At 36.2% G+C, this 71393-nt stretch overlaps 8 protein-coding genes across 9 annotated transcripts; 4 read left to right on the top strand and 4 right to left on the bottom strand.

Annotated features, from left to right (window-relative positions):
- The first annotated feature begins 17711 nt into the window (after positions 1-17711).
- LOC126797689 (germin-like protein subfamily 3 member 2) lies at positions 17712-18574 on the top strand. Its single transcript, XM_050524374.1, has one exon. The coding sequence runs from the start codon at positions 17762-17764 to the stop codon at positions 18425-18427; it is 666 nt and encodes a 221-aa protein (XP_050380331.1). The 5' UTR covers positions 17712-17761; the 3' UTR covers positions 18428-18574.
- Positions 18575-18640: 66 nt separating this feature from the next.
- LOC126797687 (uncharacterized) lies at positions 18641-22829 on the bottom strand. The gene is made up of 5 exons (XM_050524373.1): positions 22662-22829; positions 21408-21670; positions 21114-21325; positions 20237-20501; positions 18641-19128 (listed from the first exon to the last, which is right to left on the bottom strand). Exons 1-5 carry the CDS (start codon positions 22753-22755, stop codon positions 18832-18834), a joined length of 1131 nt encoding a protein of 376 aa, XP_050380330.1. The 5' UTR covers positions 22756-22829; the 3' UTR covers positions 18641-18831.
- An 11619-nt stretch (positions 22830-34448) lies between these two features.
- LOC126796860 (uncharacterized) lies at positions 34449-41675 on the top strand. The gene is made up of 8 exons (XM_050523578.1): positions 34449-36264; positions 36341-39124; positions 39233-39316; positions 39933-40043; positions 40251-40363; positions 40451-40556; positions 40723-40916; positions 41268-41675. Exons 1-8 carry the CDS (start codon positions 34449-34451, stop codon positions 41673-41675), a joined length of 5616 nt encoding a protein of 1871 aa, XP_050379535.1.
- Positions 41676-48287: 6612 nt separating this feature from the next.
- Positions 48288-52825, top strand: LOC126797872 (protein TERMINAL FLOWER 1-like). The gene is made up of 4 exons (XM_050524614.1): positions 48288-48514; positions 48590-48651; positions 51960-52000; positions 52153-52825. The coding sequence occupies exons 1-4, from the start codon at positions 48317-48319 to the stop codon at positions 52368-52370; spliced, it is 519 nt and encodes a 172-aa protein (XP_050380571.1). The 5' UTR covers positions 48288-48316; the 3' UTR covers positions 52371-52825.
- Positions 52826-53321: 496 nt separating this feature from the next.
- On the bottom strand, positions 53322-53952 carry LOC126800217 (uncharacterized). Its single transcript, XM_050527533.1, has one exon. The coding sequence runs from the start codon at positions 53934-53936 to the stop codon at positions 53550-53552; it is 387 nt and encodes a 128-aa protein (XP_050383490.1). The 5' UTR covers positions 53937-53952; the 3' UTR covers positions 53322-53549.
- A 3653-nt stretch (positions 53953-57605) lies between these two features.
- LOC126799416 (uncharacterized) lies at positions 57606-58594 on the bottom strand. The gene has a single exon (XM_050526620.1). It carries the CDS (start codon positions 58551-58553, stop codon positions 57804-57806), a length of 750 nt encoding a protein of 249 aa, XP_050382577.1. The 5' UTR covers positions 58554-58594; the 3' UTR covers positions 57606-57803.
- A 249-nt stretch (positions 58595-58843) lies between these two features.
- On the top strand, positions 58844-62216 carry LOC126799270 (CAAX prenyl protease 2). Its single transcript, XM_050526436.1, has 8 exons — positions 58844-59072; positions 59337-59396; positions 59568-59780; positions 59954-60065; positions 60657-60728; positions 60858-60920; positions 61108-61185; positions 61662-62216. The coding sequence occupies exons 1-8, from the start codon at positions 58866-58868 to the stop codon at positions 61793-61795; spliced, it is 939 nt and encodes a 312-aa protein (XP_050382393.1). The 5' UTR covers positions 58844-58865; the 3' UTR covers positions 61796-62216.
- A 2728-nt stretch (positions 62217-64944) lies between these two features.
- LOC126799926 (protein LITTLE ZIPPER 3) lies at positions 64945-66430 on the bottom strand. 2 transcript variants are annotated; one of them, XM_050527188.1, is made up of 2 exons: positions 66326-66430; positions 64945-65465 (listed from the first exon to the last, which is right to left on the bottom strand). In XM_050527188.1, exon 2 carries the CDS (start codon positions 65428-65430, stop codon positions 65179-65181), a length of 252 nt encoding a protein of 83 aa, XP_050383145.1. In that variant the 5' UTR covers positions 65431-65465; positions 66326-66430; the 3' UTR covers positions 64945-65178. The 2 variants fall into 2 exon arrangements, with proteins under 2 accessions (XP_050383145.1, XP_050383146.1); XM_050527189.1 differs by lacking the exon at positions 66326-66430 and adding an exon at positions 65655-65722.
- Between the last annotated feature and the right edge of the window lie 4963 nt (positions 66431-71393).

The following is a 71393-nucleotide window of genomic DNA, read 5'->3' as shown; positions in this document are numbered from 1 at the left end:
AACTAAACCCATGTCAAATGAGCAATGCAAGTCCAATGACAATGCATAGGCTCATAGTTAATCACATCATAATGAAAGGAATAGTGTCCCAACAACACTAACATATATGAATCTATAGCTCATTGAATCTTTTCATCATCTATACTTAGACGAAATCGAGAATCAAGAATTAGCTTTCATATAAACACATATGGATATGAGTTCTTGCAACCGATTATACTACGTTCTTTCGAACGTCGCAATCTAATTACATAAGCTCTCCGCGGTCTGGAGGCATTTAGTCAAGCAATTAAGGTCCCTCGGGCACTTTCATATCTGTGTCAAGATCCCTTTACATATATTCTATGACCACTATCATATGCTGCAAATCAGTTTTCATGGACACTACTACTGATCAAGTAGTAGAAAGCAATTATGTCCATAACGAGAGAATATAACTCATCATAGTCAGTACTAGGATAATGAGATAATCTTTGCACCATAAGTCATGCAAATATCGCATGACTTCATCTTCTCATTACACTTACGAACAATGACTAACATAACAAGTCTAGTTCAGCCTGTATTGATTCTTTCCACTTCGGTCAAGTTGCTCATCGTTGATATTTTACAATGGAATAAGAGTATAAGCGAATACAACATCAATCATGGGAGATCAATCCATTAACATACACGCGTGCTTATACGATCAATTTAGAGATTTCTTTTCTTCTCGAACATTAACAAAAGGAGTCTGTAGCGTCCCACATAAACTTAGTTGATGTCTGTGTTCAGAGAATATCTCTTGATAAGGGGTGAAATACTCGTGCCTACACACCTCGCTTCTTTCTGGTTTTGATTCTAGAGAATTTGATGGTCTCCCCCTCATCTAGGTAGGAGCCAAGACCGAAGTTATGATCCTTACTACTCCATCTTTGTGTTTTCCGTCCTTGTTTTGTGGTGCAATACCACGGGCACCGACAACACCACAATGTACAATGGTGCCATCGCCGGCTTCCTTCCCACTGTTAGGGATGGTGCCAACGGTGCTAGGACTAGGTCATATAAAATTCTCCCATATTTCAGGAGTTCCAACCTTACCGGCACATCACAACATTTATGTGCGATATCGTCACTTTCACAATATCGGTAGAGTCATTGAGCATCGAATCGTTGACTTTTGGGAGGTCAGTAATGCATTGCATCTTTGCTCAGTTTGAGTAGTACGGGATATTAATGAGACATAGTGTGTAATAGCCCGAAATTTAGTATTAACTATTTAGTACTCTAAGGTTATATTAACTTAGAATTAATTCAATTTTTCTTCTAATATTTCTCTTTAGAAACCAATGATGCTAAGATTCATACTTTCAAGGATAAAAAATTTCTTTTCGATAAGTATTCGACCACAATTTAAGGACGTTAGCTCATATTTCTTGCGTATACTCAATACTTTGTAATTGAATTTAAGACTAATACTGATAGTATTATCTTTTATGCATTATATTTGTGTTACATAGTGCAAATATATTAAAAATCTTATGAAAAGAATATACTAAATTTCTTTACTTTTTAGAATAACACATATAAATGTGTTTGTTATATCTACATATATATAATCATTATGCTAATATGTTTTGAATCTAGCTGATTTATTTTTATGTTTTACCTCATCACACTATTTATTTTTCTTTGTCAACAATCACACTAACTAGCTAGGCCATCACTCAATATTAATTATTGAGAATAGTATGTTAGAATTAATTTTTTATGTTTCATCACACTATTTGTTTTTTTTTCTTTTTTGTTTGTCAACAACCCCACTAACTAGCTAGGTCATCACTCAATATTAATTATTGAGAATGATATGTGAGAATTGAATTTTTTGTGTTCCTTCTTGGCCTATTTATACTTGTGAGCTGCCTCAAGTTTTCTTCACACTTCAAAATCAAAAATCATGCAAGTCTAGAGTTCCCTTAGTTGATAGAAAACTCAACAATCCAATGTTTCTCAAGCTAAATTTATAGCATTCACTCTTTCTCTCTTAAACAAGTTCATTCTTTACTAAAGTAATCTAACTTTGGATCCACATCAAAACCTTCATTTCACCCTTAAAACTTCAAGGTAAGTACATCTTACATCATTATAATCTTTTGCCTTTTAAGATTTATCAAAGTGCATAGCTAAGGATAAAATGGAAAAGACCATGTTTTAGTAAGAGTTATATTTTCGTATTTTACTTTCAAGTTTATTAACTTGTTTATTACATGCATACATTGAGTTATTCATAAGTATTTATATCTTGGTGTAAGATTATATATATATATATATATATATATTTATAGTATATAAATATTGTCTTAATTACTAAACTTTGTGATATTCTATTATCATTATTGAGTTGGAGGTGTGAAGCCGGGTGATTAGTACTACCCCTTGCTTAAGTGAATTGCTAGTAAAATTGTTTTGTACTTTGTGAGTTAGCATTTGGCCCTAGTCCCTACAGATAGTGTACTATTATACTCATAGGAGAATTGACCTTGAGTATACATACTTTAGTGTTGGTCTCTATATGCTAAGGCTTATCCGTGTTTTTGGTAAACGTAAACACTAACATATGACTTTGTGATTAATTACCAGTTTTCTTGAAAATTCACACAATTGATTGAATATATTGATGCTGGTATGTATATCTATATGCATAAGTAAGAATTCGTGTAACCAAATACACCTGCTTCTTGGTACATTTTACTTGGTTGTTCATATTTGAATTTCTCATTAGCCAAATTATTATAAGAATGTATTATGTACTTACTGGGTCTGTGTTACTCATGATGCTACACAATCTTATTTTCAGGTAATGAGTAGATGCTTGGGGAATGTGATGAATCTACTAAATAAAATGATGATTTTTTCTTCAATTATTAATTTAAGACAATAAATGCGAGACTCATGTATCTGCGCTAAATGTCAGTATTTCTAAATCCGTTGTATTGTAGAATAACTCTGATTCTGTTTCCTAATAAAAGTATTATTCAGACATATATTTCTATCATTTTTATTGAGGAAATTTAATTGGTTTTACGGTCACAGCTCTAATTCGGGAACCATATTTCCATATAATAGTGTCTCAAATTTGGGGGCGTGATATAGTGCCACACCACGTCAATTCCTGGATAATAGCAGGATAGAGATCCACGGTTGTAGATTGGAAATAGCAGAGAAGTGTTGGTGATTCATGAATTATAACCAACCAAAATACTTAAGCATTTCAAGTAGACCCATTGAGATTACTACAAGAGATGCACATAAACAACTTAACCAAATAGACATTAGTGTAAAGAATATTGGAATCGTATCCAGTGACTATTCGGTACGCACTAAACGCTTTGTGAGTTGTGGGTCTAAAACGAATAAATGTCATTGCATACAACATTAGTACATATCCCCATGAAAAGATCGGTAGGTTAGTACCCATAACCAAGTCCGAGCTCTGCTAGATCATAATGTGAATGAATAATATGTTCAACGACGATCTCAGTAGACATGCAAAACAAAATCATCAAAGGTCTTGGAAGTGAACTCTCTAACGGTATCCAATCGAATAGATTTAAGAGGATGGGAAGGGTGGTGAGCCCTTAGTATGATAATCATAGCTAAAAACTTAGCAAACGCAGCGTTCCTTGTGCAAAGCAAAGCGATGTATAACTAACGCGTCGATGCCCTTAACCTATACCATAAAATACCAAAAAATGTCTGCATTCGGTTTGAATATGGTCCACTAATGTCACCTTAAATACTTTGTAAGAATGAAATGTTCTTAGTTGGAGCCTTAGCAAATGAAGGACTTCATTGAAAGCTAGCAAGAGAACAAGCTTTGCAAAATGAGCGATGGGCATCAGTGAAGGAGGGGGATTCCGCCACCGATGACATGAATGTCGTGGAGCTGCCGAGAGGGGCAGGCGTGGCCTCATCGTGCAGAGCACGGATATACATGGCCTCACCGTGTGGAGCACGGGTGAGATGGTCCTCCAATCGCTTCCTGGACTTTAAAAATAGATGACCATGTGAATTCTTAAGAATTCTAATTATCATATCACGTCCAGGATACTCGATACAAGCATGCCAAAGCATATAAGAGTCTGAATCACAAAAGTGGCGTTCAACCGCATATGATTCAAAAATTCGAATGGAAGTAAGATACAAACCATTCCCGAGACTCTTCATCTTCCCTAAGACGTGGCACTGGGCTGCTGTCTTAGAGGTAACACAAAGATATTACTTTCCATTCTCAACACAAGTATCAAGATGAAAATGTATCATTAGCATGTATGGCCTTTAAAACTTAGCAATGCGCGAAGATAAAAAACACAATCTCTGCACGAGATCCGTAAAACAACTACCAGCGTCGTAGGACAGTGTGGGTGGTTACGCAATTAGCAAGACACTCAATTTCACAACGGGACATGCTCAAAATAAAATTAAGAGAGTCAACGACACGGTGAACTTCTCTAGACAATACGCCGTAGAAAATTGTAAGAGGCGAGATTGAAACAAAGTGCAATCTGATCGAATGTATCACATGGAAATAGAACTACATTCTTCAACTTAAGAGTTGGAAAAACATGGTATTGAAACAGTGAAATACCAAATAGTTAGGGTGGTAAAAACCATCCAATTGGTGCGGGTGGTCATCAATAATAATAAAATCGTTTGAGCTATGAAACCACTTGGAGAAAACCAGAAAATTAACCGAAAAACCATGTCAAAAGAACTCAAAACCGGGTGAAATTTAGACTGGGAAAACATGGCAGCAAAAACTGCTGGAAATATGCTGGAAAAATGACGAGAAACGACGAAAAAACGTCAGAAAACTCGCCGGCAGCAGTCGGAGTTAGCTGGTATGGAGGCCGGAGTTGCAGGTCCGATAGGAGACGCCAGCATGAACTGGATGGTAGCGCCGGAAACGCCGGCAGGTACCGGATGGTGTCGCCGGAAACGCCGGAAAGTGGCAGGAAGGCGCCAAAAATGCCAGAAAACGTTACGGAAACGCCGGAACAGTAACCGGGTACGGCCAAGAGGCTAAAAGGACGTCAATTTTTGACGTTCTGATGTCCATTTTCCAACTTTTAAGAACAAATTCACAATGTAAAGCTATTGGGGTCCCATGTAACCTAAAAGCGGCCAATTTAAAAACCACGTGTGTTGCAAACGTTGACCATTCATGGTAAGTCAAGGCAAATAAAATTCTCACGAGATCATCTTGTAAACAAGGAATACGAGGAATTTTATTGAATATGCCAATCTTTAATACAGTACAAACAAGCTTTCAATTCCAATAGACGACTAAAGCTAAAGTCGAGCAAGAAACATGGCAATACCAACGTCATACTTGAAAAATAGTAAGCAGAAAAAATTGTCAAAATAGATTGACTAATCAAAAATCCGTAGAAACAAATCTTGCATATCAGATCGAGCGGAGCCTTAGCCTGAGGCTCAAAAAGTTACTTACTTGAGAATGGAAGAATGTTACGTTTCCATTTCAAATGTTAATGGCATGTGTTTCTTGGATGTGGAGCATGCATCAATGTCAACTCTGGTAAAACCACGTTTATGTAATCATTTTAAGTGTGTCCTATAGAATTTGCTATTTTTTTGGATCTTTTGTCAGAAAATAGTGTTGTGTCAAAGTAATGAATTTCAACTCAAACAAAGGAGTACGTAGACCTTGAGATTATTGTTTATAGACATGAGTTTTAGAAGACTCAAATATTCAAATAACAGTCACGATGGTACGCATCCACAAGAAACGAGGGTTGTATAACTTTCAAATAATCGAAACTATTCAAGTATGTAACCGGAATTAGAAGGGTTATGATGTATATGGTCACAAATTAATCGATGCATATCGGCGATTCTCATGATCGCACCGAAAATAGCGGTGTACTCAGACAACCACACGAAATCGATTTCTTCCCTTTAAGTAATAACATGACTCCCCCAGGACCGTCACACGAAAAACGTGGACCAAGAGGGGAATCATATCCCTCTTTGGTCTCATCGACGATATAAGAAAGGCTAGAAAGAAGACTAATAGCGCCCGATTATATATATATATATATATATATATATAGTTCAAAAGCAACAACTTTAAGAAAAACATACTTGTTGGTCTGCCATATAGACCGCATATAATTAAATTGCTTTGCAAATCGATCTTCGTCCAAAAAAGTTGCTTGGTAAATTCCTTGTCTTGTCGATCTTCGTACTGATGCCATAATAATCGCTTGAGTAACGTCCATCTCTGGCAAGCATGATATCACAATGGTACAACGATTGATCATTTTTCCTATTACGAGCACGTAAAACATAGTTAGGGACTATACGTGAAAATAAAAATGAAATAAGTAAATAGGAAAAAAGAAAAGGAGAAGAAAGATGATTTAACGCCTAAAGGGCTATTGGGCTCGTAAAGCCTAAAGTTAAGAAAACTGTTCTGTTGGGCCGGGTCAGGGGACTGCTGACATGGGCTAGATCGTGCAGATCTGGGTCGGGCCGATATTGGGTCTCGTCGAAAACAGTAAGAGAGGCAGCGGCGATCCGAGTGGCCTGGGGTAAGGGGTTGACGCCGTTGAGGCAGGGAGTCTCTAGGCATCGTCGCCGATGTTCGTGCGATTGGACATCAGCGACTCTGGGCTCGCATATGAAGTCGGAGCTTCGCGGGTCAGCATCGTCCGACGTTCGGTTGATGCAGGGAGGACCATAGCGCGGCTGGGTTTTCGTCAGTGCCACAAGCCAGTTAGGCTAGACGAACTGGCGTCGGAGAAAACAAGACTTAGGTCAGAGCGGCAGTACTAGTCGGTCGCCGGCACGGGGGAAACTGCTGCATGTCAAAGAGGGAGGGTACCCAGAGAAAAAGTCTGGGTGCCCTAAGAACATTCGATCTCTAACTGTTGTTTCTTTTCTGACAACAGCTTGTCAAAAACGTTCAAAATTTCCGGCAATGCCAAGAAGAAAGAGGCTGGCAGAGCATAGGATGTCTAGGTTAGGGTTCTAAAAAATGTTTTTTTTTTGTGTGGCCTTGTCGCTCAGACACTTTAGAACAAAGTGCATGATAACGTGTTTGAGGAGGAACGAAACGAGAATAATAACAACGTAATGGAACATAACGTAACCCTTCATTGATTGATAATGGGGTCTATATATAGGCATTACATAACCACAATTCCATAGAATTCGGAGTCCTAATCTATTACAGAGATACGAATCTATCTCTAACAGGAAACCTAATAAAGCTAAGACATACACAATGGTAGAATAGTAATTCTCCCGGAACATGCTTGAGTATATAAACATCATACGACATATATATATCATATACATTAAACGATAGATATTTATCGTCTAAATATACATCAGACGACATTATGTGTCATATGATTATAGATTAGACGACAAATATATGTGTTATTAACGTACATATTTGTCGTCTTAGACTAAAATTTTAATTGTAATATGTTATCAACCAACTTACTTTTTTCTTTGGTTTTAAGTATTAAGTTAATGTTAATAACACAACTTAACAAATATTTAAAGAATTAATTAAATTGAAGGGAGCTAACTTGTGTGGTAGATAAACACCCTTTTCTAGGTTGACCATGATTTTGGACAGTCAAAATATGTCTTAAGTAGACTAATGTTTTACAAAGAGCCTAAATATTTGTACTAAACGCATTGGACGGCCCGATTGATGTTAAAACGTTACCTTGATATGGTCTTTTTAATGCGGCCAACTCTATATTTAACTAGTATAGATTTGATGATACATTAGTAGACAATTGATTGACCACCAACATAAATTCGTGGTATTATAAATCGGACCGGTATATCTAATTGGTATAAAATTTAAGCCACCATGTAAAAATTTCATAAATTTTGGACTTCTTTTGACCATTTGATCCTTCAGTCAACTTAAGTAAACGTATTTATTCTTTACAAAACTGCATTGACCGAGAAGTAAATAGGGTTTAGGTTTCCGACCAAACTAGGTGGTTCCCGATAATTACTTGGTATGTGAGATGTAATGGAGTTTCAGCCTTCACATCCCGGGGAAGGGTCCTCCCCTTAGGACGCATTAGTTGTGTTTTCGGTTTTTATGTCGTTCGGACAGTCAAACATCGTCAAAATAAAACGAAATTTTTACAAGGTGCTTAAATATATATCTTGAACATATCAAATGGTCCGATTAATATTCTGAAGTTGCCTCCACATAGTCGGTTCATAATGTGACACCTTGATGTATAACATGATTTAAATATTATGACTCATTAATGGGCAATTCGGTGATGGACAACCTAAGTTCTTGGTATTATCAATCGACCCTTTAGATGTGATCAATATATATTTTTAGGCACTCTGTAAAAATTTGGTCAAATTTAGATCATTTTTGACCATCTGATCTTCTAAACTGCATTGACCGAGACACTCTTAAATAGGGCTCTGGGATCGAACCGCACAAGTTGGTTCCTCATAATTACGTGGTCTAGGAGATGTGAAGGAGCTCCGGCCTTCGCATCCCGAGGATGGTCTATTCTTATAACGCATAAGTTGTGTTTTCGGTTTTTACCTCGTCCAGACGGCCAAACAAGTCCAAATTGGACTAATTTTTTTATAGAATGTCTAATATATATATTGAACATATCTTATGGTCCAATTGATGTTGAGAAATTGTGTTCATATACCCGGTTTATAATGTGCACCTTGATTTATAATATGATATGAATGTTATGACACATTAGTAGACAATTTGGTGATGGACAACCTAAATTTATGGTATTAAAAGTCAAACCGTTATATAAGATCAATACATGTGTTCTAGGCACCCTGTAAAAATTTGGTCAAATTTGGACCGTTTTTGACCATCCAATATTTTAGAAAACCTAAATAAATGAGTTTATCTATTAGAAAACTGCATTGACTAGGGCTCTCCTAAATAGGGTTCCGGGGTCCGGCAGCACAAGGTGATGCACGATAATTACGTGATTTAGGAGATGTAAGGGAGGTTTGGCCTTTGCATTCCGGAGATGGGTCCACCCATATGACAAACTAGTAGTGTTTTTGGTTTTTACGAAGTTCGGAGAGTCTAATGAGGTCCAAATTGAACGAATTTATTATGGAACATCTAAATATATATACCGAATACATCCTACAGTCCGATTGATATTCAGAAGTTGTCTCCATATAATCAGTTCATGATGTGACACATTTATATACAATATGATATAAATGTTATGACACATTAGTGGATGATTCGATTATTACGTGGTTTAAGAGATGTAAAGGAGCTTCGGCCTTCACATTCCGAGATGAGTCTACCTAGGGGTGGGCACGGGATGGGATGGGACGAGATAGGGCTCATCCCACTCTTTTGAATCGGGACGGGACAAGGGTTTTTAAGAATGCATCCCACTGGGGATTAATCCCGGTTGGGACGGGACGGGATCGGGACAAATCCCACCTTCCTATGAAGTTAAATAAAAACCTATATTTTTACTTTTTCATTAACAAAGTAACATTCAATAATGAAATTTTAACAAAAAAATGCACATTATGTTCGAAATATTATAATTTACCATTATTATTTGAGTTGATATAATTTTGGAGTTATTAAGAACATAAATTAGTTTCATTTTGATACAAATATATAAGAATTTTAAAGTTTTCATTAAAGGTGGGATGGGACGGGACGAAGCGGGATATAAATTATTGGTCCCACGTCCCATTATGAAACGAGATGTAATTGGAACGGGACAGACGTTTTTAGACCTTCATCTCGTCCCGTCCCTATGAATTTCGGGACCGGATCGAGATTTCTGTTTTTTATGCCCACCCCTAAGTCTACCCATAGGGCAAACTAGTGGTGTTTAGTAACCGATCGATTGTATATTATATAGAGCATAACACATAGCATAAGTCGATTGCATATAGTATTAGCTTTTGAAGCATAATTGAATCACACCAATTGCATAATCTGATTGTATAGGGTCTGGACACCGGATTCAAACTAATAAGCAAGTCCTTATGCCTATGACTCTATGAGCAAGGTTGTTAATAAATATAGGCAAAATATTGGGACTGTGCGTCCTTGTCCCAACCCTGGGAGTCTTTCTCGTCACTTTTTCCATACTATTTGAAACGACGTCGCTTATGCCTCCTTCAAGAAGAACAACATCCGAAGACAATTTGTTTCCCCAGATTTTCCCCTTTCTTTATCAAAGGTGAGCAACAAAAACCAACGCCACTGACTGCATGTACACAGGAATTTGGAGATTTCTTTTCTTCAAAAAATAGCCTCGTCATCTTCGTGTTCTTCCGCCTCTTCAACCTCCGGTCTAAGATTTCAAAAGGTTTTATATTTGATTTCCCCAATTTCGTAGCATACAAGACCCTTTGCCACTGATGCCATGCCACTCGTCTTTCTAGATTTTATCCGTGTGGGCTCGCCTCCAAAATCCTCCAATCGCATCAACTGATTACTGATCAATGAACTAAACTAAAAGATCCGAGAAGCAGGCTCTGCTTCTATCTAGGAAGATGGTGATGTGTTACCCCACGACCAGTAATTCATACCCTCTTGCCAAGGGCGAAGGCGATGTAGATAGGGTTGGGTTCCATCTCAATAATGCCAAATTCAAACGACGATTGCTTAACGATGCTACTATTTCAATCGAGGGTTTCTGGTAATGGAGAACAGCGTGAACAAGAAAACAACACGTGACCTAAATTTTACCTTCGCCACTGTTACGTTAAAGACTCAAACGCCGTCTACAAAAAAAGCCTATGGACTCTCAGAGAGTAGGCGCTTAACAGAAGTTACCCTCAACCTAACTCCTCCATGGACGACCGAGAAGACGACCCAGTTTGGCAATAAATATATATATTATATACTATTTTTGAGTTGGTCGGTGCCATGTAGCTAAGCACTGTTCCCAGCTCGGGCGAAAATTATGGTTCTGTCCTCTGTAATATGTCAATTGCGGTATTGCCATTCGCGTCTGTATAAAAGTCGACGCTCATCACACGTGTCATAAATTTTCACCTCCTCGCGCTCTTCACCGCGTCGTTCTCCCGAAGCTTCTATAGCAATCTCAGTTGCTTCCTCAGTCATAGCATCGGAAAACCTTTCTCAGGTTGGTTCTATATTTCGTCGGCGATCTAGAAAGAGACATCGAGGTAATAGGGTGACAGAAGTTGTGATCTTTCTCCGGGTATGTTCACATTTTATTTAATTATGATTCGGTCTGAAAGTTTTTTCTGGGTTAAGATTTCTACACACCCAATATATCAGTAAAGTGTATTCGGTTTAACTCCTCCTCTGGATTTCAATCTGGTCAGTCTTTTGGCTTGCGAAGAAGAAGTACAAGTATCGATCACCCATGTATTGTTTGAACTCTTCTAAAAGTTATGGGTTACTCAATTAGCTTATCATCGATTACCATTGCTTACTCTGGGTTCATGACGATTGAGGAGACGGGTTGATCCGAGTTACCTCCAAGCTCATATAATTCTCATGGCTTCGCACACGGCGGGTCTAGAATTTCTATGACAGCGGTAATCTTCAAATCGTTATTTCACTTTCAATTGAGCGAATTTCATATCGGCATGATTTAAATTCTTCCTATCAAATGGAGTTACTACGATTTTAAAATTTGATTTGAGAATGATTCAATTATCAATCAAAAATAGGATCAGAATGGATGGCAAGAATGCGAATGTGTGGATCTTCCCTTTTTTGTGGAACAGAGTAAGTTTTTGACTAATTTTGTTGGTATTTGTCATGGACCAGATAGAAAGCTTACGGATTTGCCCACCATATAGGAAAATATGTTCTTTTTCCTATGGCCGTATATATACTGGGATTCAGGAAAAAGAAAAACATATTTCTAGACCCTATAAGTTTTGGATAGACTAGAATTAACTATCAGTATCCAGTATTACTCTTCTTCTCTGAAAATACATTAATCTCTTTTGGGAGAACTTTTCTGAAAATACATCCCCACAAAATGAGCCAAATTCAGCTTTTTCCCAAACACAAAGGTAACACATAACAATTTACAAGTCCTACTGTGGGTGAAATCAGTTTGACTGCTGTTCCTGAATGCTGCTACCCATGCTTCTATTTTTGAAAATAAAAGATGTTGTAGTTTAAGTTTTTATTTTGAAGTTTTTAAGTATTGCAGTTCGGTTGCCTCAGTATGGAAATAGTGTTTACACATGTTATCGACTTAATATGAACACATATATGAAGACTTAATATGAGATTATGATAAATTGAGTACGGTTGATTGTTGTCATCGACTTTACATTTCTTGCAATACTACACTCCGGACACATATGATCGGTTTTCAAGTTTTGTTTTCATTGACAATTGAAAAGTGGTATGATTTGCATTCTTCAAAAAGAAAAAAAGGAGAAGAAAGCAAATACTATGATTTGCATGTCCTTATTTTCTGTTTCAATCATACCAATTTTTTTCACTGGCATGTTGCACATTGCCACCTTAACCAGCAGCTTATTCTCTACTTAAACTACACAAGCTGATGCAATTCCCATTGTAGCCAAGAACATGAATATTTATTTTACTATTAATCTAATGATATATGGATTTGTGTTGTTCATTGATGTTAGGACTTTGTTATGCAAAATTACTTAACTGCCAATAGAATTGTCTGAGTTTGAATTGGTTGAAACTTGGTTTTTTTGCTGCCTTGGTTGACTGGAAGTTTTTTTTTTGAGGGCTTAACTTACCTTGGTCATTAATCATCATGTGTTGGGAACACTGACGGTTGTTTAATTATTTACTTTGTGCTTTGTTTATTGGGCACGTTGAAGCTTAATTGTAATCTTGCTTTGTACTACAAAACTTTTTCTGTATATATATATATATATTGCTACAGTTAACTTAACCTTTTGCAACAAGTATAAAATTTTCCCAATTAAACTTGGTGTTGTTTTCAACCATCTCTGATATGCACTGGTTTTGCCTTATTAGTGGCTCAATATATTGATACATGTGATTCTCAAAACAAATACCTAATGTGGAATGAGATTGTATCTGTTGAGACTTGGTTTCCAAAAATTATGTTAACCTTGCATTTGAGCTGATAGTTGCAACAGAGCATAAATGGACCAAAAATTTTGAGCAGGTTAAGATGGTTCAGCACTGATCTATATATAAAGTGATCAAGACTTAAGAATGCTATGCATGTCCTTCCATTTGTGGTTTGACATTTTTATATGTTCTTGCAATAACAGTTGATCGTTCTAAAACTTTTTAATTAATATTTTTTGAAAGGCTTCTTGGCTGATATTTATGAAATAAAGCACTTCAAAATGATTAAAAAACTACTCTTCAAGTTTATGTACTTTTTCTTTAGGAATTTCATAAAATGTGAATAAGTTCTTTTGGCCATTAGTTTTTGATCAATCGGATCTTTTCATGCACGCAACATATGGTTTCAGCCATAGAAACCGTCAACTGTTCCTAATATGATAAATATAAAAAAAAAAGTTTAGGAACAATATCAATTTAGTACTGTAGGTTAATACAACTTCAAAGTTCCACCAGATATTTAATATGAAAACATTAGAAGCTTTACAGAATTACAACTCGCGCCTGGGCGTGGGCACTATATCTGCAAACTATTAATATTAATAGTTAGTAAATTCAGTATCAACTCTTTGTTTGATGGCTGACACTTTCTTTTTGCTTTTAATAATTATATAACTGATATATGTACTTGGTTTAAATAGGAGGATCAACCGAATGTATGCTGAAAGAAAGCTAGGCTGGGCAAACGTTCCTTTACTCTCTGACCTATGTTTAAAATGATATAGCAAGTCTAAATATTGCTGCTTTAATCAACAAGTCATGAAAGATGAAGCCCACATCTGCAATGGTAAGTGCAAAGTACTTGAGGGAGGATTTTTAATTATTACAATTTAGAATATGATGATGCCCCTTTTTTATGTCATAAATAAAAGTCATTTAATTGATAAAAGTCATTTTTTTTGGTTTCTGTAGTATGTATCATGCAATACAATTGCGTCCAGTTATGTTAAGAAAAAAAACATTATTAAGCTAGCAGCTCACCTTTAGCTGCTTGGACCATGATTTTTGCTCTCTATAGTCTATACATGTCAGTGGTGCCATTATTTTGTGAGTATTATGTTCCTAAAGGAAATTAAGCTCAAGCCTTTTTTTTTGTTACGTGGCTGCTAAGAATGTTCTCTGCTTTGCTTATCGGTATTAGTATGCATTAATTGAATTGAGCCTGTAACTTTGAATATCACAAAAATGGAGCTTAATTATTAGAATAGAATTTGTGCCATCTTGAATTTTCTTTGAATTTTAACTTCTCAGAATCTATTTTGGATTGAGTATGTAACTTTCAAAGTCACTTTTAATGGAACAACTGTTGCCAGCCACCAATGTTTCGGCGGAAAACATTGCAGGCCAAGGATATGAAAGAACAAGAAATGATGCTGCTTTAACTCTTTATGTTTTCTATGATCACAGAAATGATAAAGGAACAAGAAGAGTTGCATCAGGACCGTCGTAGCCATTCAAAAAGACTGAATTTGGTGGACTGTTTATGTGTCTGAGAAACATATCACAACACCATTTGCTACTTCTGGGTAAGTATTGTTGTTTTCTATTGAAGAGCTTTTGAACCATTAGGCTTTTTTGTGTATAATAGAATTTGCTTGCCAAATTTTGTTCTTTGTTTAGCGTCTTTAAAGATCACTGATGAAAGCACTTGGCGTTGCTGTGACAATGCTTGGATTTTACCTTTTAGAGGGTGTGTTGCCTTCTCAGACAAATATGGCACATGTTAGCCCGACAAAGGTACTGAAAAGTTTTATTTTTCCATTTATGTGCTTTAATGCTCTCTGCATTTAGCTGTATTTTTTATTTCCAAAGTTGGAAATGTTAGGGGTTCAACTATCTGGGTGTGTCTTGGTTTCAGATGTAATGCTACAAGTATGAATGTTTATATCTTTCTTATGGTACTTAATTTTCTTTCACTTAGTTCTATAGATCAGTCACGCGGTGGTCAATTCACATATATTCACATGTAACGTTTGATTTGAAGATGATAGTGTTTTGATTGTTTTTGTCTTTCTCACACATCAAAAAGAGAATACTGCTCTTAGATTCTTCACAATAAGCATCCTCTATTGTATAAGGTAGCCTTCTGACTTACTGCTCTTAGATTATATTGTCCTTTTCAAAATTTCAGAAGAATTTTATTCTTATTGTTTGGTTTTTTTTATGAAATCTGAAGAAACTCGAACGAGAATCTTCAGGGATCGAGATTAAGATTTAAGAAAAACTTTATTTCTTATTGTTTGGTTTACTGGGTCAATTAACGGTTTGTATATTCTTTCCAATCTTGATTAACATATGCCAGAGCAAAAAAGTTTCAAAGCTTAATTTTTACTGATCATCTTGCAATGCAGGAACATAATGAGAAGCTTGGTTGGAAGCTGGACAGATTGCTCAACAATTTTGATCTTTGGCATGAATAAATAAATTTAGTTCTCAAGATGAGAGAAGAATCGGCAAAAGTATGTGAACTGATCAGAACTTATTTGCAAGAATTCATGATCAATTGATCAATGTACGGTACCATCTTGAAAAGAACACGGAGAGAAACATTCTTGAATGTGAAGCCCTAAATAATGATCTTTACAAAGGCCAAGATTGTGATTCCTATTGGAAAGAGCTCCAAGCGATTTAGACATGTAGATATCTATTATATTTGATGTCAGCTGGATTAACTGTTATGTACTTTAAGAATATTTTACCTTTGAAAATTTTGCGGTTGAGCAACTCATTTATGTGTTCATCAAAAACAAATGGGCTATAAATTATATTAAAAAATTAAACCCGCTGTAACGCGCGGCACTCTTGCTAGTAATTAAATATTAACCTTCTTGGCTTCTTCATGAGCCTTGACCAGTGCCAAACCCCCACTGCCTCACTCTAATGATGATTCTGATCGACCCTCTCCCTATTCTCTTTGATACCTACATGCTTGGCTTCCTCATCGAGAATATTGTCGTTGGATTCGTTTAAGAGTTTTCGTGATCTCTTTCTCTCATCTTCGTTCTATCTCTTTCACCCTCTTCTTCTTCTATCAAAGAATTAGGATCTATCCTCGTCGAGAACATGCGTGAAGCAAAGTCGAGGGGAGTCAAGGTCAGATCGATTTGAGGGTTAGAATCGAATTTCTTCAACCCGGATCCAAGACCCATCGACCCAAATCACAACCCTAAACGATATTTTCTTGGTCCACTGACGCGGATGTAATTCTCGATGATGTGGGAAGTTGCGACTCGGGCGGCGCCGGGGGGGGGGGGGGGGGGGGGGGGGGGGGGTTGGGGGGGGGGTCTCCGAGAGGCATGTTCTAGGTTCTTGACCAACAATATTTTCTGGGTTGTAGTGTTTTTTTGGTGTTTTCTTATCTCTAACGATGTTAGATTTTCTGTTAGTGCATGTGATTGGTCCAAGTGCACCTAGTGCCCAGAATAAGTTCCCTTTATTTTGTAGGTGTTTAAATGTTCCACCATTACCGTATGAGTAGAGTACGTCTAAGACCATGAATTAATTCTAGCTAGCTTCTTGAAAAGTCTAAATGGATGGTGTTGCCTCAATTCGTTGCATATGATTTAGAGTTAGAAACTTTTATTTAGAAAGTATTTATTTTTTAATTTGTGAGGTGTGGACTTTGAATTAATTGGTGAAATGTGATTGATAGTTAATATATGTTAAATTTAATGCTTTAAAATTGTGAGTTTTACGTATATAGTTATTTACATATATATGAAATTTGTATATATACGTAAACGATTATATATGTAAAACTCATCATATATCTTGATTAATCGTTTATAATACTAAACTTTGTCCTATGAACTAGTTGAACTTATATTAAGCAAAAAAATCGTTTATAATGTGTCAAATCGATTTGCATTCTGATGAGGTGGATATCTCCCAGATATTGGTGTAGCAATCCGCTATGAAATCAAATCATTTCTTCTCTTTAACCATTTGGAAGAACAATTATGAAATTATTAAATCATTTCTTCTATTTAACCATTTGGAAAAACAATCATAACATCACCTATGCGTGGATCTGATCATTTTCGAATTGTCACCTTCCCTTCACTCTCAAGCAACAAAAACCTACCCCGCCCGGTCATCACCCATTTCTTATATAACACTATCTCTCATTTCTTAGTATATCTTATCACACATTTCCCACGTCAAACTCTCATTCTCCGCGGCATCGATATGAACAGGCGCCAGTCTTGCCACGGCGTAGCAGAAAGTGTAAAATTCATCATCATCATTGATAAGCATTTTTGTCGACTTTACACTATTATGTGAACCTTGCAATATAATTCATATGCTTGAAATTATGATTATTAGTAATCATAATTTAGTGCAAGCATGGCAGCATGGTATTAAGCTATCAGCAAAGGAGATCACTAGTAGGGACCAAGTTACATAATGGTGTCGTATCCACTTCCATATTACCCGCCTATTATCCTGCAAATAAGCTTTGTTATTGAATATTGAAACCCATACCAGTATTATCATCATTAAGGAGCTGAATTATGAATCAACCTAGCTTCAATTCTATAAAAGGCCTCAGCGCTAGCTTAGACCTCTGTGCTGCTTACCTCACAGAGAGCTTTTGTCTATGCCAAGAACATGTCTTCTACTCTTCCCCTTTTGTTAGTTAGTTTCATCCTCCTGTGGGCCACAACATTAGCCTCTGATCCCGACCCAGTTCAAGACTATTGCTTACCGAATCCAAAATCTAGTGCTACAAGAACAGCGCACCTCACCATCCTCCCATGCAAGAACTCGTCCGAGGCCATCACCGATGACTTCATCTTCTCCGGAATGAAGGTACCAGGTAACTTCTCCGACACAGGCCTTGCGGCCATCTCGGTAAACCCGACAATCTTTCCAGGGATCAACACTCTAGGGATGTCATTTGTAAGAGCTGATCTCAAGGCGGGTGGAATCAATCCACCACATTTCCACCCAAGAGCCACAGAAATAGCATATATAGTGCAAGGGAGTGTTTATTCTGGGTTTGTTGATAGTACAAATAGGATTTTTGCCAGGGTAATTGAGCAAGGAGAGGTCATGGTCTTCCCCAGGGGTCTAGTTCACTTTCAAATGAATATTGGCAAGAAGCCAGCTACCGTTTTTGGAAGCTTCAACAGCCAAAATCCAGGAATACAAAAGATCCCAGCCGCTATTTTTGGGTCTGGTATAAATAATAAGCTTTTAGAGAAGGCATTTGGATTGAGTCCCAAGCAAATTGCACGGATGAAAAAAAGATTTGACCAAAGTAAATTGAGGTAAGATGTGCCATATTTGGTAGGGCACATTGGTCAATTAAATTGCATTGCAAGTTAGTTTTGTTGTTTTGCTCCATGATTGGAGTACTTTTATTGGATGTACTGATAATTTGGAAGAAATCAAGAAATCATCTATGATTAGAATGCAGGAATGACACATTTCTCTAAGATTTAAGCATTTCATAGTGTACCAAACAATCCTGCTGGTTTCACAGACTTTTATCTGAAGCCAAATTTTCAAATTTCAATCCCTAAGAAGCAACTGCATCGTGATGCAACAATCTATAACGGAGCTGGCGGATACAAAATCATATTGTACATAACAAAATGATGAACTTTGATTCTCCACAGAGAATATGAATACACAAAAAAAGCTAACCTGAATTGGCCCATAAAATAAGCAGAAGGTTAATTCTCATCAGTTAAAAGTGCCTTGACAATGGTATTGCACAACCCATCAGCATGTGGGAACAAGTGTCCGGCTCCTGGTATCTCATGATATCGAATCCAGGGAAGTTGTTGGGCAATGTATCTTTGCAGAGTAACAGGAACCATGTTATCGTCATCTCCTTGCCACACATGGACAGAAGCTTCATTGTTTGGAAATGGATTTTCCAGTTCCAGAGGACTGAATTCCCAGGTCCCAAATCCCAAATTCATGTCACGGTGAATGGACTCGAACTCTCCTTGCTGTCTTACCTGGTCCTGCAAAATCCACAGAAAATTATCTGTTTCATTTATAGAAATTAAGAATAGGTTTATACAGAATATAGATTACTCAATATCATAACAATACTTTTAAATTAAGGAATTTGGCATGCAAGCACGATCAAAACCACTAGCAACAGATCGAGTGAACTTTTAATCCCAGTCCATACATGGTGTGATGAGAGAGAGAGAGAGAGAGAGAGAGAGAGAGAGATTTGAAAAGAGTAACTAATGAAATTATAATACAACTGGCAAGAACATATTTGTACAAGATGTCTAAAGGTTTACCAAGTCACGGGAGAGCCTTGAACTTTGATGGGGTTAATACAGTTGTCATAAAATGTATCTTTTGAGTATGATATGGATCCATTGGAAAGTGAATCAAAGTTGTACAGAGAAGAAAGAGATCCAATCTTAGGAAATTGAAAGAGACAGACAGCATAAGACATTCAGGTATTGCAGTCAAACCGTACTCCAATCCCCGAATCCCCTATTTTTCTTTCGCTGACTTGACTGCAATCCCCTTTCTCCCTTATTTGTTGTTTACTATTTTTTTTTCAGTATTTCATTATTTTATTTTTAATGCCTAGTAAACAAAATTTCCGGTAGTTAGGCTAATTTGAATCCCTAGACATTATGTTTTTATGTTATTATAAATTTTAACTTCTGTTTCAAAAACCAAAGTATATCGGGTATTCGTAGTTTCCAGATTAATGTCTACAAGTCACAGGGCCTACAGTTAAAAAGAAATAATTTGACCAAATCTGTCCGGCCAGCAGAGGCTTTTATTGATCACACTAGACCAATCAGTTGAAAGACTAACTGACATTAGTTATTATCAGCATCAAGGATACCAACAAGTAACTCTTCCCACATGGAAAGAGGTATGGACTTCAACTTAAAAAGACAACTCTGTAGAAGAGGGATATGCCTTTCTCGCTAGGCTGGTCTTGATTATTGTACTTACGCAATCAAAACCAAGTATAAACAACAGAGTTACATGTAGTTGAAACTTGACATGGTTCATCAATTACTTCCAAAGATGGGAAATATACTTGGAAACATACAAATAAATATAAATAAATACATAAGCCACTGTACGTACCATGTATGATTTTCTTTTGAGCAGCTTAGGGAGGACTTCTTTGTCTGGCTGAGAAAGAATATCTGTGCTGTGTGCAAAAACACTTGAAGAAGGAAACCACTTTTGAGTGTTCCAGAAATAGGTAAGCCAAGGGGCATAATGAGAAACACGAACTGCCCATTGGTCTTGCTGAAATTGTTGGTAGTATGCCTCATTAGATAGATTTTCCGGAATGCCAGTCCACCAGTAATTAACAACTGGAGCTAATAGTGCCGCTCCAGCTAGCCTGTTACCATTATACAGAACCCTCACATTAGAGAAACAACATATAATTTCTCTTATATCAACATAGTACTAATTAAGCACACTCCCCTTTGACATGATGAAACTTTTAAAGTGCCATAAAAGCCCTTTGGCTTGAAATATGGCTAAACGGAAATTTAATATATATGCACAAAACTATAAACTACATTCGGAAAATAAAAAATTTAAGAAAAGAAAAAGAAAGACAATTAATTATTTACTGTATGAAGCATATCCATTTAGTATGTTCTCCATTGCCCTTTAGCAGCTCTAAATCTTACGATTACAATACTTTCTTATAAACAAAAAAAGCGGATTGACATATGGAGAGCCAGTTTTGGAAGGCTAATTAAAAATAAAATAAAGAATATTTGAAGTAAAATGGCTGAAACATGTCATGTCTCTAAATTCTAACTTTGTAGGCTTTACATGGTAAATGTGCTGTGTCATGCTACCACATCATATAGGTCCCAGATCCCTAACAATCGCTACATGTATTGTTGTTTTGTTTTTCAGCAAGATAAGATGGCAGAACATTTTCTAACAAATAAATGGATACAGAACCTGCTTATTTACCCTGCAGTATTAATCATACCTGTGAGGGATGTACTTGAGGCAACCCCAAAGAGACTGTCCACCCATGGAAAATCCAAGTACATAGAATCTGGATCCTAATCCTAATTCATCAGCCAACGCTTCTATATCTAAAGCTAAACTCTTTGCTGTTCTCTTTGGATCAGGATCACTCTCTCCATAACCTGGTCTGTCAAAAGACACGATGTAGATACCCAAGTCTTCCACAATTTCCTGGACGAACTCACAACAGGTCAACACAATAGGAAAAGAAAATGAGACATAAACTAAACAAACCAAACCATAAGATACATACAGGAGATAGGGTTTCTGCAGCAACAGCATCATGTCTGCAAGAATCGATACCATGGATATATACAATTTTATACTGAGCATTTTCTTTTGGGACCCCATGCTCTTGATATGCTAAATGTCTTCCATCCCTAAGTTTTATTCTTGGTGCTGTGACAGGAGGGCCATCAGGAGAGCCACATATCTTCATTGGAGGAGGTTGGATGGCCTGATAAGCCCACGCCATAAACCCCATAAACAAGACCACTAGGGTTGTCCTAAACATCCCTGAAATTTTTGAGTTCAAGTTAGATCTCACAAGTTTTGACTCACTTTTCAGAAAAAGCTCAATAAGCATGTTAAAGACCTATCAGCCAAGATGAATGAGCCAGCTTATTCACCCTCACGCTTAATGCAAAAATGAATATCAATGGCATGACTATTTGCAGCAGATGCAATTAGAAGCTTAGAACTAACTGTTTGCAGGAAATTAAACAAAAATCACTTACTTGGTGAGTTGGTGTCAAACATTACCTAGAGATGCAATGTACACAGACAATGCCTAATACACTATTACTATGTAACATAATTCCTGATCAACAAATAACGTGTCTAACTAAGTCCATAAATTGCATATACCTTTTATAAAAATGAGAATTTTCATAGACTTAATAAGGAAAGAATGCACCTTAAGAGGCTTTTAAGCTGTCTGCTTACATGTAGGTAGTAGTTTATTGCTATCACGATGAGAGACAAATTCTTTTATCTAGTCTTTACACAACCTCACCTAGGGGAAATTAAATTTTCCACAACCAATTAATTCAAGCTTCTATTCTTTACCTTTTATTTTAGATAACTGATACCATGTGAAACTTAACTCCTAACACAAGCTTGAATTCGGAGCAGTGAAAACATTTCATAGCTGGTAGAGATGTATTCAAGACAACAGCACTCCTTTGTTACATTAATTGCTTGTTTTTCGTTTTCCATTATTTACTTCCTAATACAATCTCAACATTCATAGCAACAGCAACAAGTTTAAACCCAATTCAGCTTTGTATCCTTAACATACATGACCCAAAAAAACTGATTCATTTTATCTTTTATTGTCAACATAACACCAGGAACCAATGACAAACAAAGAGCTCAACTTTTCTCGTACCCAGAAAAGGAACACATTCAATTTTAGTCCTACATTATTTTCATCGAGCAAACAAAAGCTGGTTTTGAATTAACATCGAAGGCGTCGAATCAAATTATAAAAGAAATGAGAAGTCACCTGGAGGAAGACGGAAGGAGCTGTTTTGCTTGGCTCTTCGGGTGTGAGCTCGGGCCGAAGCGGCCGATATCTTCCGGTTAACTCCACCGGCCATTTTCACCAGCAGAGGAGATCTGTCTCAGATTTACGATCAGATCGAACAAGGCTGACCAAGCTCTCTGTCTTTGTGTTTGTGTCCGTGTTCGCGAGTAGTCAAATCAAAACAACATTAATAAAACCCAATTGTTAATCCAAAGGCCCATGGGCCTAAAAGCCCGTGCGCGGCCCGTAGGTAGGAGGTTATAGTGAAAAAATATTTTCAGCCGGTTGGATTATATTTTCAGTTGTACAAGTTTATTTTAAGATTAGGTGTAAGAGATTATAGTGAAAAAATAACTTAGAAGATAAAACTCTTATTTCCAGCCGGTTTTTCCAGTCTGGTCCTTGATTATTTAAAAAAAATCTCTAATCGGTCCTCGGATTTTAAGAGAAAAACCGGACTGAAATGCTTCTCAATTTGGTCCGATCCGGTGAAAAAAAAAACCTGGTTTAGAATTGTACCCAACCTTAAATTTAATTCAAAGTGAGAATTTCATAAACACATTCCAAAGTTTCGGTATCATATACCAAAATGGACAATATAAAAGTTAAGGTAACTGGTGATAAAAAAAACACCGATGTTGAAAGCAATAGTCCCTAGACATGACACCAAAATCATTTGGCCCGCCTTGGGAGATTGCTCCTCAAGCCGCTTGATCGGATCGCTGCCACCAAGCCTCGGCCTATGTGTTACGTCCAAGGACTAAAATATCGAAATTATCGTCGATATTTCGGTGATAATTTCGATTTTTCGGGGTAGGGATATATCATTCACATACCATAGTAATTTCGGTCGATATTTTGGAAATTTCCACAATATATCGCGATATTATTGATATTTTGGATATATCTGCGATATAATCACTCATTCCGCCACGTGTCGCCACCAGAAATTAAAACTCAAGTGTGCAAGCAAAGATGTGTAGCCAACTCTACCAAGCAAAGTTATTGTTCTATATGGCTATTTTTAATATATATTTGGCCCATGGGCCTAAAAGCCCGTGCGTGGCCCGTGGGTAGGAGGTTATAGTGAAAAAATATTTTCAACCGGTTGGATTATATTTTCAGTTGTACAAGTTTATTCTAAGATTAGGTGTAGGAGATTATAGTGAAAAAATAACTTAGAAGATAAAACTCTTATTTCCAGCCGGTTTTTCCAGTCTGGTCCTTGATTATTTAAAAAACAAATCTTTAATCGGTCCTCGGATTTTAAGACAAAAACCGGACTGAAATGCTTCTCAATTTGGTCCGATCCGGTGAAAAAAAAAAGAACCTAGTTTAGAATTGTACCCAACCTTAAATTTAATTCAAAGTGAGGATTTCATAAACACATTCCAAAGTTTCGGTATCATATACCAAAATGGACAATATAAAAGTTGAGGTAACTAGTGATAAAAAAACACCGATGTTGAAAGCAATAGTCCCTAGACATGACACCAAAATCATTTGGCCCGCCTTGGGAGATTGCTCCTCAAGCCGCTTGATCGGATCGCTGCCACCAAGCCTCGGCCTATGTGTTACGTCCAAGGACTAAAATATCGAAATTATCGTCGATATTTCGGTGATAATTTCGATTTTTCGGGGTAGGGATATATCATTCACATACCATAGTAATTTCGGTCGATATTTTGGAAATTTCCACAATATATCGCGATATTATTGATATTTTGGATATATCTGCGATATAATCACTCATTCCGCCACGTGTCGCCACCAGAAATTAAAACTCAAGTGTGCAAGCAAAGATGTGTAGCCAACTCTACCAAGCAAAGTTATTGTTCTATATGGCTATTTTTAATATATATTTCATTCTATGTTTCAAATAAAATTCCAATAAAACCTAACTTGTTGTTGAGGGGAATCGAACCATGTTCACCTCATTAGAAAATGAATCACGTAACCAACTCTACTAAGTCAATTTGTATTATATTTTGACACTTTATAATATATATTGTATGTGTAATAAATTTGATAAACAAAGAAAGTTGGTTATATGTCCAATTCCAACTAACTTTATCATATTATTTACCTACAATTCAATTTTTAACTACTTTTCAAATTAAAACTTTAAGACACTATAAATACATTAGAATGTTAGTCCTTGGTTGCACACTTGCACCACTACTCAACTCTATTATATTTCAAGTTCTAAATATATTAGCATCAAATTCCAAATATATTAGTGAGTGAGGCTTTGTTGATATTTTCTTTTCTTCCTTGTTGGTAAGTATATTAATATTATTAAGTTCTAATTTATATTTTTTTAGTCAATTATAATAATTATTATTTTTTTACGTTCATGTCAAATATAATCCTACATCATATATGAGATTAACAAATTAAGTGAAAACACATGGACACAATCGGATGGACAATCTTCACAAAACTATGGTTATGGTCAAAGTCGAGGAATGTTTGATCCTAACGGGAATTACCAGTACCAAAACCCACAGTCAATGACCAATGACCAATATGGTTGGCATATAAGTCAATACATGCAAAACTATAAAAGGGATGTATCATTTAATGATTATTCTTCACAATATACTCAGGGCTCTACTCAAGGAGATGATGAAGACGATGAAAATTTTGTACCTCATAGATCTTCTATGTAGTTCTAAATCACTCATATAATTTCATATTTAATATATCATATGTATTTAAGGCGTGATAGCATAGTATTCCTTGGGTTCCCAGCCATTAAAAAATAATTAAAGTAAAATTTTAATAATTCTCGATGATTGTTTTACCTTAAATTACTATAACTCATTATAAACTAATAGTTATATAATAATTTCTTATGAAATATAGTAGATAATTGATCAAATAAACATCTCTCAAAAAATTATTTAAAATTTCCATGTTTTTATTCAAATTTCCATCAATTTACTCAATTATTTTTTTAAATCGATATTTTCCCGAAATTTCTGTCGCTATTTCTAATTTTTGGACCCTCGATATTTCCATTTTCGTCGATATTTTAGTCCTTGATTACGTCTTAGAGAGACTGCATACTCACCCACCAGTGTAACCGCTCCACATCTTCGCTACATCAGCCAAAGTGTTGTTACATCAATCTCATCTAAAATTAAAACTGGCAAACCTGTATTAGATAACAATCCCGGCCCTTTGCAACTAGATGTCAATTCCGATCATCACCGACCTGAAGTAAGATAAACATTAAACCAATAATTTTAGACCGACGACGCATCTAGTAAAGAGAAAATGATTGTTGATACCCTAGGAGGTCTGAGTTTTCTGGAGCAGTAGTATTAGAGTTCACTAGACTTTACTCACACTCAATTTGTTTGCCAAATTCAAAATTTTTGGCAGACGAGAAGTTGTTGTAAAAATCAATGATATATTGCATATATAATTTAATAAGCTGAATTATAAATAATTATAAATCAGAAATGAAGAACACGAAAAGAATTTCAACAAAAATACCGAACGATTTGTGATGGAAGAACTAGTAGAGACGTGTGTGATACCACACTGTCCTTAAGACGTTTACGCCTCCTCTACCGGTGCAAGGATGCTTGGCGCTTGTCTCCCAGGATATAACGACTAAACAATTCTAGAAAGTTGCACTACTAACTAGAACCCTCAACGAACTCGTAAGGTACCTCTATCTATCACCAGAGAAGAACTAAGAACTTTGAGAGTGGGAGAGAAATGTGTTTCGAATGGGATGATTTTACAATGAAAGGATGGTGGCTATTTATACTGTGAGGATTTGCAATCAGCAATTAATGAGATGGCTGTTATAGAAATCAAAAAAAAATCATAACATATATGAGTGACATATGTTACAAACATTGATTTCAATTCTGTTATAATTCTCCATAACACACAATAACTCAGTTGTTACAAAAGAAGAATTTGAACAGTCAAGAGAATTTGAAAAGTCAAAACCGAATTTTCGGAAATCCAAAAAGAATCTGCGTTCCGACCCTCAATTCGTTGTTGCATTCGTGTCCGCAAGTCGCACGGGCATACACGAGTTTCCCTTGCGACCTAGGATTTGCACCCCCCCCCTGCGCGTGCGCGAGAGGGTATAAGGGGGCTTACACACTTTACAATCCATACATAATGGATTCTATATAAAGTCTTTTCAACACTTCTCTTTTCCAATGTGGGACAAATACCATTCCCTCATTCTAAGTAGCCATCTTTGAGTGACAATTTCTTATTCACCCACAAACCAAATTACACAAACAAACATATGATCTTGTAGCCCTCATTATGGAGAACTCAAATCTATGTTCATCTTTGATTAATTATAAGTTTAACTTAATTTAATTAATCAATTAAAATTTGGTTTTAAATGGTTTTTCCAACCATTTTCCAACAATTCCCCACATGAATGAAATTGGCCACCAAAGACTCGATAGAAATTGGTGATAGATTTCTACGGTTGAAACCTGCATAGGATAGGTAGGTTTGACCCTTTGAACCTTCCCTTATAAAAGTATGCTTACTTTACTAACTAAATAGTAGACGCGATGTCTTTGAACTATTCGTCATTTGTGTAAATGATAACATACTTTACACAGGAGTCTCCTTGGTACACTTCGGTTCTCATTTTTGTGCCCATTTTGGCCATGGAACACACGCCTGGTTCTGCAAGTAGTTTGATAAGAGTTATGCCCTCATTAACTCCCCTAGAAGCGGCCCCACTTCTCTCTTGCATAGGTGATCTCTTAATTAAGAGTAACCAGCATTACTCTGCTCGATTTCTTGACGCATAAGAATCATTAAAAGTTTTAACTTAACCTCATCCTTCACGGGTATCACTGGTTTTTATCATAGGAATGGACTTGGGGAACTCCCCACAGTGATCCGAACTAATCTCTACAGTTTGGTTTTCCCTTTTGAACCTAGATCTTGGGATCTCCAGTCAGCTAGGTTGGGTATCCACTGTAGTGATTTTTAATTTCCAATGGGCTTTAATCCCATTCCCTTCGATGATTTTTCAACTAACTCTCTGTTTAACCCTTTAGTTAAAGGATCAGCAATATTATCCTTAGACTTTACATAGTCTATAGAGATAACTCCAGTTGAGAGTAGTTGTCTAATGGTATTATGTCTTCGACGAATGTGTCTAGACTTACCATTATACATCTTACTCTGTGCCCTGCTAATTGCAGATTGACTATCACAATGTATACCAATCGCAGGCACAGGTTTTGTCCATCTAGGAATGTCCTCTATGAACTGGCGTAGCCATTCTGCTTCCTCCCCACATTTGTCTAGTGCTACAAACTCAGACTCCATTGTGGATCTAGTTATAACTGTTTGTTTTGAGGACTTCCAGGACACGGCTGCACCTCCTAGCGTAAATACATATCCGCTAGTAGACTTTGAGTCTTTCATGTCAGATATCCAGTTCGCATCAGTGAACCATTCTATAACAGCTGGGTATGATGTGTAGTGCAACCCGTAGGTACGAGTATACCTTAGGTATTTGAGTACTCTTCCAATCGCTTGCCAATGCATAGCTCCAGGATTACTCGTGTACCTACTTAGCTTATGAACCGCATAAGCTAGATCTGGTCTTGTACAACTTGTTAAGTACATTAGATTCCCAATTATTCTTGAATACTCTAATTGAGAAACACTTTCACCTTTATTCTTGGACAAATGTAGATTCAAATCTACAGGAGTTCTGACAATTCCAGAACCTTCCTTGTCAAATTTCCCAAGAATATTGTCCACATAGTGTGTTTGACTCAACACTAGCCCTTCTGATGTTCTCGTAATTTTAATTCCTAAAATGACATCAGCAAGTCCCAAGTCTTTCATGTCAAACTTAGAATTCAACATGTCTTTAGTAGACTTGATCATCTTATCATTGCTCCCAACGATAAGCATATCATCCACATACAGACATAAAATGATATATCCATTTTCAGTGTCTTTGATATATACACACTTATCACCTTCATTTATTCTAAATCCACTGGTGATCATGGCACTATCAAATTTTTCATGCCATTGTTTTGGTGCTTGTTTTAAGCCATATAATGACTTAACCAATCTGCACACCTTCTTACTCTGAGTAGGAGCAGAAAAACCTTCTGGTTGTTCCATGTAGATTTCTTCTTCTACATCTCCATTTAGGAAAGCCGTCTTTACATCCATTTGATGTACTTCAAGTTTGCGCAACGCTGCAATTGCAAGTACCATCCGTATGGAGGTTATTCTCGTCACAGGAGAATAAGTATCAAAATAATCCAAACCCTCCTTTTGCCTATAGCCTTTAATAACAAGTCTGGCCTTGTACTTGTCTATTGACCCATCAGCTTTTAGTTTCTTTTTGAAAATCCACTTGGAAGTCAAAGGCTTACACCCAGGTGGCAAATCCACTAATTCCCAAGTGTGATTTTGCATGATGGAGTCAACCTCACTTTTGATTGCTTCTTTCCACAGAGGACCATCAGTAGAGCTAACTGCCTCTTTGAAGGTACGGGGATCACCTTCAACCATATATGACAGGAAGTCAGGTCCATAGGACTTTGCGGTCCTTGCCCTTTTACTTCGTCTAGGTTCAACCTCAAACTCAAATTCGGACTCCAACTCAGATTCTTGATCTTGAGCATCATCCGTTTCGGCTCGGTTGTCTTCACGTGCCCGTTTAGAAGAATTTAATTCCTCTCTAGACTTCCGTGGAAATACATTTTCAAAGAAAGATGCATTTCTCGATTCCATTATCGTATCCTTATGGATTTCAGGAATATTCGAATCGTGGACTAGGAATCGATAAGCCGAACTGTTATGTGCATATCCAATAAAGATGCAATCAACCGTCTTAGGCCCATTCTTCACCTTTTTAGGCTTAGGAATTTCCACTTTGGCCAAACATCCCCAAACTTTTAAATATTTGTAGGATGGTTTTCTCCCTTTCCATAACTCATATGGAGTTTTCTCTTCTTTCTTTTTGGGCACCTTATTTAAAAGGTAATTTGCCGTGAGAATCGCGTCTCCCCACATGTTGGGTGGCATCCCAGAACTGAGTAGCATAGCATTCATCATATCCTTTAGAGTACGATTTTTGCGTTCTGCTACACCATTGGATTGTGGTGAGTATGGAGCAGTCCTTTGATGTATAATCCCATTCTGAGCACAAATCTCAGCAAATGGCGATTCATACTCACCCCCTCGGTCACTTCTTAGTGCCTTAATTTTCTTGTTGAGTTGATTCTCAACCTCATTTTTATAGAGAATGAATTTCTCTATGGCCTCACTTTTGCATTTTAGCAAATACACATAGCAATATTTCGTGTTATCATCTATGAAGGTAATAAAGTATTTATTATTCCCTCTAGATACCGTTGATTTTAAATCACATACATCTGTATGAATCAAATCAAGGGGTTTACTGTTTCTTTCAACACTTTGGAAAGATGATCTAGTCAGTTTAGCCTCTACACAAGTTTCACACTTATGTTTTGAATCAATTTGGAATTTTGGTAAGTGTTCCATGTTAATTAACTTTCGCAAAGTATCATAATTAACATGTCCTAGTCTACCATGCCATAAATTGGAAGACTCAATCATGTAGGTGGAAGTAGAAGCTTCATTCATTTTCTTGATCAAAGTCATTACATTCATTTTGATCATCCCACCCGATACATAGCCCTTACCCACAAACATTCCATTCTTGGATAGAACAAGCTTATCAGATTCTATCACTATGCGGAACCCATGAGAGTTCAACATTGCACCAGAAATCAGATTCTTGCGGATCTCCGGAACATACAGGACATTGTTCAGAGTCAACTCATTTCCAGAGGTCATCTTCAGAATCACCTTTCCTTTCCCCTTGATGGCGGAGGTTGCAGAGTTCCCCATGTACAGAATCTCCCCATCCTCAGATGGTTCGAAGGTGGAGAACATCTTCTTGTCAGCACATACATGTTTGGTGGCTCCAGTGTCCATCCACTATTCCTTGGGGTTTGAATCCACCATGTTCATCTCAGATATCATGCAACAGAGGTTCATGTCTGCAACATCCTGAGTGACTGCCTCAATCAGGTTTGCCTCCTTCCTTTTATTCCTCTTTGGTTTGTGGCAGTCGATAGACTTGTGACCAGTCTTGTCACAGTTGTAGCACTTGCCTTCAAACCTTGGCCTTTTGGAGATGCCTCCTTTTGGCCCCAGCTTGGACCCTTGATACTTGCCTTTCTTGTTCTTGGAACCTTGACCATGTTCCATCATGTTTGCCTTGGCAGAGACGCCATTGATCCATGCTTTCTTTTCGGATCCTCGGTTGTCTTCCTCAATGCGAAGTCTAACCTCTAGATCCTCCATGATCATTTCCTTTCGCTTGTGCTTCAAATAATTCTTGAAGTCTTTCCAAGCAGATGGTGACTTTTCAATAGCACATGCCACTTGAAAACTTTCATCTAGTTGCATTCCTTCAGCGTGAATCTCATGCAGGATTAGCTGAATCTCAAAGAATTGACTCATTACAGTTTTGGAATCCACCATTTTATAATCAAGGAAGCGGCCCACGATAAACTTCTTGGCGCCGGCATCCTCGGTTTTATATTTTTTCTCTAAGGATTCCCATAGCTCATTTGTCGTTCCCATGCTAATGTACACATTGTACAATGAGTCGGCTAGACCATTCATGATATAATTCCTACATAAGTAGTCAGAATTATTCCATGCATTCACAGCAGCAATCTTTTCTTGATCGCCATGGTCATCTTCCTTTAACTCAGGAGCATTCTCCGTCAAAAATCTTGCAAGATTCAGAGTGGTCAGATAAAACATCATCTTTTGTTGCCACCTCTTGAAATGCAAACCGTTGAACTTCTCAGGTTTTTCCCCATGGGATACTGAGACATGTACAACGGGAGCAGTAGGCACAGTTGGCACCAAAGGTCCCTTGCCATTTCCAGAATTTCCTTCGTTAGTCATTTTTAGAAACTGAAACACACACATAAGGTGTAAGTTTATTTGAAAAAAAAATTCAGATAAATATCGAATACAAATTATATAAGCAATATCAAAATAAACGTCTTAAGATTGTTGTAAAAATCAATGATATATTGCATATATAATTCCGACCCTCAATTCGGTGTTGCATTCGTGTCCGCAAGTCGCACGGGCATACACGAGTTTCCTTTGCGACCTAGGATTTGCACCCCCCCTGCGCGTGCGCGAGAGGGTATAAGGGGGCTTACACACTTTATAATCCATACACAATGGATTCTATATAAAGTCTTTTCAACACTTCTCTTTTCCAATGTGGGACAAATATCATTCCCTCATTCTAAGTAGCCATCTTTGAGTGACAATTTCTTATTCACCCACAAACCAAATTACACAAACAAACATATGATCTTGTAGCCCTCATTATGGAGAACTCAAATCTATGTTCATCTTTGATTAATTATAAGTTTAACTTAATTTAATTAATCAATTAAAATTTGGTTTTAAATGGTTTTTCCAACCATTTTCCAACAGAAGTTAGGTAAGTTTGTACTAGAAGTGGCAGACGAGCCACTAGGTCTAAGTATGAAATTAAAGGTTTAACAGTAGCTCAGCCCTACTCAAGCCCCAGAGAAGCCCGACATGATCCAATTACTCATTCAACTTAGATAACTAAGCTGGATTAAGCCATCAGGTTATCCGCAACGTTAACAGTGTGTTCGGCTTGACTTGGTATACACTTTAAGAGTTTAAGTATAAGAGTTCCTGCACAACGATCCAGTTTGATTGGGCTAGTCATCAACCATGTCTTGGCTACTCGGATAGCATTTATACGGTTATGTCCGATTCATCTCATTTTGAATTTGGATTCCCATAAGAAATTTTCTTTTCTTATTTTATAAATAATGACAAATAACACAAATTAGACTCCCTGAGGCCCAGCCGCCCAGAGGCTAGGGAGACAAAACATACCCATCTGATCTAATCATTATTACGAAAGAAAGAACATCTTCTAGTCGATCATTCTGTCAAGAAATTACCAAAAATTATTTCCCTGTTGGCAGGGTAATTGCTCTCTTCCAATGATGGCGCCTGGACTACTCCTTGTTCGAGTTCTGATCAATCAGAAACAATGACGCTCTCTGGATCTGATCTTATCACAAAGCAACAGCGACTGACCTGTAAAATATTAGTATATACAGTAACGACTAATAATAGGCATGACTAATGAGTAATGACCAATACATATCCATCCACAGACCACAGGTAAAGGCAAACCAGTATATATCTTCCAATTGCGCAAGAAGTCAGAATCCAGAAAAGGGTTTATGAGTTTGTCTGAGAATCTGGTCAGCTACTCAGTAGGGTGGCATCATTATATGGCATATGAAACACATATAGTTTGATTTCAACTTCAAAACAAGCGCACTTATTGGAGCTTCAGTTCATCGATCATTCACTGCATTATATATATCACACGCTAGCTAGTATATGGTAGTGTTTCTTTGTACATGCATCAACCGAAATTAATTATAGTCTGTGTTTTTATAGATAGGGATTCTACTAATGCGACTGGTGTTAGTACTACGAGCTACAGTATCTTTGAACTCGGCTGATTTGAATTTCCTTTTCTGATCCTAGCTAGCTGCGCAATATAGAGATGAGCGAAAGTTCTTGTACTCGGCTGTGACTTTCAAGCTGTATGATTGATATACAGCATACAGTATCTGTATTAATTAGCATGTTCTTAGTTCTAATGGACTATATATGTTCCAAGATATGAATAAATTAAGTATGCTTTCATTAACGAATTAATCCTTTCATTAATTTCTTGTCCTCGGCAGTTTTCATTTTAGGAATTCAATTAGGATTAATAGGGCAAACACCCCCTGAAGGTACACATATTGGCCTCCATAAGGTGATGAAGACACAAAAGGAATGAAGATCAAGTTAAGGGGGAGCATTGAAGTTCTTTCCTAGTTGGACTAGGAAATTGCCTAGACGGGCCGGTATGTACCTCACGTAAGTAGGGTGTGATTGATTCCAATTATGGGTCGAATTATCTATATTTGGGTATATAGAAATTGTTATGGAAAAGGGTTTGGAGTAAAAGATGTTTTCCATATTGAGATGATTTTTTCCTTTCCTAGATAGAGTGATATTAGGAATGTATATCAATCTCTATTAGTGCTAGGGTTTGGTGGCTGGCCGTGAGTGATCAAAAGGAGATATATATATATATAGAGGCAGTGGGGTTGTACAGAAAGGAAGAGAGATTGATGCCTTATATACATACTAGAGCCAAAAAGAGAGAGACGTGAAAAAGAAGAAGAAAATAGAGAGAAGGAGAGAAAGAGAGGAAAAGAAGAAAAGAGGAGGGAAGTGAGAAGAATTTCACATCAACAAGGAGATTTGTTCTAGGAGATCTTTGTGACTCCTTTGAAGACCTTAGTGGCGACATCAACGTTCTTAGTGAGGTTGATCATCCATGTGTCTACAACGATCTTAGTGAGGTTGTATCGACACTTGAAGCAACGATCTTAGTGAGGTTGTTTCATGCTTGATTGTGACTATCAAGTAAGAAGTATTTTACTTTTGAGAACTATATTATCATAGATTAAGGTGTAATCTTTGTAATATGAATTGTTCAATAGAAAAGTGAAATTCTTCTATATTTTCCGCTGCTATTACTCGTTATTGTTCTATCTTGTATTTTCAATTGGTATCAGAGCAGGTACTGGAGGTGTCCGGTAGATCTAGCTCAAGATGGAACGTCAAGGATTGAATCAGCCACCTTTGCTCGCTAGCATGGATTTTGCTCAATGGAAACTCCAAATGAGATCGTTTATATATGGCATTGACTTCCATGCATGGAGAAGTGTCGAACGTGGATGGAATCCTCCAATGAAAGAGGTTGATTCAAAAGCTCCTGAAGGATCGGCTATGCAAGAATTAAAAGATGAAGATGAGTGGACTGACAAGGAAATCAAAGCTAGTGAAGGAAACCACAAAGCTTTAAATGCTCTTTACGCATCAATGAGCAGAGATGAAAAGAAAAGAGTTCAGAATTGCGTTACCGCCAAACAGGTTTGGGATAAACTTTGTGTTTTAAATGAAGGTAATGATATTGTAAAAGAACAAAGATTACAACAATATTATTCTGAAATTGATGCCTTGAAAATGAGAGATGATGAAACTATTGATGATTTTTATAGTCGTTTTACTGATCTCTCTAGTTTATGTGAAAGCCTTGGAAGACCATTACAAGAATCCGATATTGTAAGGAAAATATTACGATCTCTTCCAAAGTCATACAGGATGAAGAAGACAACAATCCAGGAGCAATATAATCTAAACGAATATTCTGTGGACTTGTTGATTGGAAATCTAAAGGCTTGGGAGATGGAGCTGGATGAGGATGAAAGACCAAAAGGTAAGAATTCAAAAAATATTGCCTTAAAAGTTACTGAACCCTCAAAATCAAAGTCTGAGGATTCTGAACACAATGAAATATTACTGTTGACTAAAGAGTTTAAGAAATTTTTGAATCAGAAAAATAATAGGAACAAACAAAATAATCTTAATTCTAGGAGAAGTTTTAATAATAAAAATTTTGAAAAACGTAGTGAAAATTTCTCTCAAAGAAAGTATGAGTATGGAAGTAGTAGTAACAACAATAAGAAATGTTATACTTGTGGTGGCATTGGCCACATTGCTACTGATTGTGGGAATAAAAAGACTGATTCAGGTAACAAGGCTTACAAGACATCTTGGAGTGATGATGATGATAGCTCCACAAAAAGGGACAAAACATTTGCTCTTGTATCTTCTTTCTCGTTAGATTATGCAGGTTCTGAAAATGAGGATCAAGAAGAAGATGAAGACAACAGCTATGAAGATAATGAGATGTTTGAATATCAAGCAAGAGTTATAAAAGCTGCAGAGAAAATTTCTGAAAAAAATCTTCTATTAAAACAACAAGTAGAGATGCTGGAAAACGAAAAAGTGAAATGGGAAGAGGAGAAACTGCACATGCGGACGAAAAATGACTATGGTGGTCAAGTGATTGAACGAAAGCATCTGTTAGCCAAAATTCAAATGCTACAAAGTGAGGTAACAGAAAAGAATAATTTAATTGACTTATTAAACTCTAAACTTGGCAAGTTGCAGGTTTTGCTTGATGGAACGAATACCAAGGTTGAAAAGTTTCAACATAGTTCGAAATCACTATCTGATATTCTGAGTACAGGAAAAAGCTACAACGATCGAACTGGACTTGGATATACTGGTAAGAGTAGCTCAACTAAAAATCCGAATTTTTACACTAACTTTGTCCGTGAACAATCAGGTTCAAAGGAATGTGAGAAATACATTAAAGAACATGTAGAATCGGAAAAACTTCAGACCTCATTCAAATCAAATATTGTAAACTCGAATGATAGGTATGAGGAAGATATACAAGATATTCGAAGTAAGTTGAAAGAACATAGTCAGCTTTTACTTGATATTTCTCGTTTTGTTGGCTTGTCTAAATCTTATAAAGAATCTAAACAGGACGCAGATATGGTTAGGAGACCTTCAGGTAAGAAGGTTTGGAGAAAAAAAATATAATCATGATTCCATAGAAGCGTTTTGTAATTTGTGCTATATTGATATAGATTATGAATCGAATGATATTAAGGCTACATGTAATGTTGCTATTACTGCATTATCTGCTAGACAAGAGGACACTTGGTATATTGATAGTGGGTGTTCTAGACACATGTGTGGTAACAAACATTGGTTTTCTGACTTAGAAGAATCAGGTGTGACAGGTGCTGTTACTTTTGGAGACGGGAAGAAAGCAAAAATTAGAGGAAAAGGCTCAATCAGATCTCAGGATCTTAACTGCTTAAATAATGTTCTTTATGTTGAAGGTTTATCAAATAACCTTATTAGTGTTAGTCAATTAGCTGATGAGTATGAAGATGTCTGGTTTAACAAACGCCGTTGTGTGGTCTTTGACAAAGATGGTACAGTTGTGATGGGAGGGGTTAGATCAGGAGATAATTGTTATCATGTTGCATCTAATTTAAAATCTGACAACTCGGAATCGTGTTTCAGGACTAGCTCAGTTGAGGAAACCATGGAGCTTTGGCATAAGCGTCTTGGTCATCTAAACTGTCAAGATTTGCTTAGACTATCTAGTCAAAAATTAGTAAGAGGCTTACCTACATTAAGTGGTCGTACTGATGTTATTTGTGGAGGATGTAAAACAGGTAAACAAACTCGTGCAAATCATAAAGTTGTGAATGCTTCCTCATCATCTCAACCTTTGGAGTTGTTACATATGGATTTAATGGGACCTTCTGCTACTGTAAGTATGGCTGGTAAGGAATATATTTTTGTTGTTGTTGATGACTATTCTCGATTTACCTGGGTTGATTTTCTAAAGGATAAAAGTGAGACATTTGATTCTTTCGAAAAATTGAGTAAACAACTTACAGTGGAAAAACAACAAGCTAATCTTCAAATCGCTAGAATTAGATCTGACAATGGAACTGAATTTAAAAATTCCAGATTTTTTAAATATTGTCGAGATTACGGTGTGCTTCATGAGTTTTCAGCTCCCATAACTCCTCAACAGAATGGAATAGCTGAACGTAAAAACAGATCCCTATTAGACATGGCAAGGGTAATGTTGCATTCAACAGGTTTAAGTGAGAATTTTTGGGCTGAAGCTGTAAATACTGCATGCTACGTTGGGAATCGAGTTCTTCTTCGTTCAGGTACAAAGAACACTCCTTATGAATTATGGAAAGGTAAGAAACCTGATGTAAGTTACTTTCATGTTTTTGGAAATCCTTGTTATATTCTAAAAGACCGTGAACATCTAGCAAAATTTGCTCCAAGATCAGACTCAGGTATTTTTCTTGGCTATTCTCTAAACAGTCGTGCTTATAGAGTGTATAATAAAGAAACTCGAACTGTCATGGATTCCATTAATGTTTCTGTTGATGATAATTTTAATGAGTCCAATTTATCTGAAGAAAATCTAACGAGTTCAAAAGATGAGAATGTACACTCACAGGAAGCAGTCACAGAAGTGGATCAAAATCTACAACCTGTAGTAAAATATCGAACCGGATTCAAGCAGGTTAGAAAAGATCATTCATTCAATGATATCATTGGAGATACTGGTGAAGGCATGCGTACAAGAAGGAAGACGGTTGAGGTTACTTCAACCACAAAAGACGACTCTGAATGCTCCAACACAGAAATTGTGGACATCAATAAAGCTCTAGTAAGTTTTGTCAAAGAAAGAGTTAAAGAAACTAACAAATTAAAATGTTTTGGATTTGTTTCTTTGATAGAACCTAAAAATATCAAGGAGGCTTTGTTAGATGATGATTGGATCAATGCAATGCAAGAGGAACTAAATCAATTTGAAAAGAATGAGGTATGGATTCTTGTTCCTCGTCCTGAGAACACTAATGTTGTTGGTACTAAGTGGATTTTCAGGAATAAAATGGATGAACATGGCACAATCACAAGAAATAAAGCAAGATTAGTTGCTCAAGGATATTCACAGGTCGAAGGTCTGGACTTTGATGAAACTTTTGCCCCGGTGGCTCGACTTGAATCCATCAGACTTTTGTTAGCCATTGCTTGTCAACGTAAGTTTAAGTTATTTCAAATGGATGTAAAAACTGCTTTTTTAAATGGTGAAGTACAGGAGGAAGTGTTTGTTGAACAACCTCCGGGATTCAAAGATATTCATCATCCTGATTACGTTTGGAAACTTAAAAAGGCTGTTTATGGTCTTAAACAGGCTCCTCGTGCCTGGTATGATAAACTCTCTACTTATCTTGTTTCTCAAGGTTATTTCCGAGGCACTGTAGACAAAACTCTATTTGTTAAGCATGTTGAAAGTCATCTCATGGTTGCACAAGTTTATGTTGATGATATTGTTTTTGGCTCTACTTCTAATGTTTTAGTAAAAGAATTCACTAGAATCATGACCAATGAGTTTGAGATGAGTATGTGTGGTGAACTTACTTACTTTTTGGGTCTACAAATTAAACAAAATCATAATGGCATTTTTCTATCCCAATCAAAATATGCTGAAAACCTCATTAAGAAATTTGGTATGACTGAGAAGAAATCTGTTAGTACACCTATGAGTACCACCATAAAGTTATGTCATGATCTTGATGGTAAGTCTGTTGACCAAACTAAATATCGTAGTATGATTGGTAGTTTGCTTTACCTTACTGCTAGTCGTCCTGATATATCTTACAGTGTAGGTGTTTGTGCCAGGTTTCAGGCCAATCCAAAAGAGTCACATTTGGAAGCTGTTAAACGAATTATTCGCTATATTTCTGGAAGTATAACATGTGGTGTATTTTATACGTATGACACTAATGCTGAAATTGCAGGTTATTCTGATGCAGATTGGGGAGGTAACTTGCAAGATCGAAAAAGCACAAGTGGAGGTTGTTTCTTTGTTGGTAAGAATTTAGTTGCATGGCATAGTAAGAAACAAAATTGTACTTCATTGTCTACTGCAGAAGCTGAATATGTTGCCGCAGGGAGTTGTTGTACTCAAATGCTTTGGATGAAGAATATGCTTAAGGATTATGGTATTCCACAGGGTAAACTTGTGATTTTCTGTGATAATACAAGTGCTATTAATATTTCCAAAAATCCTGTTCAACATACTAGGACTAAACACATAGATATACGTTATCATTTCATTCGTGAACTTGTTGATAAGAATATTCTATCATTAGAATTTGTTTCTACTAATTATCAATGGGCAGATTTGTTCACCAAACCTCTAGATACAGAACGATTTCTGACCTTACGTAATGCCATTGGCATTTGCTCTCAATATTGACAAATAACAGTCTCTCTGAGTACCTATGTCAAGGTAATCGTTCCCTGTCCTTGATCTTATCTTACTATAGATGAGTTATTGCATTTTACATGTTTGTTCTTTAGAGCCCTTGACATTGTTACTTTGGATCTCTCATCTAGTGTTCTCAAATATTATTTATGATCATTGGCCAGTATGTTTGATTCTCACGTACACATATTTCATAGTGGTGGACAAATCTGAGTTGAGTCACCTAATCAGGAGCCGGTGTAGTTGAATACATGTTATAGATTGTGACTGCATGCAAGAAAAAAATTAAGGAATTTGTGCATGCAGTCTTAGGCCAGGCTAGTTCTACATCTCCAGGAGTTGACTAACTACTCGACTCCTAGAGGAATGGACTGGTTTGGTCTCCCCGGAGGATATGATTTCTTTAGGCCAGGCTAGCTCTCCTCTCCAGGGATTGACTAACTACTCGATACCTGTTGGAATGGGCTGGCTTGGTCTCCACGGTGGCTGAAAAAAAAAAAAAAAAAAAAAAAAAAAAAAAAAAAAAAACTTGTCTCAGCAATGTACTAAGCTTATATTATGAAAATAAGAAAAATACGAATTATGATGTTATAAGGCGATTTACTGGAGAGATAGGGGGGAGTGTCGTTTAAGTTGGCTTGCGCATTTAATCACTCCTCATTTTCTTTCCCATTATGAAGTATCCTCATTGCACATCACATCTTACTATTGGCTAATGGTCATGTGTATTACTCGAGGATGCATGTTTGTGAGATTGATAAAGTGTATTGTCTTCCTCAATAAGAATGTCCAGGTAATTGTCGTAACTCTTCCTATAGTTGTATGATATGCTTGGACTTGTTTAGTGTTTCCTTAACATTTTGGTCTCCTTCCTTGCGAGCTCAGTGAGAGTATGGTCTACGATGTTCTAGTTCCAAAGTTTGGTCTGCTTCGTGGTGTTCTGTGGTTTCCCATTCCCTCTAAGCACTGTTTGAAAATCATGAACGGTATGCATGTCACTTGTCAAGTTGTCATAGAAGTTCTGTTCGAGTGCTTGTTGAACGGCCACATGCATGGGTTATATTCTCTAGGTCACTAAACATGGGCTCTATACTAGTATTGCATGCAGTGCTTATTTGCTAATATGCTTTTAGAATTGAGTCTTCCTGTTAGTTGATTATATGAAGCATATCAAGTATTTTCCTTATGAGATTCTTGCCGTGTGCTTGAGTTATGTGTTTGACTTTTTCTTGGACTTTCTCTTCATGGTTTTGTCCAATTCATCTCATCCTTTATGGAATGAAAATCTCTCTCTTATTTTATTACCTTTGTTGGCTGCCACAGATTGCAAGAGACGTATTGGTGCGGTAGGTTTTCTCTGCATGGTTTTGTCATAAAAGTTGTTTCCTTCTTGCACTGTGTTTCCTTTGTTTGATCAATCATTCATTCTCTGCTTAGTTTATTTCCTTTTGAATTATATTTCCCACTTATTTCCTGACTCTACTTGTATATCTTTTGATCGATCATTCAATCTTTGCATGGTCCTGTATATCTTTTGTTCAAAAGGAAATAACATCTAATTTCGTGTTCCTCAAGGTCCATTCCGTTTGGATGCTATCCTTATATATATATAACCTTTACGAGGCTAGGGTTTTCTTCACATAAGCTCTCTACCTCCTCTCCTTCTTTTTCCTCACTGTGTTATTCCAAGTGCGCAGGATATCATCATGAGTGGAGCAAGACGTAACCAGCGAGTCTCTGCAGTGGCCAGAGATGCTGCTGAGCTTCGTCAACAACCAGAGGACGCTACCTACCATGCGGCAGCTGCTCGTCCAGTGACCCTTGCTGAGATCAACCATGCTTTTGGCCGGATCGGCGTGCAGTTCCAGACGCAGATCAACCGTGTGCAGCTACTGCATGAAACTGGACATGACAATGTCACAAGGCATCTCCATTGGATTGAGGCAGCAATACAACTACTCATTGATCTCGGGTCGGAAACACAGTCCATGATGCGAACTTCTCCTCCTCACCACATGATTGATGTTCATCCTTATCAGAATGGTGGTCTTAGAAGGAGTGCTCGTCGAGGCGGTCGAGGACGTCGAGGTGGCCGTGGTGGCTGAAGCTCATCGCCTGCCGTTCCTTTCTCCTCCTTTGGCTTCATCACCTTAGGGGGAGACATCAAGTCCCTATTTGTTTTTTCCTTGTTTTAAGCTTGGTGTTTTATTTTGCTAAGAACTATTTTCTATGTGAGACTAAGTAGTAACTCTTTTATTTTGGTTTTGATTTGTAACCTAAGTGCTATGCACAAACTATGTTTGATTATTCATGTTTACTTGAATTCTAAAAGTTGTTATTGGTTTTTGTTTACTAGAACCTATGATCTTCTCACTTGATCTCTTGAAAAGGATGATAATTGATTCTTGATGTCAAGTGACCTATTTTCATGTTTGAAAATAGTGGGAGGTTCAACATGTTGTTTTTAAGATTTGTTGATTAAACTTGTACTTGTGATGTTCTTTGTGAGTGTGTAGGTACTTGATGGTGAAAGGTGCATGGAAGGCCAAAGGGGGAGATTGAAGGTACACATATTGGCCTCCATAAGGTGATGAAGACACAAAAGGAATGAAGATCAAGTTAAGGGGGAGCATTGAAGTTCTTTCCTAGTTGGACTAGGAAATTGCCTAGACGGGCCGGTATGTACCTCACGTAAGTAGGGTGTGATTGATTCCAATTATGGGTCGAATTATCTATATTTGGGTATATAGAAATTGTTATGGAAAAGGGTTTGGAGTAAAAGATGTTTTCCATATTGAGATGATTTTTTCCTTTCCTAGATAGAGTGATATTAGGAATGTATATCAATCTCTATTAGTGCTAGGGTTTGGTGGCTGGCCGTGAGTGATCAAAAGGAGATATATATATATATAGAGGCAGTGGGGTTGTACAGAAAGGAAGAGAGATTGATGCCTTATATACATACTAGAGCCAAAAAGAGAGAGACGTGAAAAAGAAGAAGAAAATAGAGAGAAGGAGAGAAAGAGAGGAAAAGAAGAAAAGAGGAGGGAAGTGAGAAGAATTTCACATCAACAAGGAGATTTGTTCTAGGAGATCTTTGTGACTCCTTTGAAGACCTTAGTGGCGACATCAACGTTCTTAGTGAGGTTGATCATCCATGTGTCTACAACGATCTTAGTGAGGTTGTATCGACACTTGAAGCAACGATCTTAGTGAGGTTGTTTCATGCTTGATTGTGACTATCAAGTAAGAAGTATTTTACTTTTGAGAACTATATTATCATAGATTAAGGTGTAATCTTTGTAATATGAATTGTTCAATAGAAAAGTGAAATTCTTCTATATTTTCCGCTGCTATTACTCGTTATTGTTCTATCTTGTATTTTCACCCCCCTTATCCTCTAAAGTGATGTTCAGATTATCAGAAACTGAAACTCATGCTCGTACTAAGCACATCAATGTGAAATTTCACAAGAACTGGAATATGACGTCGTGCAGTACCTTACCAGTTAGTCAGGTACCAACGTACGTCCACGATAACATATTATAGTTCACTCTGAGATAGAATACCAGTATGCTTCCATAATCTTCGAAACTCCACATCGTGAAAATATTGCAAGGATAATTGATCGAAGCTTAGTTTATAGACTAGATTCGGGGAACAATAGAGAAAAGAACCGTGAGGAGGAAAAGGAGGAATGAAACTAATAGTATATATAAAGAGCAAACAGTGGCTTCTTCTTCTTCTTCTTCTTCTTCTTCTTTTTTTTATTTTTATTTTTTATCGTATAGTGTTCAATTACCAATTTTGGAACTGTTTTCTACTTTGGGTAGCTAGCACTGATCTGAGATGACCTTTCCATCAGCACTCTGAGTGGTGGAACTCCATTATGCGCTGTGCTTTCTGTCTCTCATTGCAGAAAGAAGTCTTCAGATTACCAAAAATAACCAATAGAATCTCTCAAAATGGTAAAATTTCCCATGAGTAACTTGTCTGCAATTCAGTGCCCGCACGTGGTTGTACACCGCCCAATGTATTACTAAAAGTTAGGGCCAGCGAATCACATCATCAGACACCAAAAATTCACGTTAAACTTGTGTCTAGTTAACGTCAATTTAAACTAGTCAGGAACACAATGCTATGCATGTCTAAGAATAATTTAGTAAAATTTATCAGACGATTTGATTGACAAATTAAGTTTAAGTTATTAATAGTATAGATATACAATCAAACCTCTATAAATTAATAAGGTCGAGATTGATAAAATTTATTATTTTAGTGAGATATTAATATATATTAATAAATTAATAATTTATTAATTTATTAATTTATCGATTAATTAATAACGTAATAATTTATTAAGATATAATAAATATATCTTTTACTTTTTCAAATAAAAAAGTTTTATTTTGTCCATGCACCATATTGTTAATTTATCACATATACTTTATTAAAATATTATATTTTTTCCTATGTACATTGTCCAAAAATATTATGTTATTTGATATATTTTTATATTATTTTATTTAATTAAATCGATAAAAACTTTTTAATGAAATCCTCATAAATGTAAAATTTATTATGTAAATTATGTTATTATTATTTTATATATTCGATAAGGTTTATATGAATTCTCGAATTTCTATTATTTTATAAATTTAGCGAATTATTAATTTAGCACGTTAATTCTGAATCGGGGCTGGCAAAACGTATTATTTTAACGAAATTATTAATTAATCGGGTATTAATTTAACTAGGTTTTACTGTATTCTTTTGCTATATATTCTTTTCTTCGCAAAAAACATTACTTAAATATAAATAAATTTTTGAAAAATGCATTAATTACTTTTCAAAAGGAAATTCCTTAATGAAGTAAAGTTTCGGTTTTTCATTTTATTTCTTTAATAAACTACATGACTTGTATTGAAAAAAAAATTGCATTACTTGCATAAATTAAACAACAAATTATTAATATTAAACAAAAAAGAAATTGGGTCTATGTTAGAAGTTTGAGTCCATTCTAAACAAAAATTGCTAGAAGTTTGACTCAAAATAATAAACAAATGTTAGTCACAATACTTTGGAGATATGGTTGAAACCTTTATTTTTCTTCTATATCAGACTGTGTACTAAATCTTTGTGATATAAATTGTACTAAAAAGGTGGGTGCAATTTTGGCCCTTAAGTCTACAGTAAAATCTGTATAAATTAATAGGCTCGAGACTGACAAATGTTATTATTTTAGTGAGATATTAATATATTTATATATTAATATATATTAATTTATCAATTAATTAATAACTTGTTAATTTATCAAGATATATTAAATATATTCTTTCACTTTTTTAGAAGAAAACACAAGTTTTACTTTGTTCATGCACCACATTGTTTCATTTACCACGGATATCATTGTTCAAAATATTATGTTATTGTATTATATTATTTTATTTGATGATAATTAAATCAAAAAAATGTTCAATGAAATCCTCATAAATGTAAAATTCATTTTAAATTATGTCATTATTAATTTATATATTCGATGGGGGTCTATATGAACTCTCAAAGTTCTATTATCTTATAAATTTAGTGAATCATTAATTTAGCACGTTAGCCCTAAGTCGGAACCAAAAAGTATTATTTTATCGAGATTATTTTTCTCGTATGTGAACGGTTGAAGGCCATAGATAGCATTTCATTTGGTAAGGTAAATGGGATTCTTATTTTGTCATTTTCTTCTTATTTATCCTCTTACTCTTTTAATATTCCTATTATATCATTTTTAATTTTAGTTACATTTTAATTTTCTTCATAAACATTGTGCTTATATATATATATATATATTTACAAATAACGACTATACCATCACGAACCTCACAATGAGCTCTTTCATCTAATATTGAATATGATCAGGGCTAAATTATTATAATGCATAATAGTTACTTATGATTTAATAACGATAATTAACGGTCTTTTTAAAACCTTGAAGATGACTTCCAAGCTTGGAAAAAGTACCATACACATTGATGTATAAAAGTAAAATAACTAAATAATGCATAAAAATTAAGAGAAGTCACTAATCACCAAATTCAGTACTTTGGAAAATAATCGTCACATCTTGCATAAATAATAGTCGTTGCAAACCCAAAACACTATGTTTATACCTTATGGTGGGAACTCATAAACAAAAGATATAAAATATATTAAAGAATATGTCAAAGTGGTAAGTCATATATCTCTTATATCTTATTAATTTTGCGTACACGCTCTTATGAGTGTGAATCTTAGAGAAGAACAGAATCCGAGACATTTTTGCCGTTTTGTAGTATTGCATGAAGTGACAGCTAAAGACCCACATGAAGTGATTGTATATAACTATATATTCGACCAAAAAAAGAAGTGATTGTATATTACCCTATTAAGAAAAAACATCCTTTTTCTTCGAATAACGAAGGAATTCAGCAATTAGGTTTACAGCCTTTCATAAAAAAATAAAAAGGTTTACAGCCAATAAAGAAGTGATTGGTTAATTGGTATGTCAGGCACATAATGTACAACTACAAAGTAGCATAGTCGACAACCCCAGCACACTTATCATGAGTTTTCACGTTTCACAGAAAACCTACCTCTAGCTTCCCTCTCACCTTGTGTAAATGTGAGCTTTGCTTTGCCGAAGCCATTGTCGCAGCTTACAACCTCTATTAGTAAACCTTATCACAGTAGTTTTTGATGATGACAATCATGATTTTGTAATATATCCGACGACTGTATGCAATTACGTCATAGTGGTACACTGGTACCACATGCACTGATCCAACGACTCGTTCCAAAAACCTTCACATAAATTTCCTAACTAGCTAGGGTTTTACTTTTAGTAGTAACACGCTTGAGAAATAAACATATAGGGGCCGCGCCGCAGATTTGGTAAAGAAATTTTAGGTGTTTTTAAGAAAGTTATGCGCGCGCGTGTAAGCATGATCCTTACGGTTTCAATCGTGTTTGATAAATAAAATGGTGTGTTTGACATTATCATAACAGGAAGAAAGATGTAGAACTGATAGATTACAATTATTAGAATAGTGGAACGGGTTGAGTAATCTAGAGAATTATCGTGTCTTGATCGAAAAATCCAAGAGCAACAAATGACCATTATAGCTACATCATTACAACACCATGGATACAATTTTCATTTGGTTCGTGAGATAAAGGGAGTACGAAACCACCGCTGGAGAGATGAGGCCGTGGATAAAGTCGCCGGAGAAGTTCGGCTGAAGAACTGTAAGCATGGGGAACTTTGTTTGTTGATTTAACTTTTTCATTTCTTCAATGACAATTGTTTGCCACAAAATATTATGGAATATTATTGCCAGGGTTCTACATATAAATATGGTGCCATCCCATAAAAAAAAAAGGTGCCATGGTGGGTACAAATAACTGGAAGGACGTTTTTCTTTTGTTCCAAAACTAAATACAATACACCTACACTAAGACTTAATATTGTTCTTATTAATCTTAGCTACACAAGACTGACAAGAGTCAACAAAATCAACGGTTGTTGTTCACAGTTTCATAACATTCTGTCCAGAAAGAAGAGAACATTGTACAAAAGCATTAAACCCTTTTGTATTGATGTGACAATGTGACACACACACAGAGAACAGACTAAAGAGAGGATGAGAGGATGGGAGGTCGGCGAGCAGTTCGATTTTAGTCGAAATTCATAATCTAACTCAAATTATTAATTCGACTTAGATCAATTTTTTCATTTTAAAAATTATGATTCATAACCCGACCTTGCATTGTTCGGTTTGGTTTAAATTTTTTTTTACCCATATGTATAATACGTAATATTAGACATTATTTTTTAAAGTACAAAGTTTAACATCTATGAAAAATAAAATTGTTCAGCTGATTATTCCATGCTTAATTGATTTTAACATCTCCACAATCCATATTTAGCTCAAGTACAACAGGGTTACATAGTAGGATACATTGATAAGAGAATTCAATTCTAGAGTCACAGTACAAAGAGGAGCGATGAGAAATGACGATTGAGAGAGGAGGGATGAGCGAGGGAGGAGCTATGTGGACTAGTATTGCGGATTCAAGCGAATTTGTAGTAGAGTGCTAAACTAAGAAATGATTTATTAGAAAAAGAGAGGGTCGTAAGTTCTTTTTTTGTCTGAGAGACGAGAGATGCCACAAAATTTTAATAGGTCAATTAAGTCTACGTTTGCTTTAGTTTTACTCTCATTTTTTTAAATAAGAAAAGTAAAAATATACTAAAACAATGACATTGACGGTTAATTTCGGGTTATTTAAGTCAGTTCGATTTTGTTCGGTTTATGAGAGACTGAACCAAAGACTAAACCCAAACATAATTAGTTCGGTTCAGTTCGTTTTTTATTTTTAGTTTGGTTTTTTCGATTTTCAGTTTTTAAAAATTCAATTTGAATTTAGATATGTTTTTTTTTTCAGTTTAAGAGTCATGTCCAACCCCCTAATTTTAAGTTCTAGTTTCCATGATATTCTATTCTGTCTTCTCCTTCTCTCTCAAAGCATGAGAAATCTGAAGCAACTAGATAGCGTAGTACTTGAGAGATCACTATATATATAGAGCAACACCGGGATTCCACTTACAGCAAAGGCATAAAGAGGAGCACTAATCCTTCCCGAGTTGTCTTTTCCATCTTTGGTTTATCCGTACGGCCTCCCTGCCCCCTTCTCTATCTCTCTACTGAGTTGGACAATGGCAAGAATGTCGGAACCTCTAGTTCTTGCAAGAGTCATAGGAGATGTTCTTGATCTCTTCACCCCAACAACAAAAATGAACGTCACTTATAACACCAAGCTCGTCTGCAATGGACACGAGCTCTTCCCTTCTGCAGTCACCGTCAAACCTAGAGTTGAGATTGACGGAGGCGACATGAGATCATTCTTCACACTGGTACACATCATTTTCTTCTTTTTTCTGGGGTTCCCTTTTACCAGTGTGTCACTTAATTGATTTTTTGATTCACAGGTGCTGACAGACCCAGATGTTCCTGGCCCTAGTGATCCTTATTTGAAGGAGCACCTGCACTGGTATATATATTTCACGATACTGTCTACTATCAAGCTAGCTTAGTAAAAAAAAAAAAAAAACAAGGACACTTAAGCCTTGTTGGTAACATTTTTGAAAACAGATTTAAAAAATAAGTTTTAAAAATGAAAAAGTGAAAACGTCAAATTGAAGTTTTCATTTTTCATTTGTAAAAGTTAAAAATATTTTCAATTTTCATGTTCTATGTTTTGAGAAATATCCCAACGAACGTGTTTTCATCAATGTTACCGAATGTCACCTTAACATTCTGTAATTTCAGTTAATTAAAATAATGTGTGTGTTACCAATTCTAGGAATTTGCAGTATTGACCTATACGAAATTCCCATATTTATAGATCAAATATGCAAATACAGTTACTATACGAGGTCATTTATGGTACTGGGATGTATCCCGTACACTTTTTTATTATTTGTTAATTAATAAGTTAATAAAGTGGAAACTAGTTAAATTGGTTAACAAGTTACCCAATCAAAAGTTAATATGTGTAAATAAAATTTATCATATTAACAACGTTGCTAATATGAAAATTTGTTCAAAACCATGTAACTTGTATTGTCAAATAATAAATTACACCGATTAGAACTTAAATTACAACTTAGGATCATACTTATTGTGATTATTGTAATTGAGTGGTAAAGATATAAATATCATAATATTAGTTTTATCATTTTCATAACAGAATCATCTTTAAATTGTAAAATAGTTGATAATCTTGTAAATAATGTAGTTCTAGAAGTAATTACTACAACTAGAACAAGTGTTACTGTCTTGACATCAATAGTTGTGCATTGTGGTAAATCAGACAATTATTTTAGTAATCTAACATAAATAATAAATAATAAAATAATTTACCACATTGAAAACAAAATTGTTGGTACTGTTGTAATATGGTCCACAAACTAGTACCTTACTTAAATTGAAGTAATTAATAAAATCATAACAAAATTATCATTTTAACATCAATTATTGTGTTTGTTGTAAGAAGCTTAGTTATTAAAATAATCATTTCATTAATTATAAGAAAATATAAAATTTCCGTTATCACAACAACTTGATCATCACACTTGTAAAACCTAGGTTGCACGGAATCGGATACGGGTACGTGGAAGCGAAACGTTTGGAAACGCGGAAGCGTGTTTTTCAAAAAATTTAGGAAGCGGGTACGTTTTGGAAACGTCAAAATAAAAAAAATTATAAATATATATAAATTATACAAAAAAAATAAATATAATAACAAAATTTTAATTTAAGTAATTCAAAATCTCAAATAAAAAAAACATAAAAAACCTTTATTTTTTGGAAACTCGCGTTTCCAATTCGGAAACTCGCGTTTCCACCGCGTTTCCAATTCGGAAACTCGCGTTTCCACCGCGTTTCCAATTCAGAAACTCGCGTTTCCACCGCGTTTCCAAAACTTATTTTTCTGGAAACACGTTTCCGAACGTTTCCGGGCGTTTCCGGCACGTTTCCGGGCGTTTCCGGCGCGTTTCCGGACGTTTCCGGAGTGGTTCCGCTTCGGAAGCGGGAAACGTGGGTGTATGCACGTTTCCGTGTTTCCTAGTGTAAAACTGTCCCAAGAGTATTGAATTTGTTATAGGTGGAGTATATACCACAATTTCAACAACATTTATCATTTTAACATTGATAGTTGTTGTTTTAGTAAATTGTGTAGTCACTAAAGTAATCTTTTCATTAATGACAAAAACATATAAATTTATAACTTTCATAACAAAGTAGTTGTTACACTTGAAAAATTGTTCTTAAACTAGTAAATTAGTTATACTTTGAGTATATATTATTTTCAACAAAAAATTCAGCTTTAACATCAATTGTTATGGTTGTGGTAAAGTGCATAGTCACTAAAGTAATTATTTTATAAATGATAAACATGAAAATAAAAATATTTTACTCATAACAAATTTGTTGTTACACTTGTTACACCGTTCAAAAGCTAGTAATTAAATTGATTATAGGTATAGTAGCTAACACAAACAGAATAAATATTGCACTTTTAATTCTTGTAGTTTGCGTTGATTATGTAACACTAAGAACTTAGATTTACCGATCAATTGAATTGTAAAAGGTAGATATACCCTCTTTTAGATTATCGAGCAGACCAAGAGTCTTAGTAGGCAGCTCTAAAATGAAGTTCTTACGAGAAAGTTGTGGTCTATCAAAATTTTAGCACATGTCAAATATTTAGATACAAAGTTGTGCTTTATAAAAATTAGAACTGTAGGGTTTGTATCCTACCTAAATGAAATAGTACAGTTTAGAGTCAAGCAAGGATTTGCCTTTGGTGGTTCAAGTTAGAATACTATCAAATTTTTATACGATTAAGTAATTCAATATCAATATATCATCGATCTTCATCAGCATATTGAACTTCTCAATGGTATAGAGCTAGGAAGTAAAAATATAATCAAGGGGATCAGACAATAGGCTATCTGCGTGAGTACGTCTAAATATCATAGTAAAGTGACTTAGTCATCACCGTCGCACATTGATGTAGCTAGCATATACGTTGATATAGTTGTTCTCAAAATTATCGTTTTTACCTACCAAACCTGATAATCTTTGGCCAACATTAATATAAGTTAGAAGAATTTTTGATTGCCTAAATCGACATGGTTAATCAAGATAGTATTTCAGAAAAAGTCTAAGAACATTAATAGGTTATTAAAATAGAAGCAATTAGTTGATCATAAATTAATGATTAAAATCTGAAAATCAATTAACGGTTAAAAGGAAATGAATAAACACTAATTTAAATTTCCTAAAACGACATGGTTAATTAGGAATTTTTTTAATGAGTTATTAAAATGGAAGCAAGTAGTTGATAGTTAAAAATGAAATATTTGTAAGTTATTAGGTCATCAAGCCACCTCTCTTCTAATATTTATGACCATTAGATATATTAGCAATCAAATGACAAAAAATATTCAAAAACAAAAAAAACACAGTACCATATACCCATCAGTACTGTAGAAAATTCCATAAATATTGCAATTTCCAGATTCGAAGAAAAAAATAGAATCGTTTTCTGAAATTATTCTCTCTTCCATTACATTTACCAGAATATCTTTGGATCTGGAAATAAAAGCAAGTAGAATGAATGTACATATTATGTCCTACACTCTGATTTTAGCAAAACTAAGCTAGCATTACTGATATATCAATAATTACAAATTGTGAAGTAAAAAGTACGTACATATTGTCAAGTGAACAAGTATACCAGGCTAAGTTATCTCTAGAGCTAACATTTTACCTTGAAATTGAACTATTCAGGATTGTGACAGACATTCCAGGAACCACAGACGCTACATTTGGTACGTAGGTTATTTTCACTTAACTAGTTCAGCTACTACTTAATTATACAGCTGGGAACGATATATCAACACCGATGATATTATTTATCCTTACGTACTGATCAATTCAAATTTTGCTCTTAACCTGAATGAACTATGTACTTGATTAACAGGAAGAGACGTAGTGAACTACGAGATGCCACGGCCAAACATAGGCATCCACAGGTTTGTGTTTGTTCTCTTCAAGCAGAAACGAAGGCAGTCAGTGAACCCACCTTCCTCAAGGGATCACTTCAACACTCGAACCTTTGCAGCCGAAAACGACCTCAGTCTTCCTGTTGCTGCAGTTTATTTCAATGCGCAGAGGGAAACGGCACCAAGAAGGCGCTAGCTGGGCAGCTAGCAGGAGGCAGGCTAGCTAGTGACCTCAAAATCCCATGCTATAACCACAATACCCCAAATAAATAAACAGAATGGTGTGACATCCTCCCCATGGTAGCAAATGTCACACAGTTGTTACCTGAATAATTTCTCCAGAGAGATCGAACTGTACGTACGTGAGTGTTTGTGTGACTTACATTTAGCATTTTCCCTCTTTCCGTCTTGGAATTAATGTTGTTCATCATTCAGTTTGATGTATGAGTAAAGCATACATGGTATATATATGGAATGGGCTTTTTGTTTTTGGTTCCGAATCATTGTTGATCACTGGAAACCTATAAAGGAACATCCGGAAGTGGAACAATTTCCCTCCATTTCAGTTCAAATTTCTAGTTTAAGTTTAGTGTTCGGAAGCCCTATTTCATTTCAGCAAGAAAATGAGAGTTACGTCGAAAAAACTGGAAAATGAGAACTCTTGACCGATTGCCAATCAATGATGGAAGCGCCATTTTCGTAACACAGAAAAATAAAGTAGTGAAATTTGGTACCACGTAAATGCAACTTATCATGTCCAGTCTAGGCAATGGCGGAACCTGAAAAATAATCTCGGATGGGCCAATTTTTTTGCCGGAGAGGCAATTTATACTAAACATATCACTAACTGTGTAATTAAAACCTAATTAGTGGGAGAATTAATTTTCGCCGGAGGGGCCGTGGCCCTCTCTGGCCTCCAAAGAGATCCGCCACTGAGTCTAGCTGAAAGATCCGTAAGCAGTAATCTGCTCTACGTAACTTTTCTCTTTTAATCGAGGATTTAATAATCAGAGCTGACTTTTTTTTTGTTTTTCTTGTGATCGATTGTTGTTAAAGATCCAAACTCTCCTAAGTGGATTTTGTTCGTAATTAATACAAGAAAGAAATTTGAATTACAAATTCATAAATTGTCTGATTATAAAGGCATTTCAATTAAAAGTTCGGAAATTGTTAATTCTAAGACGTCGTACTACCAAATATCTGTATATAGCAAAATGATATGGGACTATCAAAGTGAGAGGAAGACACTTACATACAGCATCCGCCGGGGACCAACAGTTAGCCTCCGTAGATTGCAATATCATCACTTACAGAATCAAGATTGAAGGAACTTCTTCTACTTCTGAATGACTCAGTCCCAGCGTCTAAACGGGTTTCATTTTTTTTTAACGAAATCCCATTGAGGGTTAGCTCTCTTTTGGTGAAGACCAAAAGCCTCCAAGAATGGCAGCCTAAGAAGCTGTCCCAAGGGCACCGGTTCCGGGATCATTACAACATTAGCACTTGTCTTATATGCCAATGCTTCTGAAACTGTTGGAATCGCACGAGAGATATCAGTTACGGGCAGCAAGCAATTCGCAAGAAGAACGTCTCCAGCTGCAGTAAAATAACTGTCCCAGTTGTACTGCGGAGGAGGAATACTCTCAACTGCCTCGAGATCGATCTCAAAAAGATCCTCTTCATCTTCCATGTCTGATAGAATATGACCTTTGCTCAAGCCTACAAGTGCTGCAGAAGAGGAACCTCCAAGGAGAGAAGCCATGGTGATTCTTTTAAGTTCCAAAGATATGGTTTCCTATAATGCTATTTTATAACTGTCCAAATATTGGGTGTTGGGTGAGAAGGGTTGAGTTCGGGTGGTAAGTAGAACGCCCTCCAACAAATCAACAAAGATAAATAAAGAATGGGAAATTTGGTGTTGAAAGCTGCATTCTCCAAGTCCAAGCTCCCCACGTATGGCTGACAAATCCAATTTTCACATCAGTTTTCGATTGAAGGATCGTAACTCATATCCAGGAAACAAGAAAAAGAAAAATACTCCCTGATTAAAATACCAAACTTTTGTAGTTGGATGACCAGTTAATAACTGAACATTACAAAATCTGTTCTAAATCCACAAAAACTCAAAACAGACCACCAAAACCACTAAAAAGTCATGTGCAGTAGACCTAACTACCTCAACAGAGAAGAAGATATCCCACACACTTGCTCTAACAATCGAAGCAACATCAGTTAGAGCCGTAAGTCAAAATAAAATCCACAAAAATACATAACTAATGACAATTTGATATTTTTGTTAGCGTCTGCACTCCATTGTGCAAGTATAAGGATTATAACGTACTCATGTTAAGAGATATAGGCTGAACCAGAAATTTGAGACTCTAAACCCTTCAAGCTTCAATAACTGAAGAACCACAAGCAATAACAAAAACCTTGAAATTTATCCCTGTTGTCCCTTTCGAGTTTGGACACCTACAAACTGATAATCTTGACTTTTTTATAACATTGAAGACATCAAAACAGGATTCACATACTTTCTCCATCATGAGGTATTGCATTTCATTTGCATCATGCCTTCAAACAAGAAATACAGAAAAAAAACTCAAAAACTATCTATGATTTATTAACATTTTACAGAAGAGGAGTAAGTTCCTATTCAGTAATTTGGCAAATTAATGTGGTAAGTTTTGGATTTCCTATACCTTCATATACAGGATACTCAGCCTACGCATCGGGGGGTTTGGCCTTTCAAGGGGATCACACATATGGAAAGTATAGAGGCAACAAGTTAAACATGAAATTGGGGGTTAGGTTTCTGTCTGTCATTGAAGCCAGAGGTTCTCTATTGGTGTCTTGTAATTGAAGTTTGTTTCCTGACGTTGTTTCTTTGTTTTGCGTATCTACAGCAGACGCCAGACTTTTTTTTTTTTGAATATTCTCCAAATGGAGAGGTAGGATTACTTCGTTATCGGCCAGAAGGCACATACATAGGCACATACATCATAAGAAGTCTTATACCAAGGTAAGTTATAGCACAAGCGCCAAACCAATGACAGACACCTTCATCATAGAATAAGCGCAAAAAATACTACCGTTGCCTAAGGACCACAATTGGTGTGCAACAAATAATATCCATAATAGAATAGAATGATATGTACCCAGTAGCTTTAGGTAAGAGGCAAACGTCTGATATCTACGTCTCGCCCGACTCCCACATAGGAGTGCTTGCAGTAACATCCAACCCAATAGCTATTACTGGCCCAAAAGCAGACCAAGACCCACCATGGCCATGCTCACCGAAGCTGAACCAAGGCCCACCATGGCCTGTAATAGCCTCCCTCTTCCTTCCACCACCGATCGGCAGCCACATCACTGACGACGCCGGCCCCTGCAGCGACCAACCGAACCCTGGCACCGGTGGCTGGGACTCAAAAGAAGCACATCGCTGGCCACCTAATGACAGAGTCCCCACTAGAAGATCCACATCATTTAGATTCCACAAATCTGACGCAACATCTCCACCGCCGGCGAGTCTCATCTCTTCCGGATGAAGCCCCACAACTCGAACATCGACATCACCCTAGCCACAGTCCATGACCGATGCTCCGGCTGTAGCCCAGAATCCTTGGTTTGAATCCTGATGCTGCCTTTGAAGCACCACATCAGATCTGGATGCCGAGATCATCAACCATCAAGTCCCCCGCTGTCTTCAACACTGACATGCCGGATTTGGGGAAGAGGACACTCCCCGTCGCCATCCCGAATTGCGTTATGAAAACAAAAATTATCCCCGCCAGCACGAAATAGAAGCTTTGACAAAACAAGCTCATCACAGCGAGTTGTTGCGGCCCAAACCGCACCACCAACTGCGTGGCAAATCAGGACGGTCAAGGAGAGACTCTTCAACCACAGAGAGCTGCTGTCAAGATCCCACCCCGCCGCTATAGTACGATCAACGCAAGGAAAGCGCAACCACCTACAAGAAAACCTAGTTTTCCATTCAAAAGGTCGCCCCAGAAAGAACGGAGGCCTCATAGTTTAATCAAACTGAACTCAGACGCTAGAGACATTCAACCATTACTGATATAAGAAACTACTTTTGCATACTTGTAAACCTAAAAATGACTTTGATCTTGAATTTTCCTCAAGCATGTAATTGAAATTTGGAACACATATTGCTCTCTTTCTAAAAATTATTACAATCTCAATATATGTCACGACCTCGGTATCCTCAAGTGATCAAGGTATTATATCAAACTTCTAAAAAGTAGGCGTCTATTTTCAGGAACACGTTATAGTTATTGAATGTGATCCCATCACAGAAACTCTATTCCCCAAAAAAAAAATTGAGGTCTCAATAGTGCTTAATGATTGACTGGAAGGCTATGGTATTCCTATGACTGTTTAATGAAGCTCAATTTACATGCTGAAATTCCTTTAGCTTCCGCATGAAGAAGAAACCAAGATTAAGTTGACTTCTGATAGGGGATACAAGTATGTAAATACAATTTTCAAAAGAGTCAGAGACATGTGACTTTTGGATGCTGCTGTAATGAAAAGGTTCTAGATTAGATGTTCTGTTGAGGACATTTTCATTAATACGCAAGGAAAAAAGACGGGAATGTATTATAAGGTTTCTCTATTGAGGACAGTAACTAAAATGCTATAAATGTCTACAATAGTATTTTATAAAAGCTCAACTATTTGTTCAAGAGCATTTGCCAAATGCTATGGGATGTTAAAGATGTTGTTTATGCTATTGACTGTATAGTATGGCAGTTGCAAAACGCTAAAGATATAGAAAATCATAGTGTTCATATTATAATGTTCTAAGAGTGCTATGATAGGCTGGATATCTATTATAGCTCAGGCAGACATTAACATACTTCAGAGTTTGGGGTGTAGTGATTTCGGTTTTATAAAAAGCCTTAATTTCTGTTTGAGAGGAATGCCAGTCTGGGCTCCAAGTATCACACTCTGAAGTTAAACTACTTTAAAATCTTATGAATGTTTTTTTGTTTAAGGTTTTAAGGACAAATGTTGAGCTATTACAAGAGATATTTAGAGAGACCTCAGAGCAAAATGAATTGGCTAATTATTGAAGAACCGCGGAAAGTACCTACGACTTTCTTGAATACCACGAAAAATATAATGCAGATCTTTCACAACTGCCTATCAATTATATATCAGTTCTAACAGATGAAATTCAACATCCTCCTTTAGTAAGACAATACCCCAACAAATTAAAAAAAAAGAAAAGGATAGAGAAAACAGCAAATCTTAAAGCACATGTAAACTTAAAATTCCACTCCCATCATTTCCACTAAGGTTGAGGGAACACATTACTCTAAACATAATGCTTATGTTCATCAGAAAAATGGTAACATCACCACCACTTTCTACAATTGCAACATACAGTCATAAACCCAGATTCAACATGAGATCCATATAAAGAGAAGCAATAGCATGTAAATACATAGAACAAAGTAAAACAATTATCATGTGAATACATCTACTGGAACAAATGGCAACATTAGCATTACCTACATTTCCAATCCAGCATCACATTCATCTAAAAATTTCGCAGCTACAACAATTTCACTATAAACAAAGCACCAAAATTCATCAACTAAAATATAACAAGAAGCGAAAAAAGAGTGTAAATCAAGAAACACGCATACGCTATGAGCCCGCGGTGCTCGTCACCTCCATCAGCAAGAGCAACCATCAGCGCCGTACAAACCCTAGTCGCCCAAATCACAAACACTCCGGCCACCGCAAACCTAAAACTCCCGCCTTGCGGCACGAAGAGCGACGCCGCCGATAGAATCACCACCGGCAACAAGCAGTATCCAACCACGCTGGTACACCTGTGCAGGTCAAGGTTCCCGTTCCGGCCGGCGAGCATGTTGAAGACGACGTAGAGGAAGATGGAGGAGACGACGATCCAGCCGAGAATCACGCCGAACTGGATCTTTCCGGCGAGGAGTTGAAACAGGCAGAGGGATAAGTAGAGGAGAATCGGGCCGGAAAGGTCCGAGTCCTTGTGGACGGCCGGGTTGGCCCGGAAGGGGTTGAGGATCGACTTTGTTTTCCTCCATATTTGATCCGGATGGATTCCGAGCTCGTCGAGGAGCGGCTCCTCGTCCTCGAAGCTCGCGCCTCCGGGAGCCGAGCCGATGGGGCCGCCGAAGAGGGAGCCGGAGGCGGCGGCGGAGCCGATGTCGAAGGACATGAAGGGGATGCTGGAGGTGGAGGATCGCGGAGGCTGAAACGGCGCCGTGGCGACGCGGCGTTGCTGAATGTTGTTGTTGGATCCGGCGCTGGGGTTCCCGCCGGAGGGGAACACCACCGGTGGTACGGCGAACTCCTTCGTCATTTGGATCCCGGAAAATCGAATGTGGAGATTTTGGGGGTGAGAGTGAGCCTAGTAATAATGAAGTGGGAAATTTAAGTGCGATATATCCAAGGGTATATTCGACCTTTAATAAAAATTGTTGCTAAAAATTAACAGAGTTTCTCCTTGAGTATCGGCCAGGTGAGAGTGAAATTACACAACTGGGTCTGAGACTACTTTTTAAAAGAGCGAGTTGAATTTACGAAAAGGGGTCTGAAACGAGATTTATCAACAAGGTCGTCTGCTGTAAATTTGAAACGAGACTTGACTCTTCTCTGTAGGGCAGAGTTAAAAATGGAGGACGACGGAGCTCTGTCAAAGCCAGGGGCGGTGCTGGCGTGCGCCGCCATGGCTTCATTCTACGTCGGGATACTCTACGCACCGACTTTGATTCTTCGACTTCCTCCTCCTTCTTCCCACACTAACTTTTTGATCCGACGGTTCGTATGCGCCGGAGTCTCCTCCGTCGTCTCCGTCGTTGTTTCTTCTCTGCTCCTCCCCGTAAGTGTTTTCCGCCAGTTCTGACTCTATTATTCCATTTTTGACTATCAAAGTACGGATCTTAAATTGGACCTGTGACTAAGCTACTGTGTAATTGGATTTAACTTGTTTAGTTAAGTATGTGTTTATTGATTAGGTTTCTGATTTAGATTGGATGAGATTGTTCCATTGCTATAGTATAATCGATTGATGCTTTGCGAGTTTGTAAGTAGTGGTGACTAGTTGACTACTACAGCTCACTTTGTTCACATTCATGAACAACAGATTAAAAGCGGCCAAGTGTGGCATTTGTTAGGTGTATACGGCATCCGGATTGATCACATTGTGAGTATTCACTTGCTGAGGTTAAATTTTGTGGATTCGTTTAGGTCAATTTTGTGTAAATGTGCCTTCAAAGTAAGCTGTGGTTCGTGTTGGTTTGGTATACAGATTGGAAAACTGGTGAATGCTTGCTAAATATTTGCGTTCTGAGTTGTAGTTTTGTGTGTGAAACAGTGGCAAGCCGTTGTTTTTCCTCTAGCATTGACTGCTCTAATGTATGCCGGATCCTTGACATTCATGTCTCTGTTGTTGATGAATTCGTTGAGGGAAGATGTGAATTGTAGTGGAGGCTTTTCGTTTGACTTTTTCAAAAGCATCTCAATGGAGGCTGTTTCCTCTTTGCGTTCAATTGCTTGCAGTGTTAAGCATTGGCGTAATTATGTTGTGGTGAGTGGCCTCCTAAGCTTTCATACTGTTTTTGTTTGCTTCTATTATGTAAACAATTATACTTTTGGCTTTGCAATATGCATGGAGATATACGGTCATATTAATACTTTGGATTCAGTAGATGAGCCATAAGGTCTACCACCTGGAATTAACTCCAATTTTACTGTGAACAGGCTCCAGTTACCGAAGAGTTGGTGTTTAGAGCATGCATGATACCATTGCTTCTGTGCGCAGGATTCCAGATAAACACAATCATATTTTTATGCCCTATATTCTTCAGTTTGGGTAAGTTAACGTAATAACATATGCCATTTATGTTTATCATCAATTCATGTAAAAGGTTTTATTTTTTATTTTTTTATTTCTTAAAATTAACAATGACAGCATGCTCTCATACAGAAATAGGGGGTTAGGCAACTATAAAAGCTCCTTCACTATTCTTTAGGGATCTTTGAGAAACTCTTTTTTTTATTTGTCTTTTTACTTGTTATATGTCTGTGGCTGCAGATAACATCAGTGAGGCATCCCTTTTTAGTTTTGGATGTTGTTGAAGTGCTATCTCCCATTCTTCCTAAGCTTATGGTTGTGAACTTCATGCTTGTCTGTTAGAATAGAGTATAATCAGAATTGATACTTGTTAAATACTAGTATGTAGCTAGGGTATACTAATAATTTCTGGTCTGTCTTCTGCTTGCTATTGCTTTCTCTGAATACCAGACTTGCATTTGTGCAGCTTAATCTCTTAGATTTTTCCCTTTGTAGTGCTTAAGTACTCATCATGACATTTCTATTTGAAACAATACAAGTTTATTTATGTTGCATTTGTCAGTAACCTGCAGAAAAACTAGTCTGATTGTGCTTAATTACTCTTTGCAGCTCATTTGAACCATCTAATGGATGTCTATAACAAGCAACAGAATAACTGGACCAGAGCCTTCATGATTATAGGTATGCTCTACTTTTCATCCACATTTATGGAAACACAGAAATCTTCATGAAGAAATGGTTACTGGGTAGCTTCCTTTTACTTCTACAATAAACATTAACTCAATGGATGATGAAACGAGTCTTTCTCAGGTCTTCAGCTTGGATATACTGTGGTCTTCGGCTCATATGCATCTTTTCTCTTCATTCGAACTGGTAAGAATTGTTGACATGTCTCTAATATTGTTATCATGTCTGTTGTCCACTTGCCCATAATATAGCCTTTCATTTTATATGGATTATTAATAGTACATTAAGAGGTATGCAATAGCAAGCATATTCATTTTCTCTTTTTCCTGGCATTTTTTTGGTAGTTTATATGTGTCATATTTATTCCTTGCAGGACATTTTCTTGCTCCCGTTGTTGCTCACATGTTTTGCAATATCATGGGATTGCCAGTGCTAGTTTCACCTGGGAAAGGTATGAGGATGAAGTGCTTAAACTACATTTCCAGGAAACAATACTTACCTGAAAAACCATAGATGGATTGAGAGGCACTACCTAGTGTGATTTTTTTATTCTTCATATATCTTATGCAAACCAGATAGTTATCAAAAAGTCTAGACCCGTAGTCATACTGTCCATTTTTACCATCTTGGATACATATCCTGGAACTTGGCTTGACTGTTAATCTTGGTTGCCAACATGGAAAACCAATTGTCATGGTGACAGGAAAGACAAATGCTAATTATATAGGAATCAAACATTGAACAGTTTAAATGACAAGCAATCCTGTTCCAGGAGCTGCTTAAGCAGATTTACGAAATTTTTCCTCCTCATGTTCACCCTAAACATTCTCATTAAGGAAAGCTATGATGTGTCAAATAAAGGCCTCTAATGCTTATCCCTCCTCACAGCTGTTGGTGAAGCTAACTCTGTTTATGTTATTGTCTCAGGGATAATAAGTGTGGCATTTATAGCTGGAGTGCTGGGGTTCCTGTGGTTACTATTTCCTATTACAAACTCAGGTTTGTACAATGATAGAACAGATAATTGTAGTTGTTGGCAGGGATATTGTTCTGGGAATTAAGCCATAGAATTCTCAGAATGATAACTGAAAAGATCTGCCGAGGAGGCTTCTCAAGTGTCATCAGCAGCATGTGCCATACTAACATAGTTCCTCAAAACAGAGCCACCAGTTGATCTAGGGTTGTTTAGTATCTATCAACCATACATGCAGGAATTTGTAAAGCTTATTCTTATAATAAACTTGTGTTGCCTTGGGTAAATCTAGCTAGGCCATCTAACTGAGCTCTTCACACATACTACATCTCCCTTTGCTAAATTCACTTCTATCAACTAAGTGGTATAGATTTTGGTATAGTGCAAGTTTCTTGTTGGAAGCCTATAGGCAATGGGATAGTCCATGAGTGGCCACCCTTTGAAAACTTGAAGTTTTTGATCAATAATGGGATCAAATATCATTCGATTGAGATTTTACTTTGATACTAAATTCCTCCATTTTCTGTAGAACCAGCCATGTAGTGTTTCCTACCATGGCCTAAATCATAGAATTGTCATTACTTACGAATCAAAGTAAAATGAAAACATACATTATTTATCTATAATGAATTTCATACCCAGTCGAGAACGATCGACGATATGAAGGAGGGAAGCAGTTCAAATTTGTTTGATCCAGATCCAAGAACATTTAAAACTTAGGAGTAACTGGAGAAGAAATTCAAGAGTAAGTGAACATAAGCAAAAAACATCAACTCCTTCATCTTGCACCAAACATCTTTTCATTTGTTTTTCAATTTGGAGTCATGTCCAGAGAAGCAAAATATGGAATTTAGATATGTCATGGCTAGATCTTTGCTGGTACATCAATTACAGTTAATGCCTTGAAACAAAATTGTTAATGCCTTGAGACTTTAAGAGCAAGTATATCTGTATATGCACCATGGAATTCATTGTAGCCCATTCTCAGTCATCTCCAGCTCAAAGTTTGAATCCTTCTACACGATTTTGGAAATCTATCCACCTTATTATCATTCTGTAAGAGGGGGAGTAGACTATGTTTTTATTGAATGTTCCATTAAAATGGCGGAACCAATTTTCAATTACAGAAAGATTTCACAACTTGATTTCGATGGAGTAATTGTAGTAGGGGTCTAGGCTTTTCCGCCAAATCAGAGACCTGCATTTTCCAAAGACTATTTTCTACAACTTCAAACGTCTTATAAGATATTGCTATGATGACCAGAATCTCAAGGATGACAATGTGAACCAAGATCAATGAATGCTGATGGAAATAACAATAATTACCCAACAAATGTAGCATAAACCCTTCTAAAACCTATGTATGTCATTTGTGTTCTTCAATTTTTGATAAAATGATTAAGATCTGGGTCTGTATTTATGATTTAGCAGAAATCCTTTTCTTGGTCTTTGAATAATATTTCAGTCATCATAACCCTTTGGATCCTATTTTCAACCCTCAAATTGATTTTGCTGAGCTTGTGATGATGTGGGTATGGATACCTCTCAGAGGGTCTTATTAAAGGTACCATGTAGGGCATTTGAGAACCTAGCTAGGCACATTAAGTTCTGATTAGACATTTTCTTATGTTGTATGTGATGGTCAACTGAGGACTATGTCACATATTGTCACGTCCATTACCATGATTTTGATTTTCTGGGTTTATTTTTTCAAACTTATGAACTCACATTGACTTTCTGTTCTGAGTCCTTCTGATGTTTTATGACCTTGGATTAGATCCTCACATCAACTCTCCCCTCAGATAGAATCTGAATGAAAAGACCCTATCCAATATAAAATTTATATGCATGTACATACTTTTTAAATATTCATTCTGCGATGGTTTTGCTATTAAACACAAGCGTTAGCTAAGAATATAAGTTAATTTCATATTTTGTTCATGTACAAAAAATAAGGGTGTTGTATATACTGTATAATCATTTATAATTATACTGTAATTATTAATTAGTTAAGCGAACATGTAACACAAGTGATAAAGCTATCTCACTCAAAAAGTTTCTAATTAATGAGATCTGCGAAACCAACAGTTTCTCTATCTACGATCTTCTATGTCTCTGTGTCCTCTAAAATGGTCAAAGAAGTAGCATGTATAGCAGAGGAGATGTTAGTAAGTGAATAGATAACAAATTAAATGAGCATTGAAAGTTTGATTTCTCAACAACGATGAGTAAATCAGAGGCAAGATTTTGGGTAATTTGATTTTTCATGTTCAAGGGTAAGGCTCAACTGTGACGGGAATTAGAGGAAATTTCGAAAAGAGAAATACTGAAACTATCTTTACCAATTTGGGTTATTTGGTCAAGAAACAGTTTTCTTCAAAAACGTAGTTGATATTTAAGCAAACAAAGACCAAGAAGGTAACCGTGATCAACAAGTTTTCATTAATCAATCGTGCCGAAGCAGCAGAACCATTTGTGATGGTAAGTGAAATATGTGAGAAATGTGAAAGATCTTTGACTCTTTTAGAAGCGTAACAGGCTTCCGGAATATACATGTTACCAAGTTTCACAGCAGTCAAAACCATGTGACATGCCAACTTGGAAGCACCAGATAATGTGAGTATTTCCAGTTTTGCTCATCTGTATGTATCTAACGGGTAAATTTGAACGTGAGAATTATGAGATATAGAGAGGAGTTTTTTTCATGTGTCGCAAGTCGCAAGTAATAAGATGCTGCCAAGTTTTACCGTTAGAATCCAGTATATGGAACACTGGATTACATTGCATGCATGATTAAGAGTTATACTTTGTCTTTATCTTCTAACTAATTCTTACTTGGACAACGTTACAATAGCTTTGTGGGATTTATATTTAGTTACATACAGTTTGCCTATCAAAGTATTATTAATCAGGTGATTTTCCAAGAGGGTGAAGCTCTGAATCTCCAAGTAAAGATACTGTCAAGTTTTTACAGTTGATAGAAATGAAAAGATGGGGGAAATGAAGGAAATATGTATCAATTTCTGTTAATTGTTTCTGGGTTTTCGACCATTTTTTGAAGCATTACACCATTTGATGAGGTTTGGTATTTTCAGATGAGTGCACTAATTCCAATTAGGATATTGAGAGGATGGAGAGGAAACAGTTAGTAACAGAGGCAAAGCTACAGTGATATTATATTTCTTTCTAGCTCAAAAGCTTGATACACATATCCTTGTTGACCATGCAGAAGTTCATATCCTAAGGCCCCCCAAAAGAAAGAAGACACGTAATAAAATATGGAAGCAGAAGCAGCAGCAGAGTTAAACATCCTTGTAAAACACAAAGAGAATGCACACTACCACTGCTACTTGTCCTATGTACCTAAATCTGAAAACTACCACTTCTGACTAGCTTAAAAATAATACACACAAAAAAGGGGTAAGTCCTAGTGGGGTCATAGAGAGATTTGGTCCACAAATCTAAAAGCTTTCAGTTGCTGGAACCGGAAGGATGATTGTTCGAGTTGTTGTTCAACAAGTTGTTAGAGCTCAGGTTGAGATTCAGATCAGGCACAGTGTTTGATCCACCGTTGGCTTTGTTTGGCTTCGAAAGCTTCTGCTTCAGTTCTGAAAGAAGGGCCTGGTTCTCTTGGTTCAGAAGCTGTGCCTTCTTCCTCAGCCTCTCATTCTCCTTCATTATGTAAACATTCTGCAAGTACAGCTTCGAGTTTAGCCTTTCCATTGCTGCTGCTGTGAATCAAAGTCCTGAGCTTTATCCTGTGAAAACAAAAAGAACATATCAGAATCTCACTGTGGTATTCTTTATTGTCATACATAAGACACTAACATTATACTATATTCTAACCCAGCACAAGAAATAAAAAAATGAAAAAGGAGTGTATATTGTTTATGTTGAATCAAACAAAATGTTACCCATTAGCTGTATGAAGTTTAAAAACAGATTACCAATGTGAAATAATTACTTGCTTGCTTTCTGCTACTGCTTTAATAGATATACTTATGACTGTTTTATGAAAAGGAGATGAGAAACAGAGGAAAACAGAGCAGAACAGAGCAACTTAAACTAATCTTGGACCACGTTATATAGACTACTGAGTACTAAGTGGGTTTGTTTGGCAGTAAAGAAAAGAGCGATGGAATCACTACTTGTCTAACCCTGCACTCAACGAAAGGGAAAAATAATGGCGTCTTTCGGCTTCCTGAATCGAAAAGAAAAGGATAAAACCAAAAACCAAACAGCACAGACTTAACAAAGCTAGTTCGATTCTGTATCCTTCGTAACAGAGTTGGCAAATGCAATTCTTACAGACCCTTTTGAGTATTGAAGAAGAAGGTATGATCAAAAGCTTAAGATTTTGATTAAAGAAACAAATGTTGGAGTATCCAAGGTGTGAAAAACATTCTAAAGGCATTTGCAGACAATTCTTTCCTCAAATGAGGTGGTTCTGGAACACACAAAGGAAACTAACAGAAACACAATGTGAACCTCTCCGGCCACCATGGCTATTCATTCAACCAGAACACCCTTATGAAAACTAACCAAAGGAAGAGAGACATATAGAGAGGGAAACATATATGTTTTGAAAAGAGGAAGACGAAATGAATAAAGAAATGACCTTTTGGTTTCGCAGAGAGCAGAGGCAATCTGGTAATGTAACGAGAAGTCGAGCAGTGAAAAAGGGAGAGAGAGAGGAAGAGAGCTAATGAGCTATAGCTTTGTGTTGTGTGTGGTGAAGAAGTGAGGGACAAAAGGAACAAAGAGGGTCTTAATTTATAGGCCAAAATCAAAGAAAGAAAGCTTCTTCTTCTTCATGGATATTGAGAGAGAGAGAGAGAGAGAGAGAGAGAGATTTTCATGAGGGTTGGGGGGGACATGCCCCTCTCGATCTGACACAACAATCATGCATGTGTAAGCATGGAAGGCGGCCGGTTAAGAGCCTTAAAAGAAAAACGAAAACACAGATTATTAGCGTTTTGGGTTTCTCTATGAATGATGATGAATATGGCGTCATGTGAATGATGATGGGGGAGGTTTTTGCTTGGGGTTTTGCAGAGCAGGGGAATTATCGTCTATAAAATCTATGAAAATTATGGAACTTAATGACTACCTCTTCCCATCTCTCTCTTCACCTCTAGCTTCTACGGCTAAAATGTAAAATGATGGTGGGCTAGGCCGTCCCAAGATTCGCAATGATGGTTTGGATTGGGTTCTAAACCATCATCACAACCCCTTCCCCTCTCTTCTTCTTCCATCATCAATTACTCTTTTGTTTTTTATTTATTGCTCCTATTCCTATTACCAAAATCCCTATTCTTCTTTCCCTTCTTCCATTATTTATTTCAGCCTTTTGTTAATTCAATTTGGGCAACAAATCTATCCTCTGCAATATTGAGATCTTTTGGGTCATACCAAGGATTATACATCCAAAATAGGAACACAACCGAGATGTCCATTTTGGTGAACAACAATGATACTTGAACAGTGTCATTTGCCTTGAGCAGTGTTTTAGGTGCAACCCATTAAACCAGAATGTGAATCCCTAAAAGAAAAGGGAAAAAGGGTGTTTAGGGAAGAGGATTAACTTGTTGTAGGGTATACCTAATAAACCAAATTACTATTTTAGACCTTGTAGGTATGGTTATAACTTGCACGATTTGCATCCCCTATCGATGATGGTGTTTTGTTTTACGTTATTATACTCATAATTATAGGCCGAGCTAGTATCATAAGTGTAAAGCAAGTTCTTTTTTTGCCAAATAGGGGATGAGCTTGAAATAATGGGTGAAGGAAACTGGGGGCCAAAGACAGCTTCAAAAACCTCATGGGTTATCAGTGGCTTAACGTGAAACATCATGGTTTGACAGGGTGCTGTTTTGGATGGGTTCTATCATCTATGGGTAAAATCGTCCCACTGCTTTTAGAGTCCCTCCTGGAGCTCGTTCATTTTGACTATTTCTTTTGGGAGTTGTGTAATTAGGGGTTTCAATCCTTTGGTTGGCAATGCGTGTTATTACCTTACTGACCCTAACGGCATGTTTCCATTGCAAGTTTGTAACTCAAAATACTCATGTGGTGAGTAGAGGTTGAATCAGTATTAAAAAATTAAAATTTAATACAACAATTACGTAATATGCTGCGTGGAGTGTTGTGAGTTGGATTCAGGACCTCTCATTATAATTTTAGAGACTTATGCCACTAAAATAAATTGTATCGAGCACATTAGCTTTTTCTTTTAAGCAATTTTGTTTTTCACTTTTTTGTCATTTAATACAATTTTAGAAAAAGAAGTGTTGTAGTTTTATAGGGTGTGGATTTCAATTTCCTATTATAAATAGGAATGCTCATGCAATTGACATTATTTACGTTTTTCATTTTAATATCAATACTGAAACACGAAAATTGTACCCAGGTATGAAACCAAGATCGAAAAAATGAGAGCGGCTATATTTACCGTATAGACGATAAGAAAACTATTTTTAAATGGCAAAGTCTACTTTGTATATAATATATTTCAATGGGTGATTTTAGTTGTACCTCTTAATCTACTATGTATACCTCTTTTAATTTTGTAATTAATTACTGCCTATTTTACCCTTCAATAAAATAACAGAAAAATAAAAATTGATTGCAATTTCAAAACAGAGAAGAGCCTATTCTCCCTTTTTTCATTGTCATATCTGCAATCAAACCCTAGCCTCACAATGAGATATGTAAAAATCACAATTCAATCTTTGTATTTTTTGGTAAGCTTTCCATTGATTAAGAACCTCAATCTAATTTTTTTTCCACAAATTCCTTCCATAGACTTGAATTTCTCGAGTTTGATTTGTCTAGTTTAGATTTATTTTATGCAAGCCATTCTTAGATTGATAAAGATTGCCAAGAATCAAGATGGAACGTGTAGCTTTTGCTTGTTTTTGAGTGGTGAGAGTTGAAATGATAAAGTAATTGGGTGTAAGAAGAACTGAGAAAACTAGGTGTTGAAGGAAATTGGGAGAAAGGTTTTAATCATTCGATGAAATTATGATTGAGGTAAAACATGAAATGAATGCGTGAGAAATATGATAGGAGGTATACATAGTAAATTGCGAGGTGCAACTAGAATCTCCCTATTTCAATTGCATATCACATGTTATAATATCATCAACAAAATGCATATTGCTACTTAGATATAACAATAAATAATTAAAACTATATAAAGTTCAATATTTAATGTTGATACAAATTAAACTCTTAAGTTGTGCTTTTTAATTACCTGAAGCATAAAAATTCATCTATAACTATAGGGAGTTTATATTCATACCTCCAAAAACGGTATTTAGACCTCCTTACTCAGTAGACCTCAATTTTACTTTTATAGATGCCTAAAATACTATTTAGACATCCAAAGTTTTCCTAAAATGTCAATTATCTAATTTGATATATCAAATCATACTACTATCTATTAATTTCTTTCATACTCTATTTCAAATTCATTTATTATATACAACTCGAAAAATGCATAATAATCACACAAATTATCTTCTCGAATTAATTCGATCACTCTTACACTCGTTTTTTAAATTCATAATAAATTGGTAAACTAGATTTTTCATTCATTGATAGTAACATCAACATATATGAAATATTTTAACCTCTAATTAACGAGTTTTGTTTATTTGGCTTAAATCGAAGTTTATGAGAAATTCTATATAGTTTATACATTAAATCGTCCACATTCAATTTGATGTTTATCAACTACATTAAATTTTTGACTAATGATGTTTATCAAAAAGGAAGGTAATCAATTAAATCATTTAATGCAATTTGATATCCCATTTTGGATTGTCTATCAATAAATATAAAGGATAATTATCAACATTTGTATTTTATAATAGATAAGTAAAGAATTATTCCCCTTCTTGTATTTTTATTGTTATATATATTTTTTTGTAATTTCATATGCATTGACTAAATCAAAATCTATCTAGGAAAAATGGATGTAACGACCCCAAAATTTCGAGCTTTAAAACTCAAAATTCTAAAGTCGTTAAACACTAAATAATCTCAAATAACTCGAAATCATTAAAGTGTAATAGCGGATCAATTCTGAGTTTTCAATTCAACTCAGTCAACCAATTATTACAATCCAAATTCATAATCCATACATAAAATGGAAATGTAATAATCCTCACAAATCACTCACAAATCTCACAAATGAAATTACACAACATCTCACACACAAACTCACGCTAAAACCTCACCACAAGTAGGATAAGAACGACTTCAAGCCTCTGTAGTCGTCACTCAACTCCCACTAATCAGCACCTGCAGAATGATCCCCTACACCATCGAATTGGTGCACCGGGATTGTAAACACAAACCCGGTAAGCTTATAGCTCGTATGAGTAAAATCACAATACAGTTCGCATATCAAAATACACGAAAGATCACAAAACAACAAATATAAATGCCCCCATGAGCCAATGGTCAGCCCATCTGGTTGACCCAAAGAAATATGAAATAAAAAGCTCATGAGGAAATTAAGTAACCCTTCTGGTTACCCAATGCATTTATAATACGGGTACCAAGAACGCTGGTACACATCTGTTACCCCTCTCGTAATACACCGTTGATGTTGGATAGCCACCTGCTACCCAACATCCAAAATACACCGAGTACCCATGAGCAGATAACCACCCGTTACCTCACATGCAGTACTAAGGCAGACAGACTAGAGCTCTAACTGTATCGTAACTTTCGCCCGGCCAAAGGCTAGGTTCCGACTTGCCTCACATGTACAATAATCTCACATCATATTGTACCACACATCACGTCCGAAGACAAATCACAATATTTCACATTTTCCGTGATAAAATCATGTACAATAATCACTCATCATATTGTACGTTTTAAAACTTTCACAATATATCCATAATAAAAATCATAACAGTATATTATATAGCAAACTATATATATTCGTATTTATTTACCATTTATACCACATATACATAGTCCACTATATCCTATACATGTCATATTTCATAAACACCTGAAATATTACGTACGATAATCTCACATCATATCGTACCATTGAAATCACATACACATGCACAATTTTTCTGTCACCGAAATGACTATTTTCAATGAACTAATAACAGTAAGTAATTTAATGAACTATATATATATATGTACTTATTACCATTATACTGTATATATGTAGCTCACTAAATTATATACATGTTGTAATTCATTTAATAAACACACTTGCAAAAATGTTGAATCACCGCGAGGGTAGATTCGTAAATTCAGTGAGATTTTACTCACCTTATTAACTCAAGCGTAAATCCTCAATTCCCGATGATAATTCCTTTCCTCGATTTAACGATCACCTTAAAAGAATAAGAAAAGAATTTAGAATCGTTTCGTAAACTTTTAAATGCCAAAACAGTAATAAACGGTTACTGTTCAGCAATTTTGGTTTATACGAAGCTACTGTTCACTGTTCACTATTCACGGTTACTGTACAATACTCAATTAATACGTATTTCTGTACGTATAAATAATATATACGTATTTCTGTACGTATAAATAATATATACGTATTTCTGTACGTATAAATATTAATACGTATTTCTGTACGTATAAATATTAATTCGTATTTCTGTACGTATAAATATTAATACGTATTTCTGTACGTATAA

The sequence above is a fragment of the Argentina anserina genome, chromosome 6, assembly GCF_933775445.1.
Source record: "Argentina anserina chromosome 6, drPotAnse1.1, whole genome shotgun sequence".
Lineage (NCBI taxonomy): Eukaryota > Viridiplantae > Streptophyta > Magnoliopsida > Rosales > Rosaceae > Argentina > Argentina anserina.
The sequence above is the reverse complement of the archived record's forward strand: the minus strand, read 5'-3'. Positions and strand labels throughout refer to the sequence as shown.

What these genes read in the sequence shown, in the direction of transcription:
- LOC126797689 (XM_050524374.1), top strand. Translation starts at nt 17,762, where the DNA reads ATGTCTTCTACTCTTCCCCTTTTGTTAGTTAGTTTCATCCTCCTGTGG.
- LOC126797687 (XM_050524373.1), bottom strand. Translation starts at nt 22,755, where the DNA reads ATGGCCGGTGGAGTTAACCGGAAGATATCGGCCGCTTCGGCCCGAGCT. An exon ending in CTCCTTCCGTCTTCCTCCAG is followed by an intron (nt 21,671 to 22,661) that starts GTGACTTCTCAT and finishes CAAAAATTTCAG; the next exon opens with GGATGTTTAGGACAACCCTA. An exon ending in CTCAAGTACATCCCTCACAG is followed by an intron (nt 20,502 to 21,113) that starts GTATGATTAATA and finishes TAATGGTAACAG; the next exon opens with GCTAGCTGGAGCGGCACTAT.
- LOC126796860 (XM_050523578.1), top strand. Translation starts at nt 34,449, where the DNA reads ATGGAACGTCAAGGATTGAATCAGCCACCTTTGCTCGCTAGCATGGAT. An exon ending in TATGGTTAGGAGACCTTCAG is followed by an intron (nt 36,265 to 36,340) that starts GTAAGAAGGTTT and finishes ATATTGATATAG; the next exon opens with ATTATGAATCGAATGATATT. An exon ending in CTGTTTGAAAATCATGAACG is followed by an intron (nt 40,557 to 40,722) that starts GTATGCATGTCA and finishes TCTTCCTGTTAG; the next exon opens with TTGATTATATGAAGCATATC.
- LOC126797872 (XM_050524614.1), top strand. Translation starts at nt 48,317, where the DNA reads ATGGCAAGAATGTCGGAACCTCTAGTTCTTGCAAGAGTCATAGGAGAT. An exon ending in TTGAAGGAGCACCTGCACTG is followed by an intron (nt 48,652 to 51,959) that starts GTATATATATTT and finishes TGAACTATTCAG; the next exon opens with GATTGTGACAGACATTCCAG. An exon ending in AACCACAGACGCTACATTTG is followed by an intron (nt 52,001 to 52,152) that starts GTACGTAGGTTA and finishes CTTGATTAACAG; the next exon opens with GAAGAGACGTAGTGAACTAC.
- LOC126800217 (XM_050527533.1), bottom strand. Translation starts at nt 53,936, where the DNA reads ATGGCTTCTCTCCTTGGAGGTTCCTCTTCTGCAGCACTTGTAGGCTTG.
- LOC126799416 (XM_050526620.1), bottom strand. Translation starts at nt 58,553, where the DNA reads ATGACGAAGGAGTTCGCCGTACCACCGGTGGTGTTCCCCTCCGGCGGG.
- LOC126799270 (XM_050526436.1), top strand. Translation starts at nt 58,866, where the DNA reads ATGGAGGACGACGGAGCTCTGTCAAAGCCAGGGGCGGTGCTGGCGTGC. An exon ending in CAGAGCCTTCATGATTATAG is followed by an intron (nt 60,729 to 60,857) that starts GTATGCTCTACT and finishes AGTCTTTCTCAG; the next exon opens with GTCTTCAGCTTGGATATACT. An exon ending in GCTAGTTTCACCTGGGAAAG is followed by an intron (nt 61,186 to 61,661) that starts GTATGAGGATGA and finishes TTATTGTCTCAG; the next exon opens with GGATAATAAGTGTGGCATTT.
- LOC126799926 (XM_050527188.1), bottom strand. Translation starts at nt 65,430, where the DNA reads ATGGAAAGGCTAAACTCGAAGCTGTACTTGCAGAATGTTTACATAATG.